This window comes from Vespula vulgaris, chromosome 8 (genome assembly GCF_905475345.1).
Source record: "Vespula vulgaris chromosome 8, iyVesVulg1.1, whole genome shotgun sequence".
NCBI classification, from domain to species: domain Eukaryota; kingdom Metazoa; phylum Arthropoda; class Insecta; order Hymenoptera; family Vespidae; genus Vespula; species Vespula vulgaris.
Window position 1 is genome coordinate 1 of NC_066593.1, and position 70,390 is coordinate 70,390.

At 40.5% G+C, this 70,390-nt stretch overlaps 7 protein-coding genes and 3 long non-coding RNA genes across 15 annotated transcripts; 6 read left to right on the top strand and 4 right to left on the bottom strand.

Annotated features, from left to right (window-relative positions):
• Positions 1-4,458: 4,458 nt before the first annotated feature.
• On the bottom strand, positions 4,459-6,950 carry LOC127065930 (uncharacterized). 2 transcript variants are annotated; one of them, XR_007782213.1, is made up of 3 exons: positions 6,440-6,950; positions 4,790-6,104; positions 4,459-4,710 (listed from the first exon to the last, which is right to left on the bottom strand). It is a non-coding gene; the product is annotated as an uncharacterized LOC127065930 (long non-coding RNA). The 2 variants fall into 2 exon arrangements; XR_007782212.1 differs by having other exon boundaries at positions 4,790-6,950.
• A 5,276-nt stretch (positions 6,951-12,226) lies between these two features.
• On the top strand, positions 12,227-13,654 carry LOC127065929 (uncharacterized). Its single transcript, XR_007782211.1, has 2 exons — positions 12,227-13,185; positions 13,526-13,654. It is a non-coding gene; the product is annotated as an uncharacterized LOC127065929 (long non-coding RNA).
• A 1,059-nt stretch (positions 13,655-14,713) lies between these two features.
• On the top strand, positions 14,714-19,874 carry LOC127065931 (uncharacterized). Its single transcript, XR_007782214.1, has 2 exons — positions 14,714-18,717; positions 19,543-19,874. It is a non-coding gene; the product is annotated as an uncharacterized LOC127065931 (long non-coding RNA).
• Positions 19,875-19,981: 107 nt separating this feature from the next.
• LOC127065926 (UBX domain-containing protein 7) lies at positions 19,982-23,635 on the bottom strand. Its single transcript, XM_050998978.1, has 8 exons — positions 23,146-23,635; positions 22,619-22,858; positions 22,092-22,366; positions 21,739-22,005; positions 21,591-21,645; positions 21,319-21,507; positions 20,939-21,027; positions 19,982-20,826 (listed from the first exon to the last, which is right to left on the bottom strand). Exons 1-8 carry the CDS (start codon positions 23,183-23,185, stop codon positions 20,668-20,670), a joined length of 1,314 nt encoding a protein of 437 aa, XP_050854935.1. The 5' UTR covers positions 23,186-23,635; the 3' UTR covers positions 19,982-20,667.
• Positions 23,636-23,833: 198 nt separating this feature from the next.
• LOC127065925 (acidic mammalian chitinase-like) lies at positions 23,834-26,805 on the bottom strand. Of its 3 annotated transcripts, XM_050998976.1 has the most exons (7): positions 26,645-26,805; positions 26,370-26,418; positions 25,751-26,011; positions 25,361-25,642; positions 25,036-25,272; positions 24,397-24,820; positions 23,834-24,286 (listed from the first exon to the last, which is right to left on the bottom strand). In XM_050998976.1, exons 2-7 carry the CDS (start codon positions 26,408-26,410, stop codon positions 24,143-24,145), a joined length of 1,389 nt encoding a protein of 462 aa, XP_050854933.1. In that variant the 5' UTR covers positions 26,411-26,418; positions 26,645-26,805; the 3' UTR covers positions 23,834-24,142. The 3 variants fall into 3 exon arrangements, with proteins under 3 accessions (XP_050854933.1, XP_050854932.1, XP_050854934.1); XM_050998975.1 differs by lacking the exon at positions 26,645-26,805 and having other exon boundaries at positions 26,370-26,605; XM_050998977.1 differs by lacking the exon at positions 26,370-26,418 and having other exon boundaries at positions 23,835-24,286; positions 26,645-26,782.
• A 223-nt stretch (positions 26,806-27,028) lies between these two features.
• LOC127065928 (uncharacterized) lies at positions 27,029-28,140 on the top strand. The gene is made up of 2 exons (XM_050998980.1): positions 27,029-27,737; positions 27,855-28,140. The coding sequence occupies exons 1-2, from the start codon at positions 27,575-27,577 to the stop codon at positions 28,010-28,012; spliced, it is 321 nt and encodes a 106-aa protein (XP_050854937.1). The 5' UTR covers positions 27,029-27,574; the 3' UTR covers positions 28,013-28,140.
• Positions 28,141-28,662: 522 nt separating this feature from the next.
• LOC127065927 (ejaculatory bulb-specific protein 3-like) lies at positions 28,663-30,755 on the top strand. Its single transcript, XM_050998979.1, has 4 exons — positions 28,663-29,208; positions 29,425-29,487; positions 29,602-29,842; positions 30,470-30,755. The coding sequence occupies exons 3-4, from the start codon at positions 29,662-29,664 to the stop codon at positions 30,658-30,660; spliced, it is 372 nt and encodes a 123-aa protein (XP_050854936.1). The 5' UTR covers positions 28,663-29,208; positions 29,425-29,487; positions 29,602-29,661; the 3' UTR covers positions 30,661-30,755.
• Positions 30,756-31,044: 289 nt separating this feature from the next.
• LOC127065924 (cyclin-dependent kinase 10) lies at positions 31,045-39,348 on the bottom strand. 3 transcript variants are annotated; one of them, XM_050998971.1, is made up of 7 exons: positions 39,225-39,348; positions 33,107-33,124; positions 32,672-32,826; positions 31,956-32,556; positions 31,576-31,872; positions 31,294-31,427; positions 31,045-31,207 (listed from the first exon to the last, which is right to left on the bottom strand). In XM_050998971.1, the coding sequence occupies exons 1-7, from the start codon at positions 39,346-39,348 to the stop codon at positions 31,172-31,174; spliced, it is 1,365 nt and encodes a 454-aa protein (XP_050854928.1). In that variant the 3' UTR covers positions 31,045-31,171. The 3 variants fall into 3 exon arrangements, with proteins under 3 accessions (XP_050854928.1, XP_050854930.1, XP_050854929.1); XM_050998973.1 differs by lacking the exon at positions 39,225-39,348 and adding an exon at positions 33,233-33,367 and having other exon boundaries at positions 32,968-33,124; XM_050998972.1 differs by lacking the exon at positions 39,225-39,348 and having other exon boundaries at positions 32,968-33,336.
• On the top strand, positions 33,563-38,790 carry LOC127065921 (claspin-like). The gene is made up of 7 exons (XM_050998969.1): positions 33,563-34,175; positions 34,255-34,419; positions 34,502-34,710; positions 34,827-37,624; positions 37,715-37,851; positions 37,914-38,126; positions 38,226-38,790. The coding sequence occupies exons 1-7, from the start codon at positions 33,762-33,764 to the stop codon at positions 38,538-38,540; spliced, it is 4,251 nt and encodes a 1,416-aa protein (XP_050854926.1). The 5' UTR covers positions 33,563-33,761; the 3' UTR covers positions 38,541-38,790.
• A 253-nt stretch (positions 39,349-39,601) lies between the features above and the next one.
• Positions 39,602-46,896, top strand: LOC127065923 (zinc finger protein 8-like). Its single transcript, XM_050998970.1, has one exon. The coding sequence runs from the start codon at positions 42,475-42,477 to the stop codon at positions 44,026-44,028; it is 1,554 nt and encodes a 517-aa protein (XP_050854927.1). The 5' UTR covers positions 39,602-42,474; the 3' UTR covers positions 44,029-46,896.
• Positions 46,897-70,390: the final 23,494 nt, after the last annotated feature.

Genomic DNA, 70,390 nt, shown 5'->3' on the forward strand with positions numbered 1-70,390 from the left:
GCAACCCAGACGCAACCCAGACGCAACCCAGACGCAACCCAGACGCAACCCAGACGCAACCCAGACGCAACCCAGACGCAACCCAGACGCAACCCAGACGCAACCCAGACGCAACCCAGACGCAACCCAGACGCAACCCAGACGCAACCCAGACGCAACCCAGACGCAACCCAGACGCAACCCAGACGCAACCCAGACGCAACCCAGACGCAACCCAGACGCAACCCAGACGCAACCCAGACGCAACCCAGACGCAACCCAGACGCAACCCAGACGCAACCCAGACGCAACCCAGACGCAACCCAGACGCAACCCAGACGCAACCCAGACGCAACCCAGACGCAACCCAGACGCAACCCAGACGCAACCCAGACGCAACCCAGACGCAACCCAGACGCAACCCAGACGCAACCCAGACGCAACCCAGACGCAACCCAGACGCAACCCAGACGCAACCCAGACGCAACCCAGACGCAACCCAGACGCAACCCAGACGCAACCCAGACGCAACCCAGACGCAACCCAGACGCAACCCAGACGCAACCCAGACGCAACCCAGACGCAACCCAGACGCAACCCAGACGCAACCCAGACGCAACCCAGACGCAACCCAGACGCAACCCAGACGCAACCCAGACGCAACCCAGACGCAACCCAGACGCAACCCAGACGCAACCCAGACGCAACCCAGACGCAACCCAGACGCAACCCAGACGCAACCCAGACGCAACCCAGACGCAACCCAGACGCAACCCAGACGCAACCCAGACGCAACCCAGACGCAACCCAGACGCAACCCAGACGCAACCCAGACGCAACCCAGACGCAACCCAGACGCAACCCAGACGCAACCCAGACGCAACCCAGACGCAACCCAGACGCAACCCAGACGCAACCCAGACGCAACCCAGACGCAACCCAGACGCAACCCAGACGCAACCCAGACGCAACCCAGACGCAACCCAGACGCAACCCAGACGCAACCCAGACGCAACCCAGACGCAACCCAGACGCAACCCAGACGCAACCCAGACGCAACCCAGACGCAACCCAGACGCAACCCAGACGCAACCCAGACGCAACCCAGACGCAACCCAGACGCAACCCAGACGCAACCCAGACGCAACCCAGACGCAACCCAGACGCAACCCAGACGCAACCCAGACGCAACCCAGACGCAACCCAGACGCAACCCAGACGCAACCCAGACGCAACCCAGACGCAACCCAGACGCAACCCAGACGCAACCCAGACGCAACCCAGACGCAACCCAGACGCAACCCAGACGCAACCCAGACGCAACCCAGACGCAACCCAGACGCAACCCAGACGCAACCCAGACGCAACCCAGACGCAACCCAGACGCAACCCAGACGCAACCCAGACGCAACCCAGACGCAACCCAGACGCAACCCAGACGCAACCCAGACGCAACCCAGACGCAACCCAGACGCAACCCAGACGCAACCCAGACGCAACCCAGACGCAACCCAGACGCAACCCAGACGCAACCCAGACGCAACCCAGACGCAACCCAGACGCAACCCAGACGCAACCCAGACGCAACCCAGACGCAACCCAGACGCAACCCAGACGCAACCCAGACGCAACCCAGACGCAACCCAGACGCAACCCAGACGCAACCCAGACGCAACCCAGACGCAACCCAGACGCAACCCAGACGCAACCCAGACGCAACCCAGACGCAACCCAGACGCAACCCAGACGCAACCCAGACGCAACCCAGACGCAACCCAGACGCAACCCAGACGCAACCCAGACGCAACCCAGACGCAACCCAGACGCAACCCAGACGCAACCCAGACGCAACCCAGACGCAACCCAGACGCAACCCAGACGCAACCCAGACGCAACCCAGACGCAACCCAGACGCAACCCAGACGCAACCCAGACGCAACCCAGACGCAACCCAGACGCAACCCAGACGCAACCCAGACGCAACCCAGACGCAACCCAGACGCAACCCAGACGCAACCCAGACGCAACCCAGACGCAACCCAGACGCAACCCAGACGCAACCCAGACGCAACCCAGACGCAACCCAGACGCAACCCAGACGCAACCCAGACGCAACCCAGACGCAACCCAGACGCAACCCAGACGCAACCCAGACGCAACCCAGACGCAACCCAGACGCAACCCAGACGCAACCCAGACGCAACCCAGACGCAACCCAGACGCAACCCAGACGCAACCCAGACGCAACCCAGACGCAACCCAGACGCAACCCAGACGCAACCCAGACGCAACCCAGACGCAACCCAGACGCAACCCAGACGCAACCCAGACGCAACCCAGACGCAACCCAGACGCAACCCAGACGCAACCCAGACGCAACCCAGACGCAACCCAGACGCAACCCAGACGCAACCCAGACGCAACCCAGACGCAACCCAGACGCAACCCAGACGCAACCCAGACGCAACCCAGACGCAACCCAGACGCAACCCAGACGCAACCCAGACGCAACCCAGACGCAACCCAGACGCAACCCAGACGCAACCCAGACGCAACCCAGACGCAACCCAGACGCAACCCAGACGCAACCCAGACGCAACCCAGACGCAACCCAGACGCAACCCAGACGCAACCCAGACGCAACCCAGACGCAACCCAGACGCAACCCAGACGCAACCCAGACGCAACCCAGACGCAACCCAGACGCAACCCAGACGCAACCCAGACGCAACCCAGACGCAACCCAGACGCAACCCAGACGCAACCCAGACGCAACCCAGACGCAACCCAGACGCAACCCAGACGCAACCCAGACGCAACCCAGACGCAACCCAGACGCAACCCAGACGCAACCCAGACGCAACCCAGACGCAACCCAGACGCAACCCAGACGCAACCTACTCTGCAGAAAAAACCTTCAGTCACAACCTCGGACACAACCCCGGACACAACCTTCAGACACAACCTCGGACACAACCTTCAGACACAACCTCGGACACAACCTTCAGACACAACCTTCAGACACAACCTTCAGACACAACCTTCAGACGCAACCTCGGACACAACCTTCAGACACAACCTGCAGACACAACCTTCAGACGCAACCTCAGACCCAACCTTCGGACGCAACCTTCGGACACAACCTTCAGACGCAACCTCAGACCCAACCTTCAGACACTACCTTCAGACACAACCTGCAGACACAACCTCAGACCCAACCTTCGGACGCAACCTTCGGACACAACCTTCAGACGCAACCTCAGACCCAACCTTCAGACACTACCTTCAGACACAACCTGCAGACACAACCTCAGACCCAACCTTCAAACACAACCTTCAAACACAACCTTCAGACACAACCTCAGACACAACCTCAGACACAACCTTCAGATAATACTTTTTCTACAACTTTTATAGAATTTTCTCACAAGTTGTACGCACCTTTTATGTAAGTCTCACACAACTTTTACACACATTTTGGACATCTCACACAACTTTTGCACAACTCTCATACAGTTCTTATACGTCTCTTTTACAATCTTTCCACAGCTTATGCCGCATAATTTAACATGAAACAGAAGGAAGTCTGATAGAATACTGAACGCAAATCAGACGTACTGCAGGCGGAATGTCATCGAAGCTCAGTCGTGTCTCTTATTCAATAAAGACGCAGGCTTGATGTAACCGTTTTCTTTTTAGACGATTATTCAAAGGCGTCGTATAAATGATCAATCACAAACATTCAAATTCTGATGTCTACTTATAGTTTCTCCTCTGTTTAATATTATATAATAAAATCACACAAATATCATGCAATAAAATTAAACAAATAGTATATATTAAAATGAGACAAATATTATACAATAAAATCAGGCAAATAGTATACAATAAAATGAAACAAATATTAGACACTAAAATCAGTCTGAGAGTGATTACACGGATATTACGGAGGCCTGCTACCTGTTTTAGAAAATGGCCGGTAGAGGCACTCTACGCTCTCATTCGTACGTACACACTTACGTTCACACCCATATGGCGGTGCCCCTGGGATTATGCAAATATGTTGTCATTTATCGATTCTACGTAATATTTAGAAAAATAAGCTGGGCATTACAGATAAACAGGAAAAACCAATCGATTACCTAAGAGAGAGGAACATAAGAAAAATAATTACTTCATATCACTGAATGGTTTTTATGCGATTACTGTGGAATTACGTCGAACCACTGTAAACCACCATAATACGTACTAGAATTTTTGCAAAATTTGTAAGGGTTACATAGAAACGAGCTTTATGGAAATGCTGGTGGTTACGCCGATTTTTCGATAATAACGCAAACGCCCCACGGACTATGCTAATTGCTGTTTATTAAATAACTACGTTAATATCTAGGATTAGTAAGTTGGTGGATGAAGATACCGTGGAAATTACACGGACATCTAGGAATTATGCAAAATTGACAAGCATTTTGACAAGCGTTAGGTAAAAACAAATTTATTCGCTTATGCGGACACTATGACGTTACGCCTGACGCTCGGAGGCCACCTAAATACGTTCTAGGATTGACGACAAATCTATGAGGATATACAGAAATGCTGCACTTTATGAAGACGCTGGTCGTTACTTGATTCGTAGGAAATAACGAATATGCCCCTGGGATTATGCAACGATGTTGTCGTTTAAGTAACCTCTCTAGAATCTAGGGAAATAAGATGGGTACGACGGATAACCTAGAAATTACGTCGGTATATTAGTAATTATTGAAGACAGATATTACATAAAAATAAAAAATAAAGCACAAATACTTACTTCAAATCGCCAGTCGGATAAGCCAAAATCTGTAAGGGTTACCCAGAAACGATGAGCTTTATAAAGATGCTGGTAGTTCGTATAGTCTACGTAAATAATGCAACCGCCTCAGGGACTATTCAAAAATGCTATCGACTAAATAACCTCGTTAATATCTAGAATTAATAAGCTGATCGTTACAGATATCCTGGAAATTACACGGTCATCTAGGAGTTAGGAAAAATCGACATCCATTACGGAAAAACAATATACTTGAGCGAAATCACGAGATGGTTATGCGGAAAAAAATAAGATTACGGAGAAAGCTCGGAGGACAAAAATGTCGTTTAAGTAACCTCGCTAGTATCTAAGAAAATAACCAGGGTATTGCTGATAAACCTAGGAACTACGTCGGTACGTTAGGAATTATTGAAAAAAGGAGGGATTACCTAAAAAGAAAACGGACAAATACTTCTAATCACCTGATGGTAAAGCGAAGACAGTGGGGTTATGTCCCACGCTGTAGATTGCGTACTTAGATTTTTGTAAAATCTGTAGGTTACGCAGAAATGCCCGACTTTATGAAAATGCTAGTAGTTACGCAAATTCGTCGGATATAACGAGTGCCCCGCGGATTATGCAAAAAAAAAAATGCAGTCGATAAAATAACCTCGGTAATATCTTCGATTAATAAGCCGACAGTTGTAAATACACGGGAACTACACGGTCATCTACGAGTTATCGAAAACCGACAGGAATTTACACAAGTATTACGTACAAAGGCAAGTACTTACGCGAAATCACAGGGTGGTAATGCGGAAACAATTGGATTACGCCGCATTCTCGGAGGCCACCTAAATACGCCCTATTACCGACGCCAAATCTACAAGGATTACACAGAAACGCTGCATTTCCTGAAAACCCTAATATTTACGCAGATTCGTCGGAAATAACGCGAGTGCCCCTCAGATTATGCAAAAAAAAAATGCAGTCGATCATATAACCTCGGTAATATCTTCGATTAATAAGCCGACAGTTGTAAATACACGGGAACTACACGGTCATCTACGAGTTATCGAAAACCGACAGGAATTTACACAAGTATTACGTACAAATGAAAGTACTTACGCGAAATCACAGGGTGGTAATGCGGAAACAATCGGATTACGCTGCATTCTCGGAGGCTACCTAAATACGCCCTATTACCGACGCCAAATCTACAAGGATTACACAGAAACGCTGCATTTCCTGAAAACCCTAGTATTTACGCAGATTCGTCGGAAATAACGGGAGTGCCCCACAGATTATGCAAAAAAAATGCAGTCGATCATATAACCTCGGTAATATCTTCGATTAATAAGCCGACAGTTGTAAATACACGGGAACTACACGATCATCTACGAGTTATCGAAAACCGACAGGAATTTACACAAGTATTACGTACAAATGAAAGTACTTACGCGAAATCACAGGGTGGTAATGCGGAAACAATCGGATTACGCCGCATTCTCGGAGCTTACCTAAATACGCCCTATTACCGACGCCAAATCTACAAGGATTACACAGAAACGCTGCATTTCCTGAAAACCCTAGTATTTACGCAGATTCGTCGGAAATAACGGGAGTGCCCCACAGATTATGCAAAAAAAAAAATGCAGTCGATCATATAACCTCGGTAATATCTTCGATTAATAAGCCGACAGTTGTAAATACACGGGAACTACACGGTCATCTACGAGTTATCGAAAACCGACAGGAATTTACACAAGTATTACGTACAAATGAAAGTACTTACGCGAAATCACAGGGTGGTAATGCGGAAACAATCGGATTACGCCGCATTCTCGGAGCCTACCTAAATACGCCCTATTACCGACGCCAAATCTACAAGGATTACACAGAAACGCTGCATTTCCTGAAAACCCTAGTATTTACGCAGATTCGTCGGAAATAACGGGAGTGCCCCACAGATTATGCAAAAAAAAATGCAGTCGATCATATAACCTCGGTAATATCTTCGATTAATAAGCCGACAGTTGTAAATACACGGGAACTACACGATCATCTACGAGTTATCGAAAACCGACAGGAATTTACACAAGTATTACGTACAAATGAAAGTACTTACGCGAAATCACAGGGTGGTAACGCGGAAACAATCGGATTACGCCGCATTCTCGGAGCTTACCTAAATACGCCCTATTACCGACGCCAAATCTACAAGGATTACACAGAAACGCTGCATTTCCTGAAAACCCTAGTATTTACGCAGATTCGTCGGAAATAACGGGAGTGCCCCACAGATTATGCAAAAAAAAAAATGCAGTCGATCATATAACCTCGGTAATATCTTCGATTAATAAGCTGATAGTTGCAGATACACATGAAAGTACACGGTCATCTACGAGTAAAACCCTAGTATTTACGCAGATTCGTCGGATCTAACGAGTCCCCCACGAATTATAAAAAAGAAAAAAAAGAAAAATGCTGTCGTTTCAGTAACCTAGCTAGTATCTACGAAAATAAGCTACTTAGAGTATTCTACGAATAACGAAACTGTTAAGAACGTCAAAAAGAAAAACCTCCAACAAGCATTATGAAAAAAGAAGTACTTTCGACAAATCTCGGGATCGTTATGTAAAAATACGTTACGCTACGTTACACTAGAGCTTTCACATCGTGCAAACGTTTCGCAAAATCGCTTGGCGTTGTAAAAAAAAAAGTTAGACATTGCAACGATTCATCGGAAGGAGTACCCCTGGGACTATGCAAATATTCTGTCGGGTAAGTAACCCATCTAATATCATGGAAAATAAGCTAGGGTTCTAAATACCCTCCAAATTACAATATACGCGAAGAATTACGCGACGAAGAGATCACGTAAAAAAAAAATAAGGTCGATAACTCAGTGATAATGTGGAAACGTTAGAGTTAAGTAGACACGCTAAAATGAAGCTAAATACACGCCACGGTTTACACAGAGACGTTAGGCTATATAAAAACGCGGATTCTTCGGATAAAACGAAAATATCCCGAACTAAGAAAAAAAAAATGCCGCAGTTTAAATAACTTCGCTGGTATCTAGGAAAATGAGCCGCGGGGTGCAGATACTATGCAATTTACGCAACACGCGTAGAATTACGGAACGAAAATAAAGGCATTAAGTGAAAAAAATACTTACTGCAAATCGTTGGGTCGCGTCTGGATTACACCGAAGTTAGACCACAAAAGTTCGGCTGAATACACGCCAAGGTTTACACAAAATCTGTAAGGATTATATAGATACGGTGGGCTTCATACAAAAAAAAACTGCTGGTTACGCGCATTCGTTCAAAACGACGGAATGCCCTTAACATTATGCAAAAAGTACCATCGTTTCAGTTATCTCGATAGTATGTAGGTAAATAAATAACTTCGAGGTTGCAGATAACCTGAGAAAGACAACATTCTGGGTGTCCACGTTGGACGTTGCGAAAAATCGACAGGACTTACGTGTAAAAAAAAAACCCATACTTTGACAAATGGATACTTACGCCAAACCACGTAGTGGGCGAAATTGCTGGGTTGCGTCTGGCAGAGCCAGAGAATTTACCAAAATAAGGGTTAGGGGTTTACGCAATATTTCTAAGGGTTACGCCAATCTGTTCGGAATTACGCAACACGCTTAATTACGCACGAATGGATTCACGGTAGTTGAAACGCTCTACAATGCCCTAAAATTTCCGGTACACGCGTTGGACCGCGTTGAACCGCGCTAAACCTAGATCATTTTTATTTTTTGTCGTTTTACAATCATTTAAGCAATGTACGCTACATATGTACGCTCGGTAGTATCAAACTAATATTTACAGAATACAACCCCGCCGCTCAGGCTTTATACCGCTCGTAGTACGTAGAAAATAATTTTAATCGAACGTTTCGCAGAACAGAAATCTGCTTACATACTGCCTTCTATTTAAACTTTTTTTTTTTCGACGCTTTCTTACTACAATGATAAAAATATTTTTTCTTTTTTAGTATATGAGCATTTCAATTATTCGCGAAGCTGGGGTCACGCGATATCCTAAGAATTGTCTAAAAAGATGTTTCTTGTTACGGATAAATACTGGACGACGGTTTTCGATACGCCCAACGGTGGTCTAAAATTCTCTTAACGCATCAAATTTATGTATGCTTTCTATCACTTTACAATTATTTAAACAATTTTACAATATACGTTTGTTCGGTATAAAATTATAATTAAACGATAATTCTCTCAACGCATCAGAATTTATGTATACTTTCTATTAGTTTAACTAATTATTTGAACATTCTATACTATACGTTTACTCGAGTTAAAATTATATTTAAATATTTTTCTCAACGCACCATTGTTTATATACGCTTCTTATCACTATACAATTATTTAAACGGTTTACAATATACGTTTGTTCGATATAAAATTATACTTCAATAATAGTTTTCTTAACGCACCCAAGTTTATGTATGCTTTCTATCACTTTACAATTATTTAAAGAATCTATAATATACGATTGGTCGATATAAAAGAAGATTTAAACAATAATACAACCGCTTAAACGTTGCACCGCACGTAATATCTTGTGAAGTATAAAACAATTTTATGTTAACATTCCGGAAAGAAAAAATCAACTGATGTACTACCTTCCAATTGAAGTTTCTTTTTTTCAACGCTCTATAAACTCCAACAATATTATAACAATGATTCTAACAAATTTGTTTCTATCTTGTAATTTTTCGTAAAACATCGCAATTATGCGCAAGACTAAAGCAGGGGAATCGTTTGAAATGCTGGTGGTTACGCAAAACGCTGAGAATTAAACAGAATACGACGTTAGGGATTGCGCAGGTACGCTGAGGGTGTCGCAGAAACGCTCAGGGTATCATGCAAGATCGCTTAGGGTATCCAAGGTACGCTCAAGGTAGTATCGCAGAAACGCTTAGGGTATCATGCAAGATCGCTCAGGGGTGTCGCAGAAACGCTCAGGGATGTCGCAGAAACGCTCAGGGGTGTCGCAGAAACGCTCAGGGGTGTCGCAGAAACGCTCAGGGGTGTCGCAGAAACGCTCAGGGTGTCGCAGAAACGCTCAGGGTGTCGCAGAAACGCTCAGGGTGTCGCAGAAACGCTCAGGGTGTCGCAGAAACGCTCAGGGTGTCGCAGAAACGCTCAGGGTGTCGCAGAAACGCTCAGGGTGTCGCAGAAACGCTCAGGGTGTCGCAGAAACGCTCAGGGTATCGCAGAAACGCTTAGGGTATCGCAGAAACGCTCAGGGTGTCACGCAGAAACGCTCAGGGTATCGCAGAAACGCTCAGGGTATCGCAGAAACGCTTAGGGGTGCGCAAAATCGCCGAGAATTACGTAGAACGTTGGAGCTTAAACAGATTTAAAGAAGCTATACGCACGAAGGAGAGGCGAGTCTTCTTTCGGTTCGGTAAAATGAAGGAAGCGTTGTTTTCCTGCTGATTTTAATCCAATGGAAGATTCTTCAAGATTCCATCCTTCGTTATTGCTTCCATCGCATCTTCCTGGCTCCTTTCCTTTCCTTTCTCATCTTCATATTCATGATAGATCCTAGAGGAAGGAGGCTTTCCTATTTTAGGAAAATAATAAAAATGCAGTATTGAAACCTATAATAAAGTACATGGCGATAAAAAATACTAAAATATCATTAAACAATGCTAACCGTGAGTCGCAATTTTACAAAGACCATTTCCAACTAGAGCGTTGAATTGTTCTTTTATCCGTATCCAAACAGTAGAACGAAATTACAACATAGGCTTCCTAAAAGAAAAAAAAAAAAAATTAACAAAGTTAATAAAAATAGTGTTATAATAAAAATATCAAAATGTTAAGTATTCCTCATCAGACAAGAGAATAAAGAACCATCTTGCTCTAACGAGCGTGATACTTAGGAACTGCTATCCGGGAATCCACGACCCAATTAACACATATATTTCGATTTAAGCAGTGTTCGTTCTGTCGTATACTATCGACGAAAAGCCTATCGTTTCTATTTCGCAGCGATATTTCAAGAGAGACCATATGATTCGTTGAAATAGTGTTATTTAAGACGCGTTCGCTTACATAGATTTTTTCATCGATTAAATGAATGAAGTTACGATAACGTTATCCAACTTGAATAAACTTTGAATTATCAGCTACTCGATGTATATTAAATGAAAAATGCAATCGGAAGAAAAATATACTCCGATGTAAAAGTATCGTTAACAGAACACTGTTTAATCGAAGAATGAATGTGTAAACAGATGTCAATTCTGTTCGACTGTAACTAAATTCACCATGCTTATTTCAAGGAACACGGACCACGATGCATTGTTAACAATAACGGACGAAATCGCAATGCCTATACCCTGAAAAAATAAATGTAGAATTAGCTAAACGTTATCGTAAAGGGTAACGTGAAAATAAATAATAATATATGTCAACTATTGCTTATCAGTTGTCGTCCTGTGTCCAATACCATTGCTTATCATAGATAAGTAAAACTGATGACGAAAATTTTGAACTTCATACTTCTTTCTTTCTATCATCGAAAATAATGATTCCTTAGCTGGTTGTTAGATCAAGGAACGCTTCCTTCCACGATTTAAGTAGCGTTCGTACTGTCAAGATGTCAATTCTGTTCGAATGTAACTAAATTCATCTTGCTTATTTTTAAGAAAACTAGCCACGATGTAATGTCAACAATAACGAAAGAAATCACGTCTACATCCTGAAAAAGTAGATATAGAATTAAGTAAACGTTCTCGAAAATATTATAGTGACAATAAATAACTATTTTTTTCAACTAACGCTTACCAGTCGTTGTTGTGTGTCGAACACTATTTATTATTGTAAATAAGTAAAATTGATGACGAAAATCTGGACGTCCTACCTCTTCCATTCTATAATTGAAAGTAACGATGACTTAGATGGTTATGTTACGTTAAGGAACGTAGTAAAATATGTTATATTTCGTAATTGAGCGTGATCGATGTTAATAAATTTACCAGCGAAAATTGTTTTCGATATTCTAGCGGTATATAACATAAGAGTGTAACATAGGAGTGTATAACATAGTTAAATAAAATATTCTAATTACCTGCAATCAACGAGGATTCTGAGGCAGTAAGGGGGCTGTGGACCGCCGCGCTTGCGCATTACGTCACCTTTGCAATGGCTTCCCCACATGCTTGTAACATTTCGATCCATTTGTACGAAAATATCGGAATATTAAAAATATGATATAAATTTTTCAATTTAATATCTCTCAAAATAAAGCTCCTAAGCGTGAAAACTATATTTTTAAGGAAAATGTACATAAGCCTGCATGCAATTACATATTTCTCCTAGATCATTTCTATATAATATCTTGTAGAATTTCTTCTAAGATCATATCTAAGTAGAACGCAGATCTGCACTATTAATGGTCGAAAAAAAGAAAAAAAGAAAAAAAAAAGAATGAAATTAAGAAGATCGGTTTTCTGAGAAACCCACAATAAAATAAACTGTAGAATACAAAACGAAATACAGCTGCAGTAAAAGTATGAATAATTCAAAAATATCTTACGGCTAAAGAACTGTCAACCGCATTACAGCAATCAGCAAACGATCCGTCGAATGATACATCCACTCCATGATTTAAGCAGTATTCGTTCTGTCATGTACTATCAACGAAAAGTCTACAATTTTTATTTCGCAGTGATATTCCAAGACGGACGACGACTCGTTAAAATAATGTAGATTAAGCGCGTTCGCGTACATAGATTTTCCCATCGATCGTCCTCGACGTGAGATCAATTAACGACATCTGAAGCAGGTCTAAAAAATAAGGAGGAGAGTAGAATGTCCTCGGTTATTTTATAATGCTGGACGAAGGCAGAGCAACCAGCGTAAATGCACAGAAAATGGTACGAGACAAATCTCGACCATAAACAAGTGCTCGATAAAAAGTGGGTTGCGTCTAGAAAGATTCAACTGCGCGGTGACGACCGTGCACAACTCCTCCCTATCCTGATGATGTCGATTATTAATCACATGACGACGATGAAGGTTGAAAGAATCCATATAAAATCCACTAATGTAAAATTAAAGAAATAATGTTACATCAACGTTAATCAATTTGAATGAATTCCGAATTATCAACTATTCCACGTATATAAAACGCACTTCCCAAAAAATGTACAATCGAACAAAAAATATACTCTGACGGCAAATTACTAAAAGAAGTTTCGCTGAAAGAACACTGCTTAATCGAAGAATGAATGTATAAACTTAAACGGAAGACGTCTACTTTGTTGAACTCTAGCCAAATCAATCTTGCTTCTTTCTAGGAACATGGGCCACACTGTGTTGTTAACGCTGACGAACAAATTTACAGAATCTACGCCCTGAAAAGGTAAATATAGAATTAACTAAACGTTCCCAAAAAGATTACAGTGACAATAGCAATATTTTTTAACTACTGCGCACCACTCGTCGTCCTGTATCGAATATCACTTCTTATTGTACGTAAGTAAAATTGATAATCCGAACATCGTACCTCTTCCATCCTATAATCGAAAGAACGATGGCTTAGATGATTATGTTAGGTTAAGGAACGCAGTAGAATAAGTTATATTTCGCAATTGAACGTGATCGATGTTAATAAATTCACTTGTGGAAATCGCGTTTTCGACATTCGATCGGTACATAAAATTAGAGCGTACGTTAGATAAAATATTCTAATTACCTGCAAGAAAAAAGCTTGGTCATAACACGTGCCAATCATTATTCAAAATGGTGGATTCTGAGGCAGCAAGGAGGCTGTGGACCGCTGCGCTTGCGCATTACGTCACCTTTGCAATGGCTTCCCCACGTGCTTGTAACATTTCGATCTATTTGTACGAAAATATCGGAACATTAAAAATATGATATACGAATTTAAAAACTATCTAAATTGATATCCGACTACTCCATACTATGAAAATTAATCGTTTCAATTTAATATCTCTCAAAATAAAGCTCCTAAGCGTGAAAACTATATTTTTAAGGAAAATGTACATAAGCCTGCATGCAATTACATATTTCTCCTAGATCATTTCTATACAATATCTTGTAGAATTTCTTCTAAGATCATATCTAAGTAGAGTGCAGGTGTGCACTATTAATGGTTGAAAAAAAGAAAAAAAAATGAAATTAAGAGATCGGTTTTCTGAGAAACCCACAATAAAATAAACTGTAGAATACAAAACGAAATACAGCTGCAGTAAAAGTATGAATAATTCAAAAATATCTTACGGCTAAAGAACTGTCAACCGCATTACAGCAATCAGAAAACGATCCGTCGAATGATACATCCACTCCGTGATTTAAGCAGTATTCGTTCTGTCATGTACTATCAACGAAAAGTCTACAATTTTTATTTCGCAGTGATATTCCAAGACGGACGACAACTCGTTAAAATAATTTAGATTATGCGCGTTCGCGTACATAGATTTTCCCATCGATCGTCCTCGACGTGAGATCAATTAACGACATCTGAAGCAGGTCTAAAAAATAAGGAGGAGAGTAGAATGTCCTCGGTTATTTTATAATGCTGGACGAAGGCAGAGCAACCAGCGTAAATGCACAGAAAATGGTACGAGACAAATCTCGACCATAAACAAGTGCTCGATAAAAAGTGGGTTGCGTCTAGAAAGATTCAACTGCGCGGTGACGACCGTGCACAACTCCTCCCTATCCTGATGATGTCGATTATTAATCACATGACGACGATAAAGGTTGAAAGAATCCATGTAAAATCCACTAATGTAAAATTAAAAAAATAATGTTACATCAACATTAATCAATTTGAATGAATTCGAATTATCAACTATTCCACGTATATAAAACGCACTTCCCAAAAAATGTACAATCGAACAAAAAATATACTCTGATGGCAAATTACTAAAAGAAGTTTCGCTGAAAGAACACTGCTTAATCGAAGAATGAATGTATAAACTTAAACGGAAGACGTCTACTTTGTTGAACTCTAGCCAAATCAATCTTGCTTCTTTCTAGGAACATGGGCCACACTGTGTTGTTAACGCTGACGAACAAATTTACAGAATCTACGCCCTGAAAAGGTAAATATAGAATTAACTAAACGTTCCCAAAAAGATTACAGTGACAATAGCAATATTTCTTAACTACTGCGCACCACTCGTCGTCCTGTTTCGAATATCACTTCTTATTGTACGTAAGTAAAATTGATAATCCGGACATCGTACCTCTTCCATTCTATAATCGAAAGAACGATGGCTTAGATGATTATGTTAGGTTAAGGAACGCAGTAGAATAAGTTATATTTCGCAATTGAGCGTGATCGTTATTAATAAATTCACTCGCGGAAATCGCATTTTTGGTATTCGTCGCTATATAAAATCTGAGTGAACGTTAGATAAAATATTCTAATTAACTAATAATTCTAATTAACGAGAGGACGAAGCTCGAGTGCAACGCTTGGCACGAGACAATTTAGAATGGCGGATTAAGCGGCAGGAAGGAAGCTATGGACCGTCGCGCGTATGCATACGTCATCATTCCAATGGCTTCCCCGCGTGTTTGTTGTTTCGATCTATTTGTATGAGAATATCGAAACGTTAAAAATATGATATACGAAGTTAAAAACTATCTAAACGGATATCTTGTTACACCAAACTGTAAAAATTATTCGTTTCAATTTGACGCCTGTATAACTAAACGTTCATGTAGCGACTATTGCGACGAGAAATAATAATCTTTTTCAACTAACGCTTACCAGTCGTCGTTGTGTGTCGTACACCATTTATTATTGTAAATAAGTAAAATTGATGAGGAAAATGCGAACGTCGTAACTCTTCCGTTGTACGATCGTAAATAACGATTGCTTATATCGTTATGTTAGGTTAAGGAACGCGGTACAATTTACGATTCGCAGTTGGGCGCGACCGATGTTAACAAATTTTATCGGAAAAATCGCGTTTTCGGCATTCGATCGGTATATAAAATAATGGTGCACGTTAAATAAAATATTTTAATTACCTGCAATTAACGAGAGGACGAAGCTTGGTTGGGACACGTGCCACGAACTGATTCAGAATGGCGGATTAAGCGGCAACAAGGAAGCTGTATCGTCGAGCATGCGCGTTACGTCAGCTTTGCAATGGCTTCCCCACGTGCTTGTTGTTTCGATCTATTTGTATAGAAATATCAAAACGTTAAAAATATGATATACGAAGTTAAAAACTATCGAAACGGATATCTTGCTACATAAAATTATGAAAATTAATCGTTACGATTTGATAAAATGTTCGAGTAAGGATTACAGCGATAATAAATAAGAACCTTTTTCGACTAATGCTTACCACTCGTCGTCGTGTGTCCAACACCATTTCTCATTGTAAATAAGTAAAATTGAAGACGAAAATCCAGACGTCGTACCTCTCCCATTCTATAATCAAAAGTAACGATGGCTTGTATGGTTGTTAGGTTAAGGAACGCGGTAGAATAAGTTATATTTCGTAGTCGAGCGTGATCGATGTTAATAAATTTACCCGCGGATATCGCTTTTTCGACGTTCGATCGGTATGTAAAATAATGGTACACGTTGAATAAACTATTCTAATTAACTGCAATTAACGAACGGACGAAGCTCTGTTGCGACGCGTGCCACGAAACGATTTGAAATGGCGGATTAGGCGGCAGGAAGGAAGCTATGGACCGTCGCGCGTACGCATTACGTCATCTTTCCAATGGCTTCCCCGCGTGTTTGTTGTTTCGATCTATTTGTATGAGAATATCGAAACGTTTATAATATGATATACGAAGTTAAAAACTATCTAAACGGATATCTTGTTACACCAAACTGTAAAAATTATTCGTTTCAATTTGACGCCTGTATAACTAAACGTTCATGTAGCGACTATTGCGACGAGAAATAATAATCTTTTTCAACTAACGCTTACCAGTCGTCGTTATATGTCGAACACCATTTATTATTGTAAATAAGTAAAATTGATGACGAAAATCCGAAAGTCGTAGCTCTTCTATTGTATAACCGCAAAGAACGATTGTTTACACGTTTATGTTAGGTTAAGGAAGGTAGGACGATAATTTACAATTCGCAGTTGAGCGCGATCGGTGTTAACAAATTTTATCCGCTCAAATCGTGTTTTCTGCATTCAATCGCTATATAAAATAATGACGCACGTTAAATAAAATATTCTAATTACCTGCAGTCAACGAGAGGACGAAGCTGGCTTGCGACAAACGCCACGAAATAATTCAGAATGGCGGAGTAAGCGGCAGCAAGAAAGATGTGGACCGTCGTACGTACATATTACGTCATCTTTCCAATGGCTTCCCCACGTGCTTGTAAAGTTTCGATCTATTTGTATGAAAATATCGGAACGTTAAAAATATGATATACGAAGTTAAAAACTATCTAAACGGATATCTTGCTATACCGAACTGTGAAAATTAATCATTTCGATTTGACGCCTGTATAACTAAACGTTCACGTAAAGATTGCAACGATAATAAATAACAATGTTTTTCAACTAATGCTTACCAGTCGTCGTTGTCGTGTGTCCAACATCATTTCTCATTGTAAATAAGTAAAATTGATGACGAAAATGCAAACGTCGTAGTTCTTCCATTGTATAATCGAAAATAACGATGGCTTGTATGGTTGTTAGGTTAAGGAACGCAGCAGAATATATTTCGTAGTTGAGCGTGATCGATGTTAATAAATTCACCCGTGGAAATAGCGTTTTCGACGTTCGATCGATATACAAAATTAGAGCGTACGTTGGATAAAATATTCTAATTAACTGCAATTAACGAACGGACGAAGCTCTGTTGCGACGCGTGCCACGAAACGATTTGAAATGGCGGATTAGGCGGCAGGAAGGAAGCTATGGACCGTCCCGCGTACGCGTTACGTCATCTTTACAATGGCTTCCCCACGTGTTTGTTGTTTCGATCTGTTTGTATAATAATATGGAAACGTTAAAAATATGATATACGAAATTAAAAACTATCTAAACGGATATCTTGCTGCATCAGACTGTGAAAATTAATCATTTCGATTTGATATCTGTAGAAATAAAGCTCGTAAACGTGAAAATATATTTGTAAGGAAAATGTTCGTGCGCCCGCGTACGATTATTTTTCATATAAATGTATATTATTTTCGATGTTAGTACGCTTTTAGTTTCTGCTTTTAGAAAGAGAGAGTAACCATCCGATTCGTTCAAAGGTCCATTTTTGTTGACAGTCCATTACTCGTTTTTTTATGTTGGTTTACGCCAACGATAAATACAGGTATAATTTTTTAACGATTTTGACGAACGAGATCGCTTCAAAGATGAATATTCGAGTGAGAATACGATTCTTCCGAACTTTCGAATACGCGCTTCGTTTTGTTTGAAAAAATCGTGTCAAAAAATGATGTTTTCTCGACGATAATTCACGCATAAAAGTAAAGGATAAGGTTAATTTTAAAATTAGATAGTTTAAATCGTCGTTATAGCAGTCTCGTTGCGCGCACATAAGTTTGTCTGTTTTTGAATACATACAAAGAGGCTCTTCGTAGAAAAAGAAGGATAACATTAGTTTATAGATAATAGCTTAAAGATTCCTTTACCTATTGTTTCCGGCAAACAACGAAAGAAAAACCGGTCGAGCGTGATAAATTGTTGTTACCACGTATGTATATGTACATCGTATACAATTCGGAGAATTTGGGAAGTCTTGTAGTGAAAAGTATTTGTAAATAAACGAGGGACGATCGGAGAGATCGACCTTGGCACGACTTCTCTCCATTCGTCGTCCTTACAACGCGTTAGTCGCAGTATTCCTTCCTCTCGGCAGCTGTCCGGACGTGTTCTATCTAGACAAGGCATAATTCTAACAACGCTTGCAGCGCGTAAGTATTCCCGGAGTATTTCTCTTAACTTAATTTACGTTAATAATCCGATTGGTACTGGATATAGGAATGATAAAGGCTATACTAATAATGAAACGCAAGCTGCATTCATAACGTTTTAGTACGATTCTTTAAACTTTTCTCACAGCTTCGGAATAATAATTTTTTTTTTTACTGACGAATCTTATGGCGACAAATAATATTTGCTGTTTCATATATCTTCAAAGACTATGATATTAAAATATAACTATAAAATATAAGGCTATAATATTAAAACGTAAAATAATTGTCTGCATATCGATATCCTAGGACGATTTTCTATCTAATAATAAACTCGATGCGATGTAAAACTGCTTCGTGTATATATCTATATATAATTGTTTTTTCTGTCCGTTTACCGTTCTTTTCCGGTACGTATAACTTTTGGAAGCCTACAAAATGTGACACTGATTAGTAAGACATAGAATTAATTGCGTGTTTTATATAGGGGTTAATTATACAGAGAGATATGCATAGATGTTTGTGTACGTATCGTGTGTGTGCGTGTGTATATGAAAATCAAGTGTAATACGAAATATGATATATGAAGTATAATTAACGACAAATTATTAATTGATACATCGTTAAAAAGTGAAAGAAGTACCGATACTGCTAAAAATAAGATAAATAATTCGAAATAGAAAGCATCCATAGAAGAGATCGATTTTATTTTTGTGGATATTTTTTAAACGAAACGATATCAACTTGCGAAAATCGCGTTTTAGACAATCGGTTAGTATATAAAATAAGGATGTACATTAGATAAGGTATTTTAATTATCTACAGTTAACAAGAGGACGAAGCTGGTTATAACACGTGCCATAAAATAAACGGTAACAAGGAGACTTAGTGGACCGTCGTGTATACGCATTACGTCACGTGTGCAATGATTCGCAGGGAAAGGTGGACATATAATATTATAATCGATGTCTATTATTTTTGATGCATATATTATAAATAAAAGTAAAAAAACTTTTATGACGAGGATTAATTTAAAAAATACTAAATGTGCTTTGTGCAATATATTTAAATTTCATAAAAAAATGAACGGTTTATACACTTAGTTTTAATTGTGTATTTAATAGAAATTAAAGATAGAATATAAATAGTTTATGATATTCATGATTTTTTACTGCGCATATAAATTTCCAACGATGTCCGGTTGACGATAGAAGAATTCGTAGTTCAATGATGCGAAGTGAAAGTAAACTTATTTCTTCAGTTCTTTTTTATTTTTATTTATTTATTTATTTTTTTTTTTTTAGAATGACTATCTACAATAATATTCTATGTATAATAATATAGAACAGAGTTTACAAAATTCATCTTTAAAACTGAAGATACCAAATAGAGAGATATTTTCTCAACTTAACTAAACTCGTTTGTATACAGAATTGAGTTACTGAAAAACCATTTCAATATTGATCAATAGAAGATTGAAATATTCATTGAATAAAGTACATGTTTTTATACATAATAAGCTATGTTCTGTAATACATGAAAATTTTTCAACCTATTATTTATTGTTTTGTTCTACCATTACATCATTGTTGAACTAGAAGTTAAAATATTATACACATTTATTTAAAATCTCTTTTTTTTTGTTTCATTTAATATTCCTACAAAAATCATAAAAAAGTGCTGTATACAAGTATTGTAAAAACTACAATTTACTGTTATAATTACTGTGCTTGTATTCAAACTTCGTTTGTAATATAAAAAGAAGATATTAACATATTTGAGCAACAAGTACAATATAAACATATACACGTGGTAATTTTTTAAATATATGAAGTAAGGTACTCAATAAAAATATTATATATCGAATATCTTTTACGGTGCTAGATATCTGGATAACTTATCTTAGGTATACTTCATCCTTTATAACTAAATAACTTAGAATAAAGGTATTCACGTTTTTGTTATGAAGACTGTATTTGACGGAAATAAAATCGTGTCTATCAGTCGAATATTTACTGCAAGTATACCAATATTTGTTTTTGGAAACGGGACTAAGTATGTATAGTCCGCTAGTGGATAACCCATGTCTTTCATTCTTTTCAAAAAATCCTGCAATCAATATTTATTATATTACATTATATATTGTAATAATTTTATGGTACGTATAAACAACAAAATTATAAATAATTAACAACATGTCGTAAAATATTTTAACACTTACTTCAATAGTATTAGTAGCACACATGGATATTGTTTCCTTGTCACCAGTAGGTAATCGTAAACATAATCGTAAGAGCGGCTTATCATTATCTATAAAGAACAAAAAACAAATTGAATGTACAAATTAGTTTGCAAAGTTTGCCACACATAATCATCAATATTTATGAAAATCTATATTAATACGTAATTCTGTTATAAAAATTGTTCAATGCTGAAACAAGGATTTATGAATATACATACACGTTTTTGTTTTATTCAATTTAATGAGTATTATATGTTATGGAATCCTAAACTTTCCTTTTTTTTAAACACTCTGTACTGCAACTAAATATAATGCTACACATATACGCACGCGCGCGCGCAAAGTTTTTGTATACTGACCTGTATTTATATCGGTTTTACTATCTTGCATTTTGTCTACTCTTTCTTCCTCCTGTTTTACCCTTTCAGGAGATTCAATTTTTTGACTTGTATTGTCGAGTCGTCTTCTTTTTTTCAAAATACACGGACTATTGCTCGAAATATTTGAATTGCTATTATTTTGACTATCCAGCTGTTTACATGTATTGTCTGCAAAATTTAAAACTTAAAATTTATTAACTTAATAAACGACAAAATATTAATAATATAGAGCATCGTAAAGATATACTGACCAGAATCTCTATCGGATGTTACATTTCTTGTACTTTTACTGCATGACGCATAATCCTAAAAAATACAATTAAATAACGTTAATATATAATTATCAAAAAAGAGTTGTACAAGTATATAGATAACAAAATTCTATTGGTGTATACAAACATTTTTTGATGTTTCTGATAATTGATCTTTCATGAGTAACTTAGAAAAGTTATCAGATTTATGATTGGTTATGTCATTAGAAGCACCTTCTGGAGATGCGTGCAGGCTTAAAATGTCATTTAAATCAGATATCAAACTGTCTATAGTAATGTGATTATATTTTCTTATACATTCCCCTGTTCTAGGATCTATGACTGCTAGATACGGATAATTTATTACTTTATAAAAATCTATGTAATTCTTTCCATCTTTAGTATTTGATAATACCTATCAAAAAACAGAAATATTCAAAATAAGACAGATGACTTCCTTTTAAAATCAAAGTACAGTAACTATTATCAATTACTATATACCTGCCACAAAACAAAATGATCCTTTACAATTTCTTGAATTTGCTCATTGGACCACACATCTCTGTTAAGAACTTGACAAACAAACTCCTGAGAATCCTGAACATTAACAAGTAACCAACGATTTAAAGACTTCGCGTGTTCTCTTGCATCCACGAATGTACCAAGAAATAATATATTACTCGGAGGTCTAAATAAATCTTCTAAACGTTTTGATTTAGGTTGGGAGCTCTCTTTTACACCGGCAACTCTTAAAGTCATTTCCTCTTCTTGCCGTTCTATGAAAGAAAATAGAAGATGCAGTTATAAATTATTATACTTCATTTTAAATTACTATATTTATAATTTTTACACAACACAGTTTTATATATAAATGTGTTGTATATAAATATTGTGACAACATTGTTTTTGATATATAAAACTCTTTAGTATTGCTTACAATTTTAAAATCAGAAATTTTTTTCTTTTTTATTCATAGCTTAGTATTGCAAAAATATAAAAAGACTATAACGAATAATCGTAATACATACGAGTTTCAAGAGCAAAATCTCTAAATCTGTCAAAAGCATTTGGCAGCCTTGGAAGTGAAAACATTGGTTCAGAATCAACCAGTATTTCTTGAGTAGGTAATATAGGTGGTCGTACTTCTGGTTCAGAATCTGCTACTTGAACTTGAGGCACCTGTCCTTCTTCGAACATCAAAGTAACAGCCATTTCTACATTTCCATCTGCTAGTGATAAATATTGGCATGCTGTAGCTTCACTTTTTCCTTAAAAAAAGAAAAGAAAGAAAAAGTACAATTAATATATGTTTTATAATTACAACATTGCTTGTTGATACACACAAATAATGTTTTAATATATTTATAATAACCTTAATTGTATAATATTAGTAAAGTATAATATAATAATGTCAATAAGTCAAGAAAGATGAAAAACTTTTTCAAAAAGTTCGTATGTATTAAAACTGAATAATTTAATCGTGAACATTTAAATAGGCAAGCTACTGAAGTTAAAAAAAAAAAAAATGTCTAAATAGAATGTAGATAATCCTTACCAGTTATTTCCATAAATTTTTCAACAAGTTCTCGATCCATTTTAAGTTAAATCAAATTCAGGCTCACTTAAAAATTAACAAAACAAACGTTGTTACCTTATTGTTGAATCGTTCTTATTTCTAATTCTTTCTGTAATACATGGAATAGTATCGAATAGTATACAAACAGCTTCACCAGTGCAACCAACACTAATCCTTATACACTAAATTCAACTTTAATAACGCCATCTTTGAGAAAATACATTTCCTGCCATCTCAGGCACCATTGAAATACTACTTGATCTCGGTAGACTGGATAAGGTATACCTACGCTGGATATTAACATTTTTTGAAAATAGTAGATTGATGGTTGAAAATTAACGATATTTTCTGCATACATTATGCATCATACATACATATATATATATACACCACACACACGCGCGCGCACGCACGCACCCACAAACATACATACAGTGGGTCGGCCATACACTTACACGTACAGTCAATAAAATTAAATATTAATACTTATTAGTACATTACAGTACAATATAAGTACATTAAACATTATACATTAAACAGTATAAGTATATGAAAATAAATTATATTTTTCATAAATTTACAATACGTATAATGAAATAACACAAAATAATTCTTTCTAACTGATAATAATTATAAAATTTTTTACTTTTTTATACTAAATAATAATAATAAGTCTCAAATTTATTGCGAATATATATGTACATAAGCATCCATCGAAATGTCTATATTTCTTCAAATTTCTTTGACTCATAACACAATATTTCATATGTAAACTCTTACATAAGGGGAAAAAAAAAAAAAGAAAAAAGAAAGAAAGAAGAAAAAAAACATTGTGCGATCTCAATTACGTCAATCTCCATGCATATTCTTTTCTCTTTGCTTCTTGTTATGTTCATCAACATTATTAGATCGTAAAAAGTAAAAATTTATTAATTTGTTGCGTATTAATCTTTTTTAATCTTTTTATTTGAAGGTATTAATCTTTTCCCTTTTTAAAGAATTTTGTAATAGTACGTGTCAATGGAAAGCTTTCATTTGTATTACATTCATTTTTCCAATCATCAGTATTTAGAGAAAAAATCATAGCACCTTTAAAACCATTAGCAAGTATCCACTTTGCCTAAAAGTTAAAAAATCATTATATATATCATAGCATAATAATTTCTTTGGAAAATTAATGTCGATAATGAATCATTATTGACACTGCAAAATCGTATAATAAATGTTTACCTTATAATATATGCTTTCCTTATTATCATATGATATCCACTCTTCATCTCTATAAGCATATGGTACTTTGCTCTTATTTACAAAAACATTACTTGCTCCGTGCTTCAGGAATTGACAAATTACCGAATAAGATACAAAGCCATTGAAACCAAGTTTACCAAATCCACTAGCTGGTGCTTGTAATTTGTGATTTAGAGGATTATCTAATTTATATGAATGACCATATGTTGGTATACCAATGACAATTTTATATCTTGGCATCATTTTTTTTACCCAATAGTGTGCAGAAAAGTTTACATTAAGTGTATCTAAATATCCTGATTCCATAATATGTGGAAATAAAGGAGCATTTAAATCAGTTACAGGAAAATACCAAACGTAATAGTGGTAATCGTACGACATAAGGTTTATAAAGTCAACGTGCCTATAAAGATTATAATTTCAATTTTAAACTGTATTATTAAACATTATTTATATTGTGATATGATAGTAATTGTATATTATAAAAATCTTATAATTATTATATTATATTATAAATGTTATATTTAAAAAATGATTTCAGATAGTAATATTAAATGCCTCTCTGGACACATATATTGTCATAATTTATAATCATTGTTATAATATCATTATGCTTACTTTGCAATTTCAGGAACATCGTAGCTTTGATCTATGATAGTTTGCGGAGCTGCCGCGGCTACTGATAAAATTAATTTTTCACTCCTATGATCAAATTCCTTTCTTATCTCATAAAGTAACTGTACAAAATGTATTTTCTCTTTTTCATTAGGTTCAAACCATGCTGGGAATTCCCAATCGAGATCTAATCCATCAAATTTAAATCTCTTTGTTACATTTAACACGGATCTTATAAATCTGAGAGAAGACAATAAAAATATTTACCTTTGATCATTATCATTGATTATTATTTGAAAGAATTTATAAATAATTATAATGGCATTACCGTTTTCGATTTGCATGGTTCTTAACCATTTCTGGAAACCCAAAATTAAATTCATTACTACCACCTATACTAATCATAACTTTTAATTTTGAATTATTTTTCTTGAGATTTACAACTTCCTCATAAATCCTAGTATTGATACCCATGTCAACCGTACAATTTACAATACTTGCAAAACCTACAATAATGTGAGTACAAATATGCGGATCTATTTGCGACGGAGAAAGATTCCACACCGCATTGAAGGTTTTTGGTACTGTATAATAGCATACAATAATTTTTCTGCAATTTATTACAAAAAAATGATGTTATAACTATGCATAATGATATTTAATACATATCTCTATTAAATGAGAAAAAAGAAGAAAAAGAAGATGTTAAAATTCTTACTCAGTTGAGTTATTGGATTGCCATTCACGATCAATGTTTATATTTTTATTTGTACTATGATTCTCTTTCATTGATATCGCATACATTTGTACTTGATGTAACCATGTACCAGCTAATGTCTTTTCTTCTTGATTTAATTCTTCCAGAGTTTGAACATAGAATATCTTCGATATCAATATAATGATCCAAGTACATATTATACCGATTGTTAAAAATATTACAATAAAATAAAAAATCTGTGTCTTCCACAGAATCTGTGACCTATTTAAAACAAATATAAATATAATCCTTTGTTTGTTAAATTTTTATAAAAATATAACTAATATAATAATAAATAACATCCTTAAAGTAACTAAATAGAAATGTTAGGAATTATAATCAAATAAAACTAAAAGTTAAAAATAATTTTTAAAGCAATTGGATTTGAATACAACGATTGTATTAAAATATCAACAAGCATTAAAATTAATAACTATCATCTAAAGTAAAGAATGCATTTGTAACAGTATGATTCATTATTACATGGTCAATTTATATAAAATAATAAACGTTTAAAAAGTTCAAGCGTGAAAATAACATTTATAAGCGATTAAAGATTGATAATGTACATTTAACTTACTGTTGAGGATTAATTAATAATTTATACTTGGTCTGAGACATAGGACTTTCTGTAATCATTGAACAATATACATATTTAAAGCTATTCATCACCTTTCGCTCGTGCAAAGCGTGTGTGACTTCAGCGATAGGTATGGATAAAATATGAACTACAAATGCAACGAAAAACGTCCATCATGCGGTATATAAGTTTGTCTAGTGTTTCTCCCTCTCTGCATACATAACATATGGTTTCGTGGGGGTTAGAATAGATAGTGTTGATAGATCATGACTTACACTTTCAGTCTCTCATATGTATATATTTTTTGACGACAGCGTGCGTCTCGCAGTGATCCATGCTAGATAGGACGTCGTTACACATTTGTTTCACGATAAATAAAAAATAACAAATATAATTGATACATATAAGAACTAGTGTATAAATTTGCGACAAAAAATAAGATTTTGTCGAATGCTTTTTTAATTGAATGAATTGGCCTTAAATTTTTGTCTAGTCATTTATCATATTGTATTTTATCGCACATGGCTGTACTGCGCCTGTGCCATTTTAGGCCTTTCTAATCAAAATTATCTTTTATTATATCTTATTATATTTTAAATGTATGAATAGACTGGAATAAACATAAATGTATGAATATATAAATAGACAGCGTGGTTTTAAGAGCTATTTGAATTCTTTACTATATGAAGAATTAATGTTTAAGTGTGATTTAAAAACGTATGATTTACATTTAAATACGGAAATTGCCGTGCCGGGAACCGAGATGGCACAACCTATACTTCCGCTTCCGTGCGTTACGATAATAAATGTAAATTCGAAATCAATAACGTTAGTATTAAATAATTGGAATCATTCAACTTTACAATTCTTAAACATCTCTCAAAATCAAACATATTTTCGTCGTTCCTATAATGCATCGTTATTTCTTACCTATCATGTTATTAAAATAGTATTAAATTGTAAAAATTATAACACAATTATTGTGCGAATTTCAAACTTTTCAACTACATTGGAAATTTTTTTTGGATCATAAGAAGAAGAAGAAGAAGAAGAAGAAGGGGGAAATATATAAATTGATCGGCAAGCCCATAGAAACTGGACAGTTTTAAATTTGAAGCTGAAGATATAATTGAAGATATAACAGTACTTGTAAAATCATACAAGATAATATCGAATAACAAATAATTGTCGATTTTAACATAATTATGAAGACACGGATTGTCATCGTTTTTTCTCTTGCTGTTATTGTTGCGTCCTGCCAAGGACAGGACGATATGAATCGTTTAACGGATAAATCTTTTGTGAGGAAGCAGCTCGATTGTATTTTAGAAAGAAGACCATGTGACAAAATAGGACAGAACATGAAAGGTATGCGCGTTTTTCTGGCAGGGAAAATCTTATTCAAAAGAAAAAAGAAAAAAAAAAGGAGGAAGAAAACTACAAACATTAATCAATATCGTATTGTTGTTAATGGCATTGTTATAGATCTGATTCCAATAATAGCGTACAATAACTGCCAGCGATGCAATCCACTTCTAAAACAACGCTATGCAAAATTGAGAAACTTCATGCTGCACCATTATCCTAACGAATGGAATGCTATAATACAACATTATTCAAAACGTCTGTCTATTCAAGGTTAAATTAGAATTATTCAATTATTGTTTTTACACGATTGTCCTTACGCTACTCTCCTAGTAATATTTTTAAAAAGACTGACTTGTACGATTTGTGATTAACTAAAAAATAAAAATGACGTTACTACTCGTAAGCTCGTAATTTATCAATTTCTTTCATTGTGTCGAATTGAATTAAAAACTATCGATTAATACGGAAGTCTCTCGTTTGAAAGATTATTTAAATGCACGCGTGCGTCATGCGACTTCTTTAAAATCGATTGTACGCTGGCTGTCGAAATCACTTTCTCTTTGCACGTCTTGCGTTTCGTTAAATCATGTCAAGTATTTATATTAACGAACCGAGAGGAAACATCGTAATAAACATTGGAACAATATTTACATTGACCTCAACATTCTTCCTCAAAGTTGAAAAAAGACGTGAGAATAACTGAAAGAGCTGAATCTTACGAGATTCATCTTATGAGATATTACCGTGGGGCAACGGGAAAGCTCTATTCTCCATTTGATATGTATTATTTTCAGATTATAACCAATTAGCCTCTTCGCATATATCTATGATGCGCATCCATAGATCTACTTTCTTCTCAGCCATCCGATTTTTGGAACGAGTTGTCTGTCTCTGTTTCAATATCGATGTCCAAATATCATATACAAATGTCCTCTATTAACGTTTGACACTTCTGCCAAGACATCCTGTACATATATATATATATATATATATATATATATATATATATACATATACACATGTCGAGAGTATAACTATTAAATATCCTACCTATGGTATTGTTAAATAGTATAATGGAAAGAGACGCGAGATATGATGTCGATAGATCCGAACGAGTTAAAAGCGCGTTCTTTTATATGAACGAATAAAAACTATTCGTCTTGTACATTGACTCGTTTACCTAATTAAGTACGCTCCTTAAGTTTTTAAGATCGGTGTTACTTATCTTCAAGAACGAGAGAATCGCAACTAAGCGATTTCTCCTGACGTAATCCGAGGGTAATAAAGTGTGTCAATGCCCTAATACGTCTTGCATATAAATAACTTCACTGAAGCTTTTAACGTCGTTGTAAGCTGAAGACGCGGTCATTGTCCACTTACATATCAAATTAATAATTTTTGTTATTTTATTAATTTGAAAAAAACCTACGTGATTAAAAGAATGATTCCAGTCTCTCTTTTTCTCTCTCACGTAAGAGCCCAAACTTATTTTGCAAAACTTATGTATAATCAGAATTGAATTTATAATATAATAATATTGAGCGAGATCGAGCAAAGAATTTGAAAAGTACGTGTTTTTTGTTTGCTTCGTTGCCTCATACTTGCATCGCGTTGCACACCCACGTTGTATTAAACGTTGTGCATACCCTCCATCGTAAACACGAATACCCCTCCAATGCCTGGTCAGCTATATAAAAGGTGACTTAACATGAATGCTATTTGATTATCCAACTTTTGCCGAAGCAGGCAGGTATATCGCAGTACTCATTAAAAACTTTCCTTTTGCGAAAGGGAAACCATTCGCTACTTCTTCTTTTATATTCTTCGTTCATCCTTTTTTGACGATTCTTTTATTCTATTTTAGAAGAAAGTGAAACTTTCGACTTAGTTTTTTTTTTCCATCCAACAAGAATTGCCGCGCAAAATGACAAGGTATCTGATTATTCTGGCATTGGTGACAGTGGTTCTTGCAGCTGAAAAATATTCTAGCAAGTACGACGACGTTGATGTGGATAAAATTCTTCGGAACGATCGCGTCCTTACCAATTATATTCGATGTATGCTCGACGAGGGTTCCTGCACCGCGGAAGGTCGTGAATTGAAGAGTAAGTATATACCTATATGCATACGCGTCTATTATCTTTTTATTCGGCATAAATAGGTGTAATAAATAGATATACTGAATAATTGAAAGATGCATGGTTTAGACTTTTCTGTTCCTCCCCCCCCCCCCCGCCCCGACTGAGTTCAATATACTCTGACGATTGCATAAGATGCGCTTTGAACTTTCTCGCGCTTTGTACGAGATTCTATCAATCCGATGTAACTCTTTATGCATTCTCTTTTATATCTTGTACGTATATTATACGGATTCATTAATAGTACTAATATTTTAACATCAATTCCATATTCTTTCTAGAATGTTTTTTGGTAATATTAAAGAAAAGGTCCAACAAAAATTTAACGGTTTGTATGTAATATATATATATATATATATATATATATATGTATGTATGTATGTATGTTATGCATTTGAAGTTTATTCAAGTACACACAGAGAAAATTAAAGCTAAAGTAAAGAATGAAGTTACGAAAATTATCTCTCTTGTGTAAAAATACTTTTCATAAAAACTGAAAATATAAAAACAGAATTCATAATCGTTATTGATATTATCGTCGAAAATGTAGAAAATTTAATTAAATCTCATTTTTAACGTTGTTCCTTTACACAGAAATTCTACCTGATGCACTTGCTACAGATTGTACTAAATGCAACGAGAAGCAAAAGGTTACAGCTGAAAAAGTTATTAATCATCTTAAGACAAAAAGATCGAAAGATTGGGATCGCCTAATCACTAAATATGATCCACGAGGTGAATATAAGCAACGTTTTGAAAATCTGCCCAACAACAAGAAAGTTTAAGTAAGAAATACGTCGGATGAAACAGTAAGAAGAACGATTACGCTATTTCTGAGAAAATAATAGTAAAAGCAATCATTTAGGAGTAATAATATATAATATTAATAATAATAAAAAGAAAATAATATATATACATATATATGTATGTATGTATATATATTATACAGGTTTAAGACTGAAGTCGATGATTTTTCGATATACTACTTTATAATTTTCTCTATTGACACGCGTTTAATGAATTTGATAAAGGTTTATTTGATTGAATCTATATTGGTCAATTCGAAATTAACTTTATCTCATTCATGTTTTGAAAGAATCGCGATCAAACGAATAAAAATTAATATATTCTTTCGTTTTTTAAACTGCACAATACGCAAATAAAAACTATTTTCTTTCTTATACATGTATTCTTATACATGAGTCTTTTATATTCCGTTTATTATGAAACAAGAAGTTTTTTGTAATCCAGAAAAAATAGTTAAAAATGTCTGTGAAAATAAGACTACGCTTCCGTTCATTCCACGCGTCTCTTTTTAACTAAAGATCCCAACTGTAAAATAAAATAAAATGTTTCAATAACTTGATTGATAAATTCTTTACTCAATTATGCATGTATAATTACATTTCTGAACTTACAAGATCCGAAATTGCTGGTAAATTATTAGTCTGGTCTGTGACGTTGCTCTCTTGTTCACGATTTTCTTTTGGTGGTAGAACTTTCTTCTTATTTCGATGTTGTGGGAATGTGGGCATAAGTTTTGGATCGCAGGCTGTTGAGTAAATAAATATGAAATTTCCGTGTCGATACGCGACGAAGGTGCGGTAATTACATTATATATATATATACACACACACATACACACATACACACACACACACACACACACAATAAATTTTATATCTATATACTGTACTAACGTAAAGGTGGCTCTCTAAAGTAACTACTCTGTAAACACTCTTCTGCGGTTGCACGTTTTTTTGGATCATACATGAATAAGAAGTTTAATAATCTCAAACCAACTGCACTTAACCAAGGGAATTTTTGTTTTAAATTATTATAGGGTTGTTGCTTAAGAGTGAAATTTTGTAATGCTGGTAAGGAATTGAATTCTGGCCAAATAGCCTCGCTGGGTGTACCCAATAAATCAACTATTAGTTCCAATTGTTGAATTTCTGAACGTCCAGGTAAAAGAGGTCTATGATCCAATAGTTCTCCTAACATGAAAGAATATACAAATAATAAATACACATAGTTCGCGACGTATATATATTAAGGTATATGGTTTGTTCTTATTCACCTAATATACATCCAGCTGCCCACATATCGACAGAAGTTGTTTGTGTTTTTGCTTGTAATAACAGTTCTGGTGCTCTATACCACAATGTCACTACTCTGGGCGTCATTGGTTTTAAAGGCAATCCAAACCATCTGGCAAGTCCAAAATCAGCTATTTTAACGCAACCTTTATCCGTCATAAGGAGATTTGAAACCTTCAAGTCTCTATGCACGATAAAATTATGGTGTAAATATCTTAATCCCTTCAGCACTTGTAAGACGATGCATTTGACTTGGCTTTCAGAAAATGGCGCCTGCATATTATCCAATAAACTTGCTAAATCTTGCTCGCAATACTCCATTGCAAGGAATATACTCTCTAAACTCCTTCCGACTACGACCTCTCTCAAATGGACAATATTTTCATGGCGGCATGATAAAAGAACTGAAATTTCTCTAAGTCCGCTTACTGGCAATCCATCCTTTTCATGTTCCATCCTAACTTTTTTAAGAGCTACAACTTTATCATTTTTTGTATCTCTAGCTCGGTACACAATTCCATAGGTACCCTCGCCAATACGATTCAACTTTTCAAACTCTGATACAAATCGACATTTACCAAGCTAGTAAAAGTGAGATTATAGGATTAATTATTTGTATATACGTACTACAAAACGAAACAAACGCAAACATAGAAAATACATGAATTACTAAATTTCTAATAATACAAATAATTACAATATCTTGATCGGGTATTTCCATTGGTTTGCCAGTTAAAAATGAGGTTAAAACACCCTTTCTTGTAATCGGCGCCGATGGATCCGGTCCTGCTTCGGACGCTGCTTTTTTATCGGTATCATTATTTTCCACCGATTTCTTTTCTAAAGCCTCGTCTAAAATATAAAGGTTATAGACATTTTAAGCGCTTCTTTGTTCTTAAATATATCAATGATAATAGAATATAACGAATATCATTCACACATATATGAACACTGAATACATCAATGATGCAATAAGTAAACATTTTATTATACCTTCGAAGCCTGAAAAAAAGGATGTCTCAAAATTCATAATTCCTTGATATTTATACTCCTCACTCTTTGTAAGCGTTTGTTCGGAACTTAACCTCTTGTACTGGTATTTAGTACACAACGTTACAGTATTTAGACATACCTTTTGTCATATTTGCTGCTGTATATATGGGTTATAATTTTATTTATTAAATTTGTCCTTTATTTGAATATTTACGCTTCAATAAACAAAAATACAATTTAACTAAACCGACGGTCAATATTTTACCGATAAGTTAGTACCGATGCGTGAATACTCCCAGGATCGGATCGACGCGTACGTCTCTTGCCAACGTTGTACAAATACAATTATTACTTTACTTTGACGAATATGAATGATCTGATGAGTTCGATAAGAATGAATAAAATAAGGATCCTTTAAAACGATATATATATATATATAAATCAATATTTTCGTGTAAAATACTTTATTAAGTAACTTTATCAACTTTGTGCACGAGTGAAAATGGACAAAGAATATTATATTTACTTTGTTTCAAAGTTGGCAATGATTTGGCGCCAGTGCGCACATCTTTCGAGCTTTCGCGCTACTACGAGAATATGGTGCAGCAATCTTTCTGATCCATTCGTCGAATAATGTTATCTTAAATTTTATTTATTTGCTTTATAAAATTGTTATAGTTATAGCGTAATGAAATGATATATTAAAGTATACCGACGTTGATGAGAAAGCCGTTATAAACGGATTAGTTATTAATAATAATAATGACAATAGTGACGAAAACTTGAATGAAATTATGGAAACGTCTTGTGGCAATATTACATATAATCAATGCAGAGATGGTAGTTCTGAAAAAGATTTAAGAGATATTAATTCTAAGGATATGGCTAATTATAATAATGTTGGTGGTGATTTTGAGAATGCCTTTGAACAAAGTAGTGTAGTTAAAGACAATATCTTAGAAAGTAACGATCAACTTAAGACAGTAAGACCATCGTACTCAGGCATCATAGACAGTGATTCCGAGGACAATGAAATTGCTATTTCTTTACCCAAAAGCAGGATAAATGTGATAGAAGATGACTGTGAATCTGTTATTTCCAATGGAAGTTTAGAAAAGAACAATATCGAAAGGAAGAAAAATAAGACAATGGCAAAGGATAATGATTCTGTAAATGGATCCCAATCTTCAATAAAGAAAGGAGAATGTGTAAGTTCATTCTTTGTAGTTTACATTCGGAGTAATAACGAATTATAACAATTATTAAATTTATCATAAATTTATTCAGTTCAAAAAAGCAATGAAAAGGTTTGAGACACTGGTTGATAGCGATTCGAATGAAGATGATATTCAAATGTCGACATTTGTAAACGATAATGAAAGTATTAAATTAGAAAAAACAAATAAAAATATGACAAAGTCAACAAATAATAAGAAGGAAAGCAATAGGAAAGTAAGTCAATGATGGATATTATAAAATATGATTCTAGTTAGCTATTACATGTTATAAATTGCTTATAAAATTATTATTCCAGACTTCTATCAGAGCCTACAAGGAAGAAGCCATGAGACAAATTCACAGCGAAACTCAAAGATTGGTTAGAGAAACTGCAATATCTTTACCATATCATAAGCCAAAACCACGAACGTTACAAGAATTTTTAAATAGAAAAAAAGTATCTGTAACGCTCCCCGATGCACCTACGACAGCTTCTAAATTGAAAATGTCTTATGCTATTGTAAGGTAATATTCATTTGCAATATCTTAGTATTACTGAATCTAAAGAATAAAAAGAAATGTTAACTTTTAGTTATATATCGATCAATTATTCATGTTTTTTTTTTTTTTTTTTTACATAGTAAGGTACTTGAAGATAAGGAAAAAGAAGCAGAGGAGTTTTACAAATCTTCTGACTCGGAAGAAGAAGCGGAGGAAGTAGTAAAGCATGTTTCTGAATCTAATATCAAAGATGCAAGCACATCTTACATTGCGAACGAAACGACACTTTTCGACGATATTAACTGCGTTCTCGATGAAAATACTGAAAAGATATTGGTCAATGGTAAAGGTAAAGACAATGGTCAAATTTCTTCCATTAATAAAGATATTTCACAATGTAAATCGATTATAACCAATACTTCAGAAAAATTATTTAATGAAAATAATGAGTTATTAGATACGAGCAATTTTCATTGCTTATCTACATTGAATGTAAGCGATGAAGTAGGAAAACCTGATGCAGATTTATCAAAAAATATTGAAGATTACGAAATGACAAGTGACAAGGTAGTAAGACATCATGATCATGATAAAAATGATGATGAAATAGTTGTACAAGAGATAATAGATAAATTACTCGAATTAGTAAACTATAAAGTTGAAAAATATGACAAAGATAAATTAGAAAAGAAGATCTTGTTGAAAAAGACTACAAGTGAAATATGTTCAGAGAAAAGACAGTATGAAGTATCAGAGGCAATTGATAATAATACATCATTATATAAAGATGACAATGATAAATTGCATGCTCGAGGTAGCAGCGACAATATAGATACCTCTTGTGTTTTGGAAAACACAATTGAAAAGACAGTTGAGCATATACAAAGTTTACCATTTGTTTACAAAGAAGAAAAGCGTACTAAGAAACAATCATTGCAGGATATAAAGATAAATATAGAGCCGCGTTTAAAAGGCTGCCCGGGTATGATAATTGATTTATCGTGTGATATGAAATCGAATAAGAAAGGCGTAGAAAATTTAATAAATAGATTTCTTTCCAAGCATACTGCAAGTGATAAAGATGTAGAGGAAACAACCGAGATAAATGTTGTTCACCTAGAAAATACCACTGATGGATTAAAGACAATCAAACGTTCCCTTTTGTATAAAAAGCCTCTTATCGAAAAAGAAGATCCGGAATTAGGTAAGCCTGGAGCTAAATTGAAACGTTTGAAGGAAGACTTGAAGTTTAAAATGGCCATGAAACGTAATGAAGAATGGAGACAAAAGGAACAAGAGTTAAAAGATAATGAATTAGAAATGGACGATATAAGCGTATGCGGTATAGATAACAAGGAAAAGCTACAAGATGAATCTAGCAGAAGTGGAGAAAGTGAACCAGAAGAGAATGATATACCTATGGAAGATAAGAGATACAAGCCTTCGTGTGAATTTGCAGACGATGAAGCTGAGGAAAGTGAAAATGAAGATGATGACGACGATGAGGAGGAGGAGGAGGAGTTGGAGAAGGAGGAGGAGGAGGAGGGGGAGGAGGAGGAGGGGGAAGAAAAGAAGTACAACGACGAGGACGAAAAAGAAAAATGTGAAAAGGATCATATATACGAAAATGATGATGATGACGATGATTCTAACGATGATCGCATCAGAATTACAAAGAAATGGAAATCAAGAAGAATTATAAAAGCATTCGAGGATGATTCTAATTTGTCACCATCAAAAACTTCAACGGACAGGACCAACGAAGTGAAGACAAATGTTTTTGGAAGGACTACAACGAATGCAGATTTATTTGAGTCGAATAATGATAATTGTTCGATCGTCTGGAACAGCGATGAAGAAAACGATGTTTCAATTCTTCAAAAAAATAATCAGTCTGATTTAACGCAAATATGTAAGACACCATCGATTAAAACGAATGTTCTTGATTTTGTGTCTCCAATTACACAACTAACGATATTGCATGCAAATTCGAATTCTAGTAAAAAGAATTCAGCTAAGAAGGATGAATTCGTATTTGTTAATAATACCGAATCATTTTCTCAAACACATATGCCATTCAATACAACATCTAAAAGTCGGTATAGTATTGATAAAAGATTGAAACCACAAAAAAAACTTTTCGATGATTATAATGACGTAGCGAATGACGAAGATCTCATGCAATTATGTTCAGGGGCGTTTCCCTCCACACAAATGATTGATTTAAATCCAACATCGTTGGAGGAAACATCTTTATTGACGACGAATGCATTGAATGGATGTCTGATTGATGTACAGAAATCAGATAAAGATAAATCACTTGAAAACGAAACATCTCAAGACATGAAACTTTATTTGGACGAAAATTCTGTTTCATCTCGAGAGACTAGATGTACAACGAAAGAAAATATAAAAAATATCGATGCTCCGTGGAATAAGTTATCGGTTGTCTTCTCTTCCGACAACGAAGATGACTCTGATGATGGGAATAAAATGAAAATAACGAGGAAACGACATCCAAAAAAATTAGAATTATCCGATGACGACGAAGACTATAGTCAGCAGGGTAATTTAGATCAGGAAAAAGTAGAAGACTATGTCGATTATGATTCCGAAGAAAACGAAATTATTGTTTCGAAAAAGAGCAGGAATAATGTTGCTGCTGAATTTTTCGAAAAAGAAGCCGAGTTGAGCGAGAGCGATTGGGATTCGGCAGACGAAGATGAGAAAGATTTAGACAAATTCGAATTGGAGGAAGGAGACGAGGACGAAATAGATGAAAATAAAGTGCGTAATCAATTGGAAAAGATTCATATGAGACAAATATTAGATCAGGATCAAAGAGAAGTGAGAATGTTACAAGAATTATTATTCGAAGATGGTGATTTGCATACGGAGGGTAACGGACGAGAGCGAAAGTTTAAATGGAAAAATATAGGTATTTCTAGATATCGATAGTCCTAATGGAAACGTTTTACGAAGTACATTTTGTAAACTTAGTTTAATATTTTTATCTCGTTTAACTTAGATAAACTCGGAGAGAATAACGAAGCATCTCGTATGGACGACGATACAGACGCTGGACTCGATTTACAAGAAAACGAAAATGAATTAGAATGGTGTAAACTTAGACACGAAAGAGACAAGTTTCTCGAGGAGAAAAAGGTAAGAAATTTAACATAGAAATGTGAGCTCAACGAATTCAACAGAGGTAATCGCATTCGTAGAGAGCAGTAGATGAAGAAATCGAGGAGGATTTAGGTAAAAGCGATATCTTCAAATTTGGCGTGAAATTGCTAAAAAAAATCGAATCCGAACAGTCTGAGAAACAAGATTCTTCGGGAAACGATAACGAACCCATGATAGAACCGATAATGCCGCGCAATTTATCCGATTTATTGAATGCATCCACATTGGAAGGAAGAAAAAATGCGATAAAAGTAAGTAACAATTAACGTATCCAAAAGGCGTATATTGTACATATTGCATGTATTATAAAGGAACGTTTATAAATGACATTATTACTTTGTCGGTTTCAGACCATTATGAAAAAACGTTCGTTCTTATCGCGGGGAGAAGAAGAATTAGATCGTATCGCTAAGAGAGTACGGTTGAATGATACGATCAATTTGGCGCCAGCGAATACGAAAAACTTTGTGTTCGCGCATGTAACTCCACCCGTAAAGAAAGTCGATGACGAAGAAAACGAAAATATCCACGTAGAAGATGAAAACGAGTCGAATGACAAAACGTTTCGGCGCAGAAAGAGAAAGGCGTCGTTGAGTACGACGCCGCAAACAACAAAAAGAGGAAAGCAAGAACGGACAGATACGAAAATAAAGAAAACACTTTGATATATCTACATACATATGTACATACATCATACATACATCATACACTCATGCACGCGCGCGCGCGCGCGCGCCCACCCCCTACACACACACACACACACACACAGAGAGAGATACGTACGCGTAAGATTTTTATGATTATTGGTGGTTCTTGTATGTAACTGCGTGCCGCACTTGAAAAAGTTGTAAATATCGATATTATAATAAGTAATCACGTATATACATTGAAATATAATACTTTTTTTTATATGTTTACATACGTATGTGTCGTACGATTGACATTAGTTTCCTTTTTTTTTTTTCATAAAGAACAAAGGAAACATCGTCGGTCGGAAACGAAAAAAAAAGAGAGCGTACTAGTAACGAGAGCCGTAGTACACATTTGTTCGATAGCAACTCTCATTCCGGTTCATCCGATATCGTCGTACGAGGATAGCGCCGTAGGTATCTCTCACGAGCGCGAGCGCGAGCGCGCGCGTTATACACCGGTATTGGAAAATAATCCGAACAATACGGCACGGAGCGTATGTTTAATGTAACTCTATCCAATAATGCACGTCCTGGCCTAGGGCAACCGAGTGCCCCTCGTGCACGCTCGGCAAACACGACACGAAAGGTAGGGCTGAGGTGGGCACACAACCACGCGTTGTGACCTGACTCATCAAGAACATTCCATTTACTACTTACATTTTAATCGCATGACTCCGTGGGAGATGAGCTTTTTCGCCAAATTATCAATTTTTTCTAAATCGCGAGTCTTCGAGACGGTCGTCTTCGCGACGTTATTCGGCGTCCTAACCCCGATCGTCATTTCAGAACGCTTCGACAAGCTCGTATCTTTGCAATACACTAACACTCTCAAAGCTAACTGAAATCGAGGAAAGAATAAAAAAGATAGATGGATAAACACCGGGTATTTCTCTCTGCGTAGAACAGATCGGCGTAAACCACAAAGTAATAGACGGTTCCTCATTTAGGGTCTCTCCTGCTTTACGCCGAGAGAAAAGGAGAGAGAGAGAGAGAGAGTAAGGAGGGTAGATAGAGACGGGAGGAAAGACTCGAGAGCGCTCAGGACTGCGGTGGAAACGGGGAATGAGGGTGGTTTGTTGCGTAAGCCGATTAGAGCATCACGGCAGTCACTCCTAGTCCGTGCAGGCAGGAGGAAGGAGATGCGTGGGCGGTGTACGGGCAGACCACGTTGATGCTCCGCGAAAGGTGGATTGGGAGGTTGAGCAGCGTGCAAGCCGAACAGTCAGGCAGAGACACATTAAAATCGCATAAAATATGCAGACGCATCCCTCGCTCTCTTCCATCGCTGTTCCCCCCTTCCATCGTACGTCCCATAGTATAGTACCATGTTCCCGAACTGCTTCTACGAAAGCACTCGCTTACATCCGCATTTCGCGTACGCGAAAAGCTTACTCCGACCCATCTCCTTTACCCTCTCCCCAACCCCTTTATCCTTTTTTCTTCATCATTCTTTTTCTCTTCAAGACGCGCATCGTCCTTTCCCCAGACAAGAATAACGTTTATTCGCATTACATGCAAAATTGTCATCCTCTTAATGATCGTACGACAACGATCAACGACGTCCGAATGAATTTTTAGCATCTACGTGCACACATAATCCTCGTCTTCAGAAAATAATGAAACGATCGATTCTTTTATTTCGACGTATTGAACGAGCGTAGGAATTTCACGAGAAACCGATGACGTATCGACGAATCAAACAAGATAGCTATGCGCCGCGCTGTTACTTCGCTATTATGTGGCGTTATCAATGTTATCGATGTGCGCCCGATAGCGAATGAACGCGCGTCGTTTGATTTAATTCGACGCTCGATAGTAAATCGCCAACTTGTTTGTCGTTGGCGCTTACCAAAATAAAAAGGAATAAAAAACAAAACAGTACTTTTAAATATTTCTCGTACATCGCGTTTTATGTTCGCACGTTCGGCCCGAACATTCTGCGGAGATTAGCCGAGGCAGTGTGCAACACGTAGGAAAACGTTTTACGTCGTATCAAATAATTATTGGAAATCCGTATCGATTGACCTCCATCCTCACGGCCCAATACGCACATTTTACATACACATACATCGGGCATATTAGTTCGAATAATATTTGCGGATAATAATGGACTATTGTACCACCTGTTTTCGTTCGTACGCTGGAATGATTACGCGAGATAAGCTATACGCCGATGCCGAATTAATCCGACCGAATCAATGTCTGAACGTTTCGACCGCTACCTTCCATTTTTTTTTTTAATCTCACTATTATTTTTCATAAAGGTCGAGTTAGTTCTAATTAATTCTAATTAATGAAATTCTAAACGCGCCTCGGACACTAACGATCATCCACACTCGAACAAATCCATTTCTTTTTCTTTTTTATTTCCATCCACTTCTTTTTTTTTGCTGTACCTCTGATAATAATTGTCAATGATTGCGTCGATTGTCGAGCTGTCGAGTTATTCTTCGAGCGTGGGGAGTGGGACAACGTCTTGAGTGCATCTCAACAGCCTCTCGTCCAATTACAGCGTGATTGTCCGACCTTCGTAGATCCCACAGGGGTGCGGATTAACTAACGGAATCGGCTGATCTTCGTGCACGTATAGCCTCACACGCGAGCACGCGACCTTCACGGACGAGTGACATACATGAGCGATATTAACGTAGGCCCATCATAAGCGAGGAATTATTTATGAAGATTAATCGATCACGGACTCGATATATCTATAATTAAGAAGATCAACGGATTAGGCATCTAAACGTCGCGCGGAAAAGAAATTTGGAAAATAATTAAGGATAAATATATAGGTGTATCTCATCTATATAGGTGTATATCACTTTGGTATATATATCGAAAGGATAAAGCGCGAGTAATTCGAATCCGTAAATGCCTATCCATATAAAGAAAAATAATCGATCGAGCAAAAAAGGTGGGTAGAGTACGAGAGGAGGTAGTAGACACGAAGCGTAGCGACAGCGTGAGAGAACAACGACGTGGAACGTTGCGTTATATGGGGAGCCGGGTGTACAATTAAAGGTATCGAATGCAACCGTATAATTGCACCTTATCTTACGGTTCAGGCACGACCCCTCAATCTCTTTCGCTCTGTTTCTCTCTCTCTCTCTCTCTCTCGCTTTTTCTCTTATACACACGGACACACACTCGTCTTCTCTCTCTCTCTCTCTCTCTCTCTCTCGGTTCTCTTTTTTCCTCGCGAAGAACCGCTCCAGTTTATTTTTCCAGGTAATGCTTGATCTGAAATTCATGAAATATCATGTATCATAGCGTACGCGAACGGGTTCGATTTATATTTCCAATAAAGATGGAATTTTCCGTTTGTAGCCCTACGCGTATCGGGTTGAAAAGCGGAAAGAAGAGTATAATTTAAACGCGTAGTCTGTAGGATTTCGTAAACATTTCGATGAAATATTAGACGAGAAAACGAACCCAGCTCGCACAGCTGGTAGGCAGCGTCTGCCCGCGTCTACCCACGTCTGCCCGTTTCGCGAGGGGCGTCGGGTGTTTAAACGAGCACGCGCCCGAACACGAAAGAGGGGAGGATAAGTTAACCGACCAATAGGAATAGAGATAGCAGTTAGCTCCCGGGCGGAGCATAGGGATATACGAGACGTGGCACGAGCGTCCTTCTGTCAAACGGCGTCCGATCGCCGAGGTAGAGGGTCGTGTCGTTCCCGTTTAAATAGGTGGACTTTACGAAAAGATCGACAGGTTGCCGAGACAGATAGTTCGTTCCATCGTCGTTGGGATATTGGAAATCATGGAGAAAACGAAGCTGCTCGAATCACGAGGAAGAAGCACGTCGTAAAAAATTCATCAAGATAGAAACGAGAGAATATTCGAGGGAGGGAGGGGGAGAGAGAGAGAGAATTTTGTGAAGGAAAAGGAAAAGCGCATTTTTAAAATGCTACACAGTACTTTGCCTCGAGCGTTTCTCGCTCCTGGACTCAACTATTTTGGTTATTACGGGGAGGAAGTTCACCATCCGTATGCGGCACCAGCAACGAGCTGGCACATTCCAACGGACAACACAACGAGCACGTACGGCAGAATCGCCGAACAGCATCAGACTGTACTCCGCGGTTGGGAATCTTCGAGGCCATCCACACCTTGCCCATTGGATTTGTCCCTTAAAGCACCGGCTACGCCCAGCACACCAAGGACCACCGAAGATGCTATCGAGGTAGACGACGAGGAAGATAGGAGAATTCGCGAGGAGGCTCAAAGACGAGCGGAAAACCAAAGATATCGAGCGGACAGCGAGAGTGTCGATCCTCTGTTGATCGAAGACACAGAGAACGAACCTCAGCGTAGCTCGTCCGCGCACAGTCAGCGCAGCTACGACAGACATTTGTCGGTAAAAGAAAGCGGCTTGCACATTCAAGAAGCATTCGAGAAGGCTCGCTTTCCAGACGAGACCAACCGTGGCTTGCCGCCTCCTTATCCGAGCAATGACGCTATCCAAAAGTATCATCAATTACAAAATCAAAAGCTATTACTGAACAGTCCGACTCGATTGCAATCGATGCAGTCTTACCACCAGCAGCTTCTCTTAACTCCACAGCATCATCACTTCCAAACTATACACGCACCGATGACCCCACCGAGCACACCCTCGCCACCGCAATGTCCAAGAAGGAAGACCAGGGAGGAAGACGTCTCCTCGCCTTCGAGTTCTATCGTCAATGTTAACGTTACGCCTCGACAAAACCTATCCTCCGATAAACCTACCCCAAGACCAAAGAAGAAGCACGCCAGAAGATTAAAATTCGACGAGGATACGAGCAGCCCTGTTTCTGGAACGGTAATATTAGGTCCGGATGAGGCAGTGGTCACCGGCGACATTGATCCGGCCTTCAACATCGTCGAAGTCACCGAAGAGGCACGTGCCGAATTGGCCAAGATTGAAAATCGACTGGGACCGTATCAGTGCAAGCTCTGCAGGCAACTCCACGAGGATGCTTTTCAGTTGGCCCAACACAGGTGCTCGAGAATAGCTCACGTCGAATACAAGTGCCCAGAGTGCGACAAGAGATTCTCTTGTCCGGCTAATCTTGCCTCCCATCGACGCTGGCACAAGCCGAGATTACCGAACGGAGAATCGATCGCTGGCACTTCGAATTCATCCGTGGCCACTACCATGACCACCGAGATACCTTGCACCAGATGCGACGCAAAGTTTAACCGACAGGCTGCTTTAAGAAAACACATGGTCAATCAGCATCCTGAAAACGCTCTTAACGGCAACGGCAACGGCAACGGCAACGGCAACGGCAACGGCAACAGTGACAGCAACGGCAACAGCAACAGCAACGGCAATAGCAATAGCAACAGCAACAGCAACAGCAACAGCAATAACAACAATACTAAAAACATCACGCTCGATGATGCAGAAGCTGCAAAATTGGACAGTAGCCAGCTCGGTGTACACACTCTTCCGAGCAATGCGATGCCCTGACACCAGTTTCCTGCTCGACCCCTACCTCGACGACCCGGATTTTATTGGAGATACGGCCTTGATTTGTAAGACTCCTACTACTTCGTACTATTACTTTGTACTAATTCGTAGTACACACTTCGTTTTACTACTTGGTATTACTTGACGCCCCTCGAAAGGATTTCCCCTTTTAGGTTATCGAAAGTGAGTAATTTTCGAATACGTGAGTACACAATCAAAATCCTCCAATTCGATTTATCAATTTATTATTATTTCACGTTTAATGGGCGGTTATAGATAAGGGCTAAAATATATCCTAAGTAGAAGAACGAAAAGGAGAAAAAAGATTAAAAAACAAAAACCAAAAAAAAAAACAAAAAGGAACAAAAAAGAAAACAAAAAAAAACAAAAAAAAACAAAAAAAAAAACAAAAAAAAAACAAAGAAAGAAAAAAGGAAAGAAAAGAAAGAAATGGCAAAGAAAGCGATCACTCGCGAAGTGATGGGATAAACGGCGTTCGTTATTTCACAGAGGCAGAGAAAGAGAAAGTATTATTTTATTAGATAAATGTGCGCTGGTAAAACGTAAGGACTCGGGATATATAAGACGGGCGCAAGGAACGTGTCAGCTTGAGTTTGTAAATTTCTGTAAAAGTGGAAATTGATCCTGGGTGGATTTTGTCCGATGTAAATGTGTAGATAGTGACGGTAGGTCAGGTTATAGGGTGTACATAGGCGAGGAGTATGCGTATCAAGCGTCAAGATCTCGATTCGTGTTGAGCGTAAAATTCTTCGCTCGCTTCGGTCTAGTTACGATAATATTCAATCGCACGTATTAGCTTAAAGTACTCGTTTTAAGATATCCAATATATACATCGGTCCAGGGGATGCGATCGACGTATCACTGTCATACAGCTAAATATCAAAGATAGTTAAGGTTGAATCAAACGACGTCTAGTCACGAGACGGTACTCTAGTCGTGCTTCGTTTTACAAGCTTACCGTTAAGTACATATTACGAAGTGTATTACATTTAGGTGGACGCGACTTTTCGAAAAGTATTTACATACGAATACGATTCTAGTCAAGTGTTTTTTCGTAGAAATCATTATTATTGATTGGATACGCGTTTCTAGTCAAAAATTTTACAAATCTTTTAACCCTTTCGCTCCAAAGAGCGCACGTGTCATAACGCGTTTTCGAAGAAAGGTTCTTCACGAAAAATTAAGTATCAATCATCTCTCTTTGTACTTCTTACGTTTGTACATTATCGTCTGACTCTCTGTAATTAAATTTAAAAACTATTACATACCTATGTGCTGATTGAAAATATAATATTTCTAACAGAGTATAATCGCCCGTGTAAAATAGGTTACGCGTTACTTTCTGAAAAGTAATTTGGATTATGTAAGAAAATAAACTTCATTAAAAAAGTTTATTATACGTATATCCTTCTCGAGTCGTCGGCTACCCACCAATAAAAGTTAACAGCGATAAAATTCTCAGAAAAAGCGTGCCAATGCGAAGGGGTTAAGTATGAACGAACCAAGTTGCTAACCGAATATCTGAAACGTCAAAATGAAAACGTCAAAAATGTGAATTTTTTGAAATTGATATTACTAGGATATTCCGAGTTGAAGTTGTGCGATAGCAAAATTTCGTATTCTATAGATTTTAGTGTAACGCAGAAGCTCTGCATTCGTGATACTCGTAACGCACATATTCGAAGCGAAATGTTTCATCGTTAACTTTTCGTTTTATCTTGCGTTATATTCTTCGTTCTACTGTCATTTAGAATGAAAGAGTATTTTATAGTAGAAAATATATATGTAAATTTCTTCTTATCTCAACAGTTTTATGATAAAAACTTCATTCTCGAGAGAAGAGAGATCTCTCAAAAGCCAAGATACGAAAGTATATAAGTAACGTTGATAGAAATGTTAAACGTCTAGCGAACATATTTGAGTAAAGCGACAAAGTGGGAATCACACAACTACGTACAGCTTCAGATCAAAATGCACATCCGCATTTCTGTCCGCGTTTATCTGTACGTTTATCTGTATTACGTGCTTAAAAGTTTAAACGAAGTATTTAAACTTTTTCAAGACCGATCGATGGATTCCTCTTTTTTAAGAATCAAAGTAGTAAGAATCAAAGCGAATGCGACGTGAATGTAATTATTGTATAAGTAAATATCATCCTCGTAGATATAAGAAATATGTATAAGAACAAAAAAAAAAAAAGGAAAAGAAGTGGAAGAAAAATTTAACCACTTGTTGATGTAACAACTTTGGTCTTGTTAGAATAGGGCTTATAATTACACAAGGAAGTGCCCGTTTTTTTTTCTTTTTTTTTTCGGGAAGAATGCAATTTTAATTTACGTCTCCGTAATATAAGCTCGTTTGATTAAAGTCATTAAAGTCTTTTATGAAAGACCGCGATCTAGTCTCTGCGTTACCACCTGCAATACAAGTAAGCATTTTTATCGCTATCTACAAAAGAAAAAAATTTAGTCACTACATAATTGCATGCGATACCAAATAAATGACGACTAAAACTATTGTACGTACGCGATGTATGTATAAATGTATAATAACTCGATTATTTATGTGTATCTCGCTTTAGCTATATTCTAACGATAGAACGCGGATAATAAATAACTTGAGAAAGAATAAATCTTCTGCAAGCATTGATCATATAGGTACGTGTATTAATTTTGTGCGTGCGTGCGTGCGCGCGCGCGTGTGTATGTGTGTGTGCGTACGTATATATATACACACACATACCATATATACAGACATATATATATAACACATATATGTATATGTATATATATATATATATACATATATAAAGGTTTTTGGTTTTCTTAAATATACGATACAGAGATTAAATCGAAGATCCGACTTTTCTTTTTCTATCTTGTTCCTTCAGATGATTTCCAGCTACCGGTACGATGGTAAACGTTCGACGAAATATCGTAAAAAGGAAAAGGACAAAGACAAAATGACTCGACTCTCTATTGTCCATGCACACGATGCTCTGGTATATTACTTTACTATCTGTCACCATAATGCCCTTTCGTATAGACCTAGTATAGAGGGATTCGGTAGTCCTGTAATCTTCGTGGAACCTTTGTGCCGAACGGATAAAGAAACGTGTCGCGCACCCTCCCTGGGGATAAAGAGCTTTAAACCCAAGAGGCTGATTTTTCAAAGTCCTTCGCAACGATTACTAATACGTTCCTTCTTACGTGGCTAGTTCAAATTTTGTCACTTCTGTTCGATCAAAGTTGCCTTCTGTGCGATGAAAGCACTTGAAAGAAAAAGCGAGTTAATCTTCTGGCGGATCGCGTGCAATGAGGCAAATAGGAATATTTTCTATTCTCCGGCCAATTGTCGACGTACCATCTCGGTGCATGATAAAAAATATTATATATATATATATAAAAAAAAAAAAAAAAGAAGAAAGAAGAAAACCGATCATTTTCGCTCAGTCTTGCGAAAGTCGCTTTTCTTTCACTTTTCCTTTCTCTCCCCTTGCTCGACGACAACCCAGAAGACATCAATGACTGGAATTTGATTGGCGGTGCATTTCTAGGAGATCCGTGCGATTTCAGGTAGAGATCGCGCCGACATTCTCTCGATCGAGGGCCGACAAAGGGATCGAGGGAATCTACTTTAGTCCCGAGGGTCTTACCTACGTCTTTCGTCGCGAGCGAGGACGAGCTTGAGAGGATGAGGACGAGTACGAGGACGAGTACGAGGACGAGGGCGAGAGAGAAGGCGAGGTCGAGGGCGAGATCGAGACCGAGTATATATCGCCTAAGCGACTGCGTTGGCCGCCGTTGCAGGAAGCAATTTCGCAATTTTCCTCCTTGACTTTGTCATCTTCGCTTTGCTATTCGCCCGACGAAATAGAATTTTCCTGGTCGCTCAAGAGCTCCTCTTACCGGGTATACCCACACCACCACCATGACGCTATATCGACGCTAGCATTTTGACGAATTTTTCCAGAAATTTCATACATCTACCTTCGTACTACCTCGAAGAGGAACGAAGAAGAAGCGTATATAAGGGGAAAAACCGTTTGACCATTAACTCGAATCGTTTAAGATACGAGCCCGGAATGCCAGGGAAATTGACAAAGATTAGATTACCGCGTCTCGAGAATCCGTAGGATCAAGGAGATCTTTGTGAATCATACAATTGTTTCGACTGCCTACTGTTCAGGGGCACGGCCTGAATAGAGACATCCCCCGTATAAATTCGCGCTTGCTCTCCCGCCGCCGCCGTATACGCTCGGTAATCTCTGTGCGATGACCCAGTAATCTCTGAAAAAGCAAACGCCTTACTACGAAAATAACGACAAAGTTGAATTCTCCGAGATCCAACCTGGCGCTCTTTCTTACCTAATCGACGATTTGTGCGAATTACATCGGCAACAACGAAGTTCATAGATCGTACGAGATACATCGATACGGATAGATTTAATCCAAACTATCAAACATGTACGAGTCGTGATAGGACGCGCGAACGCGCGTAAATAGCGTATCCCGATTTGTGCAAGAGGAAAGTATGTTTTCCGAGTGGTCGGAGAAAGTTTCGTCGCGAGGAAAGGAAAAGTTGGAGAATTGGAAAGGCTCGACGGGCGAAAAGACACGGCGGTTACGGTGGACGACGTAAGTAAGCAAGCAAGTGAGTAAGTACTTACTAGGTATTTGAGAGATGGACAAACAGAGACAGGACAAACGGTGCTTTTATCGGTGGGCAAACAATTGTAACCCCTCGTCGTACAAAGGTAGCTCGTACGCGATAGAATATTGTCTGGTGCACATCGACGTTCGATATCGTAAACGACAAATATATTGAGGATAATAACTGTAAAAGCTTTGAGAGAGGCGTTTCTTGAGAATTCGCCGAATGGGAGAATCTATTTGGAGTATCCGTCTTCCGAATAAAAGTTTCAACGTGAAGGACTTTCCGTGAGATAGATGAGAAAAATGGCGAAAGCGAGAAAAGAAGAAGGGATTAAGGTAATCGTCACGGTAGGATCGAAGAGAAAGTAAAGATCGTCTTTTGTTTCGTAGGTATTCACGTATAGGACATAAAAGAAATATCCGACGGTGAGGATCACTTGCGCGTGTTGTTTCAGCTTGTCCAACGGCAGCATCCGAAGCTCGGAATCTTCGATCGCTTTGAAACGCGAATACGTATTTCGTACGTACGCATATATACGAGTAGGTCCAAGCAAGCGTAGATTAAAATAATGTAGATTAAAAGCGATCTTTTGCGAAGCGCAAGGCGATAGAAGCAGGCTCGCGTACGGGTCGCGTCTGGGTCGCGCCTACGGAGGCGTCTAAGAAGCGTAGATATAATTACTTTCATCGTAAGATGGGAATTAGGAAGAACCGTATTCCGGTCGTTGGGCTTGTATCAAGGTTCTCGCATTCAATGCTAGGAGGGATCAGCCGTGGAAAAGCATCTTACGCGAGATATCCGCGCTACCTAATTCCCTGAGAGTTCTTTGATGCCGTGCCGTGCCGTTCTTCGGTTCGTACATTACCCCTCGTCGTCGGCTCGTTCGACGAGAGTCCGACCAAAGAAGGAAATAAATATCACGGTAATCTCGGATTCGCGATGTGGAACACGACCGGGCTCGAGGATCCTCCTTGTTGCCGTATCAAAGCTCCTTCCTCACGGAGCCTCCATACGCCTCCGTACGCTTCCATGCGCTTTCGCTAGGCAAGCAGCTTCTACGGGGGCCACTGCCTGGTCGAAGAGCGTTGCGTCCTTTCGATCTAACTCTCCTGTAGGATTGACGATGGTCGCGCGATGACGATGATCAAGAGCGTATTATCGAGTTATCGAGAGTAAATGTATTCTCGTTTCTCGCTCAAAGGACTAGGAAAAGGTCTGTTAAAATACGAAACGTGCGCGTCTTGAATCGCGTCTGACCGCTTTATGCATTTTCGCTCGGCCGGGCATCGGACGGACGGACGGACGGGCGGGCGGGCGAGCTCGTTTCTCGTCCAGCTTCAAAGGAAACCACAGAGCCAGAGAGAAACGGACAACGGGCTGCTGGTCTAACGATGCGGTCGAACGCGCGCACCTCCTGAAAGCTCACTATCAGATTCGACGTGTCTCCACATCGTGACTACGTCTCGATCGTCTCGTACGTGGCACCTCGTTAACTCTTTGAACCATTCAACCGATCGTTCTGCCAATTATTTTTCGCGGATTAATTGTCGCAGATAATTTCGTTCCTTTCGCGCTCGTTTATGCGAATTGAAGTCCGTTCGTACACGCTTACGTACATTCGTGCGTACACTTACATACGTGTATTTTACCGAAGACGTCATCGTCGTCACGAAACAAAACATTAAGCGCAGCTTAATGCGGAGAAAAGCAAAGAAAAGAGAAAGAAGAAAAAAAGAAAAGAAAAGAAAAGAAAGGAAAAGAAGAGAAAAAAGATAGGAAAGAACATTTTCAAACGAGAACACGCTTCTTTTTTTTCGTTTTCCTTATTCCGATGGATCAGGTCGTCTCGGAATCCGTGAGAGACACCAAAGACGGCGTGGAAATACTGCCGATACATTCGTCCCCGCTGGACCAATCGAACGAAGTCAAGAAGTTCTGTTTCGACGTCTCGGGTCGAGCTCCGACGGTCTTCAGCTTGAGTTTAACTCTTCGTTCGAGAAGTACCAAATCCTCGGTACATTTTTTCACGGCTCTGTCGACGCGTCGGTCGAGAGAATCGTCGGAACAAACGCTATCCGAGGCGATGCACGAAGCTTCTCCACGGAGCTCCTGTCTCTCGCGAGTACAAAGAACGTTTGCGTTCCTCTCGGCGGTGCTTCGGCAAGCGTGAAGATCGTTTCGGGAATAGTCCGTCAGTACGCCCGAATCTATCGATTCAACCAGCCGATGTTCCGATAATTTCTCTCGCCCGAAGAATCCACCCCGAGAGAACGTCTCCTTTAATTTCCTCTTCGACAGAGTCAACGCACACGGCGTAACGGTTTCATTCTTAGACGTAGCAATAGGGCCTTCGAACTTTTTGCTCGTTAAACCGTTCGAAATAGAGAATACGCTTGTCAGGCTCGCTACGCTCGCCAAGTTCGTGTAATCGAGCAAAGATCTTACGGAAAGGGTTTCATCCATTTCCGGGCTAATATCTTGACGAGCGAATGGAAAATCGTGAGAAATCGCGTACTCGTCGTAAACGATGGAATTGACGCTCGAACGAGAAGGACCGTTGGAGTCGTAGGATTCGTCGAACGTGTCCTTCGACATAGAGACACGTGGACTCGACAGATCGGAAAAGTCATCTTGGAACAACGCGGAGGACAACGACGTTACGGATTTGGAGGATCGACGATGCGGCCCGGTCGAGGGTATTATCGGTACGGATTTCGATTGTTCGATGCTCGTTAGGAGATCGTCTTTCGGATCCAAAAAGGTTTCGTAATCGTGATCGTGATCGAAGGAGCAGGCCTTGTCGAAGAGGCTGGAATCGTCGGAATAAGAAAAATCTTCGAAATCTTCTTCGACCTTCGAGGAAGACCTCTCGAAATCCTTGTCTATCCTCTTCCTGATGTCCTCGAGGATTCCGTTCTCGCTGTAATATTCTTCCGACGCGGATCGCGCTTCTCTCGCAGTTTCAATCGGACTGAAAAATTCTCTGCAGCAGTTGGAGATGGAAGATTCGTTCGAAGAAATATCCTCCAGAGAGAGATCCTTCGCGAGTATCTTACGAGGACTTTGGTCTGTCAACGTCTCCACGTTCGCGGATATAAACCGTTTCGAGGCGAACGTCGCATCCAAAACTTTCTTCCTCCTTTCCTCGCGCTCGTTCCGATCGAACTTATCCTCATCCACGAGGAGACTTTGCAGACTTGGAGAGTAGTAAACGGATTCGTTCGTCGTCGTAGCTTTCGATCGGACGACGCTATCCTTTTCGTTTAGAACGGGCAAGTGGAACTCGGTAGGAATGGAAATAAGCGGGATAGACATGGTCGACGACGAGAGCAAATTGGGCATCCACTTCTTCGAGCAGATTTCATTTCGAGAGAGACTCCTGCGCGGGTAACGTACAATCGTGTATAATCGCGTATAAATATCTTTTACGTCGTATAGAGCGAGAGAGGGAGGAATAGGGACGAGTAAAAGCGATCTTCTTACCTGCGTGCCAAGAGAGTGCAGCGTTTAAAGTATTCGACGACTCGCTCACGGTCGTCCTCGTTATCGAGAGCGATCTTTCTTCTCGTCCTCTTCCTCGGTTCGTACAAGCCGATCGAATAGACCTTCGGCGTCACGGACACGAGACTCTTGGAGACGCTTCTGCAGAGAGACGTCGGGCGTTCTCCCTCTTCCGGCTCGCAAAGATATTTCGTCGTGAACTTTGGACACCAATTCCTCTGACAACGAGTTCGAAAACGCGGGACGAAGTCGTCGTCGCGCTGAAAGTCGCTCTTGAGGCGATCGATGAAAAGCGATGCCGTTCGCGTCGCTCTCGAATTTCCCGTCGACGACGCTTTCCTATCCCTGCCGTGACGTTTGCGATGATCTAGAGAATCCTCGGAGGAACTTTGAATGTCGTAGATCCTTCTAACGGACTCGTAAATCCAACGCTCGCGAATGCGATCTTCGAGGAGAGCGCACATCTCGCGTACTCGAATTTCCCTTCCTTGCCTGACGAAGCGATCGGTCCGGAAGACGCGCCCGGATATTCGACGAACGATTTTTCTTTCGAGGTAGGAGATGCGCCTTACGCATCGCTCGCCTCCGCGATTGGGATCGATGAATGTTAGGGGTAGAGGATACCTTATCGATTTATATATCGGACGAACGAACGTTCCAAGACGAAAGATTCTTACAGATGGGACATCTCGTCCACGAAGATAATCACCTTGTTGTATCGATAATGCAAACTCCTCTCATCAACTCTTCTCAAACTCATGGCCCTCGGATCAATGATACCGAGCCGAGATCCTTCCGAGTATTTCACTCTTACGTTTGCCAAGCTCGCGTCCCGTAGGCCCATCCGAGTCGCGTAAAGCGAAACGGTATTCTTTATTCATCGATATGCATGAATCGACAGGTTAACATCGCCGACGACGAAATTTGATCCTCGATATTATTCGAATGTACCTTTCGTTTCTCGTTTCGACGATTTCAAAATTGACCGAGCCAACGCTAATGTATATCGGACGCGGAGATTTAAACGTAACGACGCGATTCTAAGGAAGAGTGGCAACGACTGAAAGGTCTCCGAGAAAATTCGGCGCGTCATACGATTGGCAAAACGATTGGATCGATGTTGGAACGCGTCGCTATCTTCGGTACGATCAAACGACGATCGATCCATATCGTGAAGGCGCGACGTAATCATCGAGAACGTAATTGTACGTTTTCAGGGTTATTACGGTAAAACGGTATAGTAGCGGTATCGAGCGCGTTAAGACGACGCATACTCGCGTATATGTATGCGCGTACGCACGCATATAACAAAAGGGCCTATATGTACGAGGAGTTGTAATCAGAGTTCCATTACTCCGCAACCGAAGGACCGAGGATGGAGGAGAGCTCGGGATAGCCGCTAATGGGAAGCTATGAAATTCTGTCTATGAAATCGCGCGCGTTCTTCCCCACGGCGATGTTAAGTCATGTGTAACGGAATGTATCATCGCATAGCGAAGGCAGTTAGTAGGCATCCAATATACGTTACTTATTCCTATCTAAAACATCTATCGTTATATTCTCTTGCTATGTGCTCTCGCAATGTCGTCTCTCTTAACGATTTCAACGAGTTGACCTCGTCGTCCATGGGTTTTCGGAACGGAACTCTGCGAATTAAGCCGCGAGAGGCCGAAGGGGGTGGCGAGTTGGCAGCGATGCTCGAGGGTGTTCGTGTTCGGCTTTCCCGTCGGCAAGGATAGATCGAGCACTTGTTGCGCAAAGAATCGTCAAGGTAAGTGTCGAAATTTCGAGAGCCTCGCGACGAAGCGTCGTTACGATGTTTCGAACTTATTTATTTCGATGAAGCGTTCGAGGAAAAAGAATTCTTTGCTCTCTCTCTCTCTCTCTCTCTCTCTCTCTCTCTCTCTCTCTCTCGAATTGCGGTTCTTTCGCTTCGCCGCGGCCTCTTTGCATATTGAATTATTTCTTGGAAGTCGCGGGACTTGGAAAAACGAAAATAAAAGACTCGACGTGCTAGATATCTCCGACGTGCCAGTTTGCCGTCTCTTGCACGCAGTAATTATACCTATTCCGCTTCGACTACGCATATAAACGCGACCACACGTATGTTCGCACGCGTACGTGTAGGTAATGTAAACGAAAATAAGGGAGAATCGAGCGTGCGTCTAAATGGACCGGTCTCGCGAGTACGGCCTGCGAGCGATAAAATTATTAACGTAAATGCCAGAGTGCGCGCACGCGTTTCACCCCTTTTCCTCTCTGCCCCGAAAGAGAAAAAGAGAGAGGAGATTGGATTCGATTAAGGCAATCGAGGACTCGCGGTTGAAGCGAGCACGCGTTCGCCTATCGCCGAACGTTGATTTTTAAACGTTCCTACCAACGTTCCTACCAACGTTCCTACCAACGTTCCTACCAACGTTCCTACCCTCTTTTCCACCCTTTCCATCGCTTTTTCCACGTCCTGCCGCATTTCCTTGACTTCTCCTTATCTCTCCCAGATCGTATTCCGTCTTTTTTTTCGCGCGAACGAGGAAAACGTAGAAATTTCTATTCGTCCTCTCACCCTCTCACAATTTCCCTAGTCGAGGACACGCGCCTTTTCAAGTGGAATTCATTTGCATACGTCTCGGTTCGCATCAACCGGCCCCGGCACGTCACGCGTGCATTCTTTGACTCTACCTTACGACGCGAGTCGTGTAAGGCTGATACTACTTTTTCCTTACGCTCTTTCCTCTCCCTCGAAAGCGACTGAAATGCGACTGGATGGGTGGCGAACGCTTTCGATTCTCGGTAATAAACTTTCTAAGAAAGTTTTCAAAGTCCGATCGAGCTTGTAAAGCGTAACGTGTAAATGAAAAGCGTAGGAAAGACAAGAGGACGTTCCCACGTGTCGAAAAGAGACCTTCCGAGCGCGACGCTGCGTCTTAACGAGTTCGAACGTCGTTCTCGTAGGAAGTGAATTTTCGAGCGGTAGGTGGGCACGCGCAACGCTCGCACAACGGAGAGAGCTTGCTTTGGAGTTTCGTCTATGGGAGCCGGTCGACACCCCTGCCTCCACGAATATTCCTATACTTTGGTCGCTTCGCAGAGGGGTGATCATCGACGATTAGTTTTACTTAACTTTTTTTTTCGTCGCCAGTCGCGTAACGCTCCATTAGTCCCTGTTTTCAACACGGGTTCCCAGCGTGTTTGTCATCTCGCGTGAACTACGAGATTACGCCGTGTGAATTTTCCTACTTCTAAGGCGCGATTTCGGTTGGATTTCGGTACGATCTCGGTACGGCCAGAAAGAAACGGACACGGTTGTCCTATGTTACGAAAGTAGAGTTCGAGATCTCATTATATAATGCCTGACGATTTGACTCGACTCTTTTTTTTTCTTTCCGTCCTCTTTACCTCTTCGTACGGTCCTACCGTTCTGCAAAGCACGATTAGTAATTATTACTGTGTAATTATTCGACATTAGACAGGCGCGTCTCTCTCCGCGTACGTAATCGTCACGCGTGGGCGGAATACATTATTCGCGCTTACACTTCTCATTCTACGAGTAATTCGAGTCACGACTTCGATGAACGACGTGGATAAGAGCGCGAGCGTAGAGGTACAAAGTACAAAGCGAAGAGAAGAAAAAAGAAAAGAGGGAGAAAAAAAAAAGAGAGAAAAAAGAGGAAAAAAGAAAAACGATCTTCGGTACGGTGAGCGTTCGTTTATCGGAGAGACGAAAAGAATGTCATCGGAGGGACCCTTCAATGGAACGAGGATCCTCGTTCTATTGTTTTAGCTAGGCTCGTTCAGGCATTCGGTAGGCACCGACGACGGTAGGCGCTCTCGATCCTTCCGGCGAGTTCCCACAGAGTCGTGCCGAGTTCCTGTGGGAACGTGCTCTTCGAGGATGCACACTGGCACCAATTCCTGTGGGAAATAACTGCGGCCCCGTATCGTCACCGTCCCGGATAGACCGTTCGGTCCGAGGGGTTCGGTCTCTTAGCCGTTCGTTTCATGGCGTGCAAATTGGTTTACATGGTCGGTCTCTCGACGTGCCGCACCGTGTCGTGTTTCTTCGTGAAACGCGCCGTAATCCGAGCGAAATGGATAAACGGATTGTCGACGCGTGCGCTCGACATTACGATTACGCCTTTACTCGTGCGTAAATTTTACAAATTAAATGCCTTGCGGATTCCCGTCGGACGTACTTCCAAGAGTCGTGTGCGTCTTAAAGGTCGTGCAATTGTGCGTATGCTCTATTTGAGGGTACATCTCTAAATGCATACGCGCTGTTCGTTAACGTTCCAAAAACATGAAAATAATTAATCGTTCGAGTCACGATATTACGTATCTTCCCATAATTATTACCACGACCGTGATTTCGCGACGAAGGAAGACGCGAGATTCGTCGTCGATAATTCGTCGAAACGAACTGCAACTCGGATACCATTTCCGACCGTCTAAAATGCATTTTTCAAAATTTGATTATAGCCCCGATACCAAGAAGCGAGTCGGCACGCGACCGCGTCAAAGCGGACCATCAACGATATTACATTATCATACTCGTCGAAACACTATAAAACCACAGCGATCCCCTTTTTCTCGAGTGACTAAACCCTTCCTCCCTTGGGTCTCTTTCACGGCTCGGGGATACTGTAGTCATCGTAGTAGCAGTTTGATGTTTCATCGCAATGCCCTTTATCGTTTTTAAAATCGTCATCGTTTCTGTCTTTTCACGCAAAAAAAATATTAAACCAACTTACTAAAAACTTTTACAAGTTGTTATAATTTTCAAAGAAACCATCGAGAACTACGTAGAGAATCTACGCAAACGTAAAGGTACTTGTTGCGAGGGTACTACTTCCTTTAACGCGGTCTTTGAGCAGACGATTTGGGTACGATGGGAACGACGTGTACAGACCGTCGAGATGACGGAGGGTAGACAATGGCCGAGGGGAAGTAGAAAATTTGCGATCTCGACCAACGCGTGCACGACACGCGCTACTCCAACGCCAATTCCGATCCAGCCTCGATCCAACCTCGGAGCGAATTAATTCCTTGTGCAAGTGCGTTTCTCTCTTATCGGCTTCTCTCTCTCTCTCTCTCTCTCTCTAATACTAGTCGATCGACGATAGTTTTAACGAAAAGATTTGCCGTTTGTATGTACTTACCTTCGATCGTATTCGTTCGACCAAGCGCGTGATATTTTTTTTTCTACCGGAAAACTACTCGAGCTCTTTTAAGCGTTTCCGATTGCTCGTTGCGAGATGCGGGAGAAAATCAACAAGCTGCCGTCAAAGAAAATAACCCTGCTAGTCGCGTTCCCAGTGAGTATGCGAAAAGGATCGAAAGAGTAGGGTAAGGGTAAGGGTAAGGGCTGATTTGCAAGGATTAGATAAATGCATACCTATCAACGTTACATGCATACTACTAACGTTTGCAAGCGGGGTAGAATCCTCGCTTCAAAATTGAGAATTCTCTTTTGCCTTATTATGGCGAGTATAAGTGACTGGTTATAGAGAGGATCGCGGAATCACGAAATGCGGGAAGGTCGTGCTTCGCAATACAGAACAGGTTCCTTCTCACGTCGGTGGCTTTTGACATGGGACCCCATCGGTAAACAGCAGGACGAGAATTTACAACAAAAAAGAGACACCGAGAGGTACCACGTACCGAGGTTTCGCATCTCATCCTCTACCTCCTCCCACTTCGCTTCTTCCACCTATTTGGGGCCTTCGGGTATTTGATCGGATTGACCGTGCTGCTCCGCCGATTCGAACGATGATACCGAGGGTTAATTAAAAAGGGGCCAAGCTCGATTTGATTAGCCCTAGCGCTCGAGCTCGGACTTGGACTCGATTAACGACCTTTCACCTTTCATCCTCTCTTCGGTTCGATAGCTTCGATCAATATTGTCGCAAGCTTTTCGAATAATTCTTCGATATCTTCCGAGAGTCACCTTTTTTGGTAACGCATTTCACCCCTATCGCCACGGGCGACGAGAGGAAACGAGCTGGCCGGGCCGTAAAACGAAACGACAACGAGGAGCGTTGAGAAAACGTCAAGCCGAATCGCGGTATGTCGACACGCGACCTACGTTGAATTCTCCAGACTCGACAATGGCCCGAGCAGGGACAAATCGAGTAGGGGCGAATCGAGTGGTCGCGTGGCATTCTAATGCGAAGTTTTCTCGTCGTCGATACGAACGATGCCGCAGATTTTCGTTACTCGCGACAGGCATTTACCGTGAGGCCTTGGCGATAATCGGATCGTTCGTCTCAGGGATATTTTTGTCCTCGAGGAAATAAGAAAATCGTGAGAATAGGGTTTGCGTAGAAACGGAAACGAGAAAGACGAGCCGGATTAGGTGGTCTAGAGCCTAGAGGGTCGGACGTACTTACGCACGCGATACGCGATTCCTAGCAATCGCCTCATTCACGTACGTATCCGTGTACGTGTAGATACGGACACGTGGGCGCGCGCACGCACGGCACAGGTAATACATGGCGAAGGACCAAGATGGCTCGCCAACGCCGAGGGTGAAGATAACGCGACGATAAAATAGGTGGTACCTGCCCTGCCGTCGCGACCGTGCGTCGTGAGTCATCGTTAGAATTTGAAGAGGGGACTCTTTTGCAACCTCGTTCGCCGCAAGGGGATTGGAGAAGCTGAAGAAACGGTTTCTCGGGTACATTGATTTAATAGTCCCTTTGTCTACCGGTAATGACATCGTTCTAACGAAACAGTCAAACTAATAAACGAAGCCGAAGGACGTAAGACTTTTTGTCGAGGGTCAAGAGTTTTCTTTCTTCTATTTCATTTCATCCGTATCGGAACGTACGCGAATAGAATGTTCACACGCGGACATAATTTCGTTGCTTCTACGGATGGTTGTAACGGAAGTAGACGACGAGGGTCGATCGTAGGAGAGTTTCTACTACGGAGGTAGTAGTTTATTAAAAATCGTCGCTGTGAGCAATTACGTGCGGCACGTGTCTGATTTACTCTCTCACAGATCCGCGTACTCTCGTGCGTGTCGCGCTGCGTGTAAACACGAACTCGTAATAGGACAGCTGTATGTGGTCGTTGCATGCGATCGGTTAAGTCGCTGTCGTGACGTCCACCGTTGTTCGGATAAAGTAACTTCTTTTTACAAACGACTTCTCGGACTACTTTCGTAAATTCCTCGGCGAACGACGACTCGTTCTACTTTTCCTGTGTTCTCTCTCCCCCCCCTCTCTCTCTTTCTATTCTATTATTATCGATTAGATATTTATCGCAAAGCTATCTTATGATTAGTTTACGAATCGAGCGGAGATTCCCAAGTTTCATGAGGAAATCCAAAATCGAAAGTCGCAATGGAAATTATTTAACGAGATCGTCTATGTACTAGATGGAAGCGAGAAAATCCGCGCGGAATAAATTATTGGATGATAACGCAACGCACGGTACTCGTTTGCGACGTAATGTATTCGCTTTTCTCTCTCTCTCTCTCTCTCTCTCTCTCTCTCTCTCTCTCTCTCTCTCGGGCCGTCAGTTACTTCGAATAACTTCGTTACTTCGTAAAGCACTCTCCGCGAAGCGAACGAAGCTTCCGTTTAACCCTATTAACGCGAGCGAGCGAGAGCGCGCGACGAGCTTATTTGCAGCATCAAGCTTCGCACGACACTTCTCTCCTCTCCTTTATCTCCAACTCCACCTACACCAGTAGTAAAGCCAGTAGGAGCTTTCGGTAATTCGAGGTGTACGCGTTAATTGCCGTATTCACGTGGCGCTCGAAAGGGTTCCCCGTTGCCTGTCTACTTCTGAATAGCGAAGCTAATACTGCGACGTAATCCGTTTAAAGGGAAACAGGAAGTGCACCGACTATCCCACCAAGAAAAGTCAACAAAGCTGCGCTCCTCTCTGACGTGTCGTGAAACGCTAGCGAGCATTTATAGGCGTGAAGCCCGACAACCTTTCCTTCGTCTCTACTCTCTCTCTCTCTCTCTCTCTCTCTGTCCTCTGTCTGTCCGTCTGTCTGTCCCACCCACCCTTCTTAATCTTTAACGATGTTATCGAGGACGAACGGGAGAGTCTGCGACGAGGATAAAGAAACTTGGACGAGGACATCCTCGACGAGTCGGTAGAAAATAGCACGATTCTCCTGCACCCACCTTGGCATATGCTCACCGTTGACAAAGCTGCGATGTTATTGTTAGCACTGCGTGTTATCGTTAGCGTTCATAGAATTTCAGCAACCTCGAGATACTTAAAATCCATTCGTGGAAGACGCGTCCCATTAGTTTTGTCCGCTTCTATTCACTTTTCAGAAGCGAAAAGCGCGTAAAGTCAAGGCCCTATTAGTAGAAGAGAGTTCGCTAGCAGATTGCAGCTTTTGCCATTCATGACACGGACCGAGTACGGACCGAGTACGGACCGAATACGAACCGGCTGTTTCTTTATTCTTTGCTTTTTTCTCCAATCTTCAGCATTGACATGCCCTAGCGAAGGGCTCACAATGGCGACGGTAGCGCGACTCAAGCAACTGCCCTTTAATGAGCGCGTGCCGCTGACAGAAGAAGTAGATAGGTATATAAGCTGTTATTATCTCTTCGCGACCATTAGTCTCGCCTTTTGCTATCTATAGATATCTATAGGTAAATAGGTACGTAGGCAGATAAGGCGTTTGAAAATATTCTTGTACTTTTTGACAAGGAAATGCTCCAAAGTTGTCTTAATAGTAGAAGAGATGTGTCATTGTTCGAACGCATGAGAAATTATTCGAATTTTAGCATTTTCTCTTTCTCGAATCGATCGTTAAAGATATGGGGTATTAGAGAAGTAACGCAGGTGCGTACCAACCTGCACGCATCGCGGGGACCAACAAGGAACGACTCGTCGTTGGTCGTTCGCATGATTCACCCAACAGTCAACCGTCGGTTTCTTTCCGAAGGGTTCGAAGCCCCTTCGCGCGATGCCTTCGGGTCAGCGTCGTAGCAATTAAACAGCCATAATTCTCCCACACGAAGTGGTAAAGCATTTTCGCGCACACGTGTCGAGGCCTTAGGATAACGACGAATTCAGGGGACATTGTCTCTTTTTCAAGAACTTTATCCAAGATCATCGATCGTAAATTTCTAAACTATCGATAAACGAATCTATCATATTCCGGAAAGGAGGAGGGAGGCCGGCCTTGAACCTAAAACAGAAATTGGTAAAATGTTACCGGCACAATAAAAATGAGGCGAAGGCGAAGGCGAAGGCGAAGGCGAAGGCGAAGGCGCAGGCGAAGGCGAAGGCGAGCGCGAAGGAGATGGGATCGTCAGAGGTCATCGAACTCGGCGAGAAGAAGAGAAGGGAAAAAAGCGTTGCTCTTGGCGTTTCGGGCGTCGCGTCGTTTGTTCGCCGGCGACGACCTGCTGGGCGCCGCGCCGCGCCAACCTTTTGGGAGACGCGAGAGCGTCGCGACGCCGCTGCCGTGGACGCGTCGCGCCGCGCCGGCACGCTCGTCCACCCGCTCGCGTGACACACTGCCACCGGTGAACCGAGCTCAATGTATCACACGTGATGCCGTTCCCGTTTTATGACTCAAAAGCCAGCATCGACGAGAGAAGCTATGCCATGTTACGTTCGGTGAATCAGCCATCGCGATTCGGCTAACGCGGTTAAAACAAGGATGTCTACGATACGATTCTTGTTCGACGATTAGGTTTAGAAATCTTCTCTTTAGAGATATCTCCGTTATCGTTTTCGTTACAAAGTTTGGATTACCTCGGACATGAGGATTAACTCGGGATGAATTCGCGATCTGGATGACTTGTTGGTACGCGAGCCAAAAATAATGTAGAAAAGGCAGAAATACGCGTTTTCATCGATTTTCTTTTAGTCGATGTCCCAGAAACGGCGGGAGTCCTCGGCATTATACCAAAGCAAATCTATTTTCGGTAACGCCGGCCGCGTAGGAATGCTCGCGCTGCGCTGCGCCTCGCTGGGTACACGCGACCCTGACAGAGAACTCTTGATCCCTTTGCCGTAAACAAGATTAAAGCTCCAATTATAGAGTTCTTCTGTGTAAATTATTACCCGGCACTTAATCTTTTCCTTTTTATCGTCTATTTTTTTTCTCGTTGCTGCTTTCGTTAAATTACATTGAAAAGTGACGCGATACGTAATCGACGTAATTGTTTTTCTCCTTAATTCGATTCGAAAATGCTTCGCTCGGCTTCATCGCCTATAAGTCAGTTGACCCTGGCCGAGGAAGAAAGTCGAGACGTCGAAACGCGTGTTGAATCAACGCGCGTGGCGGAGTTGTGGAACTATTTCAAAGCAGCGTGTGTCATTGCGTGCACGCAATATTTAGCCAGTGCCCCTAACGGCAGTCCCGAGTCGGATGTCTGGTGTCGAGTGAGTCAGTGCGACGACAACGACGACGACGACGACGACGACGACGACGACGACGACGACGAGGACGACGACGAGAACGACAACGACGACGACGACGACGACGACGACGACGACGACGACGACGACGATGACGACGACAATGACGATGACGACGGCGACTATACCGTCTAGACACCACCACCCCTCGAGTCATCCACTGATTTCCTTGCTCTTTTCCTTCGTCGTGCTTTTGCTACCTTGCGAAACGAGTGAAGTCATTCTTAACTCTGAAAAGCCAGTTTGATCAGAATCTCGCGGAACAAAGTCAAATAAAGTCTCTTATTCATCTGGCGCGTATTCAACGCAACGTATAAACGCACTAATTTACCAATTAAGAGAATTTGTCGACTAGCAACGGTTACAATTTAATGCAACGATTTGTTGGTTCTAGGTATGAAAGTTGGTAACTTTAAAGGTCCTATCGTATTGAATAATGTGTCGAGTCTCATTCCCGAATATCAGGAAAAATATTGTTTTTTATTCGGTAACGGTATCTTTCAGAGTTAGAGAATCGAAGCGGGAAGGTAGGAAAGCAATGCACGGGACTCAAGCCCCCAAGGATGTACTCGAGTAACTATAGCAACGTAATGGGCCAGGTGAATCATGACCGGGCTTGTAGGTTCGCGTGTGGCACCCTCGAAGAGAACGCGGACCCCTCTTTTACTTGGTTTTATACGGTGCGTAAAGACACGCATCCCCGGCCAATTATTATGGCGACGCATGCCTCGTCATGCGAGGTATGCGATCGATCCCGATAAACGTCGAGTTTTCGAGACTTAATGGACGTGTTCTTTTCCGATACGTCGCGTAATCCCTTCGCAACAAACTCGTACCTGTATAAGGAAATCGATCGGTTTTCATTATCGAGAATTGGAATTAAATTTGTTTCTATCGCCTAGTCTTTCAGCGTTTCAATATATTTTGGTAAAAAATAAGAAATTCGTGGAGAGTCACGGTACGTGATTCACGCGGACGTACCTCTTTCCTTCGACGCGATCGAAATACGCGCGACGATCGCACGTTGGGTCGCGGTAGCAGGCGACAGGCGTGGCGGATGCGTCTACGCGATTCGTTGGAAAATCGGTACTTGCGTTGGTCGCCAAGAGTGCCAGGAATAAGCTACGTCGAAGATGAAAGAGAAGGAGGGAACTGAGAGAAGAGCCGAGACGGAAGGAGGGTACGTTGTATTTAAAACGGGCAATTTCACGAGTCCTTGGCCACTGTAGTGATTTCATCCCCATGAACGGCGGAAGGGCGTTAACTACCCCCTTGTATCTGCTCTCGCGACAGAAGGGATTCGGCATCTCCTCGCGCCCTAAACGCATCTTGGACGCTTCAACAGGTCTATGAATAAGTTAAAAAGCCGTCGCGCAACAGCGTGTCGGAAACGTTATGGATTTTTCAAGGAACTTCTTTTCTCTTCCTACGAACGGGAGGAAATTTTTCTTTGAAATTATACATTTCTCCATCTATGTACTTTCATCTATATGCGGGGATATTAATAATCTATGTCTAGCCGTACGTCAATTTTAGCAATTATTATGTTTTGTTTTCTTTTTTTTTTTCTTTTTTGCTTAGACAAATGCTTTTCCACCTCGATGAATTTTTATTATAATTAACACCGATACGCTCCTTATCCACGGATTCTGCAAGAAGCAAAAGTCATAATAGAAAATGAAAGATGTCGTCGGAGTAGCCAATTTTTATGGCAATTTTCAGCTTGAAACTGTACGCGAAACTGTAATACAATATATAAGTAAATTGAATAGTGCCCAAGAGTCCGAGATGGAAGAAGGGAACAAGAGGCGCGGAAAAGTCGGACGGATGCAATGAATTTGCATAGAAAGTGCCTCTTAAACGTTTTCCTCGAGTAGCACTCCTCTTCCACCCTCAATATAGCGTTAAACTCGGGAACAGATTGTTGAGCAAATTCGCTATAAATTTGATATTAAATCGCTCGATGTGTTCGGTAGCCGTAGCACGTGAATGATCGAATAAATACAATAGTAATGGATGTCCAGCGAGTTTAATTCAACTACATACTACTGCCGTTGTTATTTCATCAAACGGTCACAGTTTCTTTCGCTCTGGATGAAAAAAATAAATCATACTGTTACGTCGGAAGGACAATGAGATCGATTAATTATTTTTACTCTCGAACATCGTTAGGACCGATCGAGTCCGAAAATATCTTTGATACGGTGTCATACACGAAATGTCATACACCAAAATAACGATCTATTTCATCGCCTGACAAGGAAATCGTATCGTCGACGCAACACGGACGCACACGTAACTTTCAATTTGCTCGATAATCGATTGTCTCCGTCGAACGAGCAAATAGACTTTTGTCGTTTTTATTGTCATTATTATCATCATCATCATCATCATCATCATCATCTATATCCGATCGAGCGTAAGAAAACGGTCTCTCGACCAAGTTTCGATTTAATTGCGTTCTAAATATCATAGCTCGTCCTAGGACGCGCGACGGTATGAATATAGGAATATCGAAAAGAGACGGTACGACGGTAACAACTCAACGACTATGCTCCGATCGGCTCCTCTTTTTGTTCGGGGAGAGCGCGACAACGGTAATTAATGAAATCTTACGGGCGCGTACCTACGAGTCGCTTCGGTGGGGTCCGTACGAATCATAGGCCGTACCGCCGACATACCATATGGTCGATGTTCAAAGGCTCCGTTAGAACGCGCGCATTAACCTACGATGGGTGTCCATAGCGACGTTCACGGGCGTTACCTCCGCGATATTCGAATACTTACGTCGAATTTCTACCCTTTGAACTTTTCAACGGAAAGTGATTCCTAACGAAATATCCGATTTCGTAGAAAACGTGGGGGGGGGAGGGAGAAGAGAGAGAGAGAGAGAGAGAGAGCGAGCGAGGGAAAACGCAGATGGAAGCGCGAGGGGAAGGCGACCGAGGGGATGGAAAAAGAAAGTTAGTTGAAAAATAAAAAATGTTTCGTCTCTCAGTCACGATTATAGTCGCAAGTAGAAGAGACAGAAAGAGCATGTAATTTTCATGACGTTTTTCGGCCTCGACTTGAATTATTCTATCGGCAAAGTTGTGCGAGGGTTTCTGCATTATCTTCATTGTTTGAATTTGAAAAATTAGTTTAATCTACCATCATTCGTGGGGAAAGAGAAAGTTTGAATCGCGCGGTCGAGCTATCCCCCGGCAGCGAAAAATACCTCCTGCCTTCACCTGTCTCATAAGTTCGATCGATGTAATTGAGCGCCTATGGACATGAAACGACCAATGGGAATGGGTATGGGACTTTGATACATCGGGATGATGTAGAACGAAAGTGTAAAGTCCGTAAATAAATACAGTTAGTCGAATAAATTATACGATAATGGACGTCGGATTTATAATGTGAGATTTACGTTTCTTCTTTTTTACAAATACCTTTCCTTTCTCGCGCGCGTACGATGTCTCTGCAAAAAAAAGAAAAAAAACGGGGTTTAAACGTAGGTACGATAGATGGATATGCATGTAAGTATTTTACGTGCGTACGTAAGGACGCGAGGAAGGCTCGCGTATCAGAAAAGGGACGCACGAGCTCTCCGACTCTGAAACAAAGTAGCAGAATTTTAAATTTCAAACAAGTTCGATTTTTCGATGAAATAATGATGCCGTGACGAGACAGTCGACCGCGACGAGGGGTTCGCGGAGGGCAGTCGTTTTAAAATGAAATTTACTGCACGTACGTTTACCGCCGTACGTTCGAGCAGGCATGATCGAGCAGCTCGATGTATAATCCTTCTAATTGCAGGTATACTTTCAATTAGAGCTTTTAGGTACGCTGTCGCACAAGAACGTAAGAGGAAAAAGTCGGGTCGGATCGGATCGAAGTATCGAGCGACGCTCGTTTTCGCCCGCTCGGATAATTTTAATGAAAGTCGATACCTTTCGATTCGAGCCGGTATCTCCGCGCGAACGTACGCGTTACTTAAGCGTTCCCCTGGCTTTCTTCTCTCATCGTCAGCCTCGTCCTCTCCCTTTTCGCTTTCTTTCGTAGGTTGCCGAGCGAGACGCACCCCTCTCGTCCACGAGCACAGAGACGAGCTCGTGCCCCTCGGCCTCACCTGCCCTTTCGTACGCGACCGACACCCCTCCCCTTTCCCCTCGATTCCCCTCGGACCAGGTGATGACTCACCCCGTGACTCCTCTCTAAAAGGAAGAAGGGGGATACTCCGATTCGGCGCCTCCGCGTGCCGCAATTTGGGCTCTCCTTGCGACTGGGCTTGATTTATACGCCCATATCGAAGCTTTCTTGATTTATCAACGAAACGATAGGTTCGCATACGAGTTCGCAACGCGAGTAAGACGCGTGAACCTTCAATCAAATTTCTCTTCTTTCGATCGATTCGAGCTATCGCGATAACCGAGGTAGGTACCAAGAGCGCTCTAACGTCGAAACGAAGTCAAAGTGGAAATGGACGTATATTTCATAATTGCGACGTCTGTGCGTGTCTCAAGCATTCCTCGAACGCGTACCGAGCTGCTCATTCCGCATTTAGACGCGACGCTCGTCCCAAAGATATTTCGGTCTGACTCGGTCTATAACGTAAACGATTAGAGAGTACCTACCTATGTATACGATGGAAATAAACGTTAGCGTTCCTATCGATTCGATAGTTCGCTTCGCGCACGGAGAGGGATCGGTATCTCTCGGTGCCAGCGGTCGTTTTCAAGTTCGGGTATAAAGAGAAAAGAAAATGTAAAGATGAGGAAGAAGCGGGAGAAGGAGAAGAAAAAGAGAATAAGACCTGCCTGTCGCGTGCCTCCGTGTAACACCTAACGAGCGCGTTTTATTTGCGCAACGACCCTCGGCGAAGAGGTCCCGGCCCTAAGGAAGGGAGACGTAATCTTTCTTCCATTCAAGGGCTCACGTCCTTAGAAAGGACGCTCACCCTTAGAAGCCCGTGTAAGAAGGGAACTTTAGTTTGGTGTTGACTAGAAGACCGGAAGTTGCCGCTGTGCTTTCGTGCCTACTCCTTGTAACTTACACGCATTTACGACACGCGTCCACGCGTGTCTGCGGTCGTTTATTGCGAAGGTTCGGTAGGCTTGAAAGAAAGAGGAGGAGAAGAGAAGGAGGAAAAAAGGAAGAATGAATGGGCGGCGGCACTTGCCGAAGGGGAAGGAAGCAGGTTAAGTAAAAAGGTGTCGTATTCTTCTTACGAATCCTTCGATCGTACGAATGTAGAACAAGAATGTTTCGAGAATACTCGAAGCGCATTTCTTTCACTTTTTTCTCTCTCTTTGCTTGTTCGTTCCCTTTTTATTTTTCTATCCCCTGTCATCGAGAAGCATATCGATTTCGTATTAACGGTGAAAGAAAAGGAAGAAGAGATAAGAAGGAGGAGGAATATGACGAGGACGCGCACATGCGTGGCATCGTCCACGTGGATCCCGGGCCATGAATGAAGCGGACGTAATACGACCTGCGTCGAGAAACCATAAAGATGCTCCCTCGTGCTCCGATGTACCAAGAAGGCGCAAGGTTGGAACGAAACCGTGCGGAACGAACTTGGATTCCTCGACCGAGGAATTCGATCGAGAATAAACGCATTCCGCTCGCTATTGTCTCCCATCATCGACATCGAGATGCAAGAGATTTTAGCCGTCGGCGATACTTCGTCCAGCGATACTCGCAATTTTGCGCTCGTTCGCGTCCCAAGCTCGTAAAATTACGTTGGAGGATTTGGAATTTTCGATCGAGTCGATTAGAACGAAAGTGACAATTAAAAGGAACAATTGTTATCGCTCCCGGGAACGTTTTCACGTACACAAACGCGCACATCTGTTCGACGCGCGCTCACGCGTCCCGAAAGGATTGTCCAGGTGGCCGCACAGACCTCCAGATTTCAGCTTGCCGTTTCACCTCACTGCGCCCCTTTAGAGGTGCTTGCCGACCCCTCGTTCGACGAAACCACTTTCACGGACGCAAACGACACGACGATTTTCGCTCGAGCAAACCGAGAAACGTTGTTCTTTACCGGAAGTGTTGGGAAAGGATGTAAATATAAATAGGAAACTTGCCTACGAAGATCCATCGAGAGATCCACGAACGGTAAAGTTTAGATCTTGATTTTGTTATCAGACCTCGAACGGATCTCGAACGGAAAGAGATTCCTTGGAAAGTACGAAAGAGGCGACCTCGGAGTGATTCCATCGTGTTACGTCAGTATTACGTACGACAAATCGAATTTTCTCGCGTATCCAGCAGCGATACGACGGTGTATTCCGGGCTAAAATCACTCGTCTGTATCAGCCGTCTGCACCACCCGTCCATACGACACCCCTCGAGGTGAGGGTACGAGGCCGCGGTAGGGAAAAAAAAGAGACGAGAGATCGACTAGCGGGGCGAGAGGGAGGGTTTGAGGGTTTCAGGGAGAGAGAGAGGGAGGGAGGGAGGGAGGGAGGGAGGGAGGAGAGAAAGGGCAGCTGCCCGGACTCGATGCTGCACAGCTTTCTGCCTAACAATACGCACCGCCACAATGCACGATTTTCGCCTTTGTTTGTTCGCTCGCGCTCCTGCTAGTGCCGCACGCGTCCTACACGAATGAGTGCCTTCCTAGAGCTTGTGGCGTGTGCCCATGTCCTACGGGACGCTGCCACGAGGCCCTTTGCACTTTCCTTCTTTCTCTTTGCCTCCCCCTCTTACCTTTCATCTTTTTTCTCGTACGCGCCGTTTTAAGGATACCTTGTTTGGATAACGTCCACGAGAATTAATTACAGTCTTACGGCTCCTACAGACGACGAATTCAACGAATTCCTTTATTTGGAAATCCACGCGAGTTCTATCCGAACCGAAGATATCTCTTTCATCTTTTTTCCTTGCGGCAACGTTTGCGCTTTCCTTCTATTTAACAAGGAAAACTAAAACTGCTTTTTCGCGATTCGCTTCGTTTGATCTAAAAGAAATGAAGTCGTATGGAAACAACGAGGCAATTACTTGCATACTTATAGCTACGTGTACGCTAATAGCGGAAACCGACGGCCGAGGAAAGATAGCTAGGTTTATCTTCGATACCGATCGTCGAGCTAATTAATTAATAGCTAAGCATCGTAACGCGATACGCGCTTGTAAACATTGCACCATATGGGACATATAATCTACGTACGCAGATGTACGCAGATCGATTGTTAGCGCACATTTGCATAACTTGACGCCTTTTTTTGAGTCGACGAGATAACGAACGAGAGTGGGATCGTTATTCGATGAGCTTACGTTTATTAAAGCTTCATCCCTCGCTAATTTGGAAAGGCTATTTGAACGTTCGTTCAGGAATCTCCCGATAGAATCCCCGATAGAATCCTCGATAGTATCGCCGATAGAATCCACGATATCCAGACGTCGTTGGCTCGTTCGTGTAATTAGCGTAGACGCAATTAACTTAATGAGAAACGCGCGCGTGTTTAATCGCGGAAATGTATTCGTCCTCTTAGAACATACAGCAGCAAATCCGTATACCCTTCGGTGTACGCGTAAAGAGAGCTTATGCGATGTTATCGATAGATAACGGTCTACGTTTCCCATATGCGCGCGACTATACTACATCATTTCGAATGAAAGAAACGACATATGCGTGAGACTTTCGATCGAAAGGAGAAACCCGATTAAGAAGGGAGAAAGTTTCTTATGGAATCATCGTGAGAACAGAGACGAATCTTCTAGAGAGGCGAATGCTTTGGGCCGAGTCACGCGAAAGAACAACATTTCCTAAATTCTAACTGGACAT

Excerpts from the sequence above, each read along its gene's own strand:
- LOC127065926 (XM_050998978.1), bottom strand. The coding sequence starts at position 23,185 with ATGGATCGAGAACTTGTTGAAAAATTTATGGAAATAACTG. Across the intron at positions 21,508-21,590 it reads AACATCCGATAGAGATTCTG|ACAATACATGTAAACAGCTG; the intron begins GTCAGTATATCT and ends TAAATTTTGCAG. Across the intron at positions 20,827-20,938 it reads GTGCTACTAATACTATTGAA|GATTTTTTGAAAAGAATGAA; the intron begins GTAAGTGTTAAA and ends TATTGATTGCAG.
- LOC127065925 (XM_050998975.1), bottom strand. The coding sequence starts at position 26,458 with ATGAATAGCTTTAAATATGTATATTGTTCAATGATTACAGAAAGTCCT. Across the intron at positions 24,821-25,035 it reads GATGTTCCTGAAATTGCAAA|GCACGTTGACTTTATAAACC; the intron begins GTAAGCATAATG and ends TAATCTTTATAG. Across the intron at positions 24,287-24,396 it reads AGGAAAGCATATATTATAAG|GCAAAGTGGATACTTGCTAA; the intron begins GTAAACATTTAT and ends TTTAACTTTTAG.
- LOC127065928 (XM_050998980.1), top strand. The coding sequence starts at position 27,575 with ATGAAGACACGGATTGTCATCGTTTTTTCTCTTGCTGTTATTGTTGCG. Across the intron at positions 27,738-27,854 it reads AATAGGACAGAACATGAAAG|ATCTGATTCCAATAATAGCG; the intron begins GTATGCGCGTTT and ends GCATTGTTATAG.
- LOC127065927 (XM_050998979.1), top strand. The coding sequence starts at position 29,662 with ATGACAAGGTATCTGATTATTCTGGCATTGGTGACAGTGGTTCTTGCA. Across the intron at positions 29,843-30,469 it reads GGAAGGTCGTGAATTGAAGA|AAATTCTACCTGATGCACTT; the intron begins GTAAGTATATAC and ends TCCTTTACACAG.
- LOC127065921 (XM_050998969.1), top strand. The coding sequence starts at position 33,762 with ATGGAAACGTCTTGTGGCAATATTACATATAATCAATGCAGAGATGGT. Across the intron at positions 34,176-34,254 it reads CAATAAAGAAAGGAGAATGT|TTCAAAAAAGCAATGAAAAG; the intron begins GTAAGTTCATTC and ends AAATTTATTCAG. Across the intron at positions 34,711-34,826 it reads ATGTCTTATGCTATTGTAAG|TAAGGTACTTGAAGATAAGG; the intron begins GTAATATTCATT and ends TTTTTTACATAG.
- LOC127065924 (XM_050998971.1), bottom strand. The coding sequence starts at position 39,348 with ATGACGATCGGGGTTAGGACGCCGAATAACGTCGCGAAGACGACCGTC. Across the intron at positions 32,557-32,671 it reads AAATACCCGATCAAGATATT|CTTGGTAAATGTCGATTTGT; the intron begins GTAATTATTTGT and ends CACTTTTACTAG. Across the intron at positions 31,873-31,955 it reads GGCAGCTGGATGTATATTAG|GAGAACTATTGGATCATAGA; the intron begins GTGAATAAGAAC and ends CTTTCATGTTAG.
- LOC127065923 (XM_050998970.1), top strand. The coding sequence starts at position 42,475 with ATGCTACACAGTACTTTGCCTCGAGCGTTTCTCGCTCCTGGACTCAAC.